Below are 72089 nucleotides of genomic sequence, written 5' to 3'. Positions count from 1 at the left end.
AAAATTTAAAATATTTTATTTTATTTGGAAACATTCACTTTGAGTCCCATATCAAAGAGTATATATAGACTTCTCTACAACATGCAGTGCACTAAAAAAGCTGCATTAATTTGATTTTGTATTGAATCTCATATCAAAGAGTGTAGGTTTTTCAACAATGTATTGTGCACTGTATAAAAATAAAAGGTACACTAATGAATATGATTGCCTTTTTTGCTAACGAACCGAGCTCGCAAATTCGAGCCCCCATTCAAGCTCGGAGGAACGGCGACACGATAGGGCTCGTCGAGAGCGGGTTCGAGCCTTTTCGGCCGAGTCGCATTATACATATGCTCTATCGTGTATGCTCTAACTGAGGTATTGTACATCTCACTAATAAAGATGGAACACCAAACTGTTTACTGCAGCATGCTGCGTGCCAACTTGTCTACCCAAATTAATACAAGATTTTTTTTTTTGAGAATTAATACAAGAATTAATAGAGAAAGAAACGAAAATAACTTTGAATTGCATATTTGCATGCCCCTTTTACCTTTTCACTTTGATATTTATTGAACGTGTTTATTAAGTATTAATTAATGTTGATTGGGTATAAAATTAAAATCTGTCAACAGAAATTGGTACGTACGTGAAAATTTCAACTGCAAAGAATAGGAAGAGAAAAAAAAATATATGTAGAATTAATAGGTAAAGTTAAATTATCTTTTATTCATAGTAAAAATTACGGTGATCAGTATACTAATACTAACATTTGCATTCGTACAATGCACGGGGAACGTTTTATATTTTTTTATAAAATAAATAAGAAAAGAAAATAAGTTAAAAGATAAAAGAAATAAAAATAATAAAAAATAAACTTATTTAACAAAAGAGGAGAGAGAAGAGAGATCTTTTTTTAATCTTTAAATAAATATAATTTTTATATTTTAAATTTAATATTTAAATAAAATTTATCAAATTAAAGTTCTTATCATGATATGAATATCAAATAGTTTATAATTAGTCTAATTTAATAATTTCAAGAAAAAAAATAAAACAAAAAAATAAGAAGATAAATAAAAGAAAAAGAAAAAATTATAGTATATAAATAAACTTTCAATTTAATTATAATTATAAATTATCACCTAATTAATTTTAAAATTGATTTAAAATTAATTTAATTTAAATTGAAAATTATCCTTTTAATATATTATACGTAGACTATATATTACAAATATCCATTTACTGAATTACAATCCTATTCTTATCCATACGTTGAGGAGAGTGCCAACGAAATCGAACAATTAAGTGCAGGTTATAAAGGGGTGGGTTAGAGGTGTCAACATCGGTTCTGTTCCATTTTGGTTCGTAATTTTTTAGGTTAGAAATTTTTCTTTGGCATAGCTCGAGTCGAGTAAAGTTGGGGCAAAAATATTGTTTTTGGCATGCGAGTTATTAAAATTAGACAAAAATTTGGATGCAAACGTGTTGCACCATGCAATATGATCGATCTGTGGCTAACCTGATATGGAGTTTCGACTCGAACCCTTTATATTATTATATTACATGGTGCAACATATTGCACCCAAGACCATCTGTTAAAATAATTCTCTTTTTCGGTCATGATTTATTTATAAAACTCGATGTTTGACATGAATTCAACAATTATATGAGGGGAAGTTGTGTACATCAGGAATAATGAATACGCGCAACTTAATTTGCAAATATATTAGAGTCTTTGGAGAAGCGCCGATAAAGATGTCTATGGAAGAGCTTTCGAATATCAAATTAATCAAACAATAAGAAAATAACTGGCAAAAAATAAGTTGCAAAGCATAAAAATATTTAAATAATAAAGTAAGGTCAAGAGAATAGATTTTTGATGATCGGACGAGTTTATTTGAGTGGTGAGATAGATTTCAAGTTTTAAAATGTGAGAGCATCGAGGGCGATGAAATTGAACCAAGGAAAGAACGTGTGAAAATGGAGGTAGGGAGAATAATTATTTCTGAAATTGAATTCAAATAGTAACGGCTCTGATCAAATTCTTGGAGATGATCTCCCACAACTCTTCTTCTGTTGAACCCAACTGTGGCTCATTGATATGAAATGGTTGAACCTGCTTGAAAGAATTGTACGTCTTGTTGGATTGAATAATTTAATTAATTGACCTAATTTGCTCACTACTCAATAGATTTGCCATCGGCGATTCTTCTCAATATGATTGTTGGTCAAAAGTTTTAAGTTAAATTTCACCACCACCTTTTGAATAAAGAGGTAATGGGGCAGATCACTTAGTAAAAGAAAATTATTTTCATATACAGAAAAATATGGAAATACTAGTGTTTATAACTTTTTTTCCCTTACTATTCAAAATAAAAAGTAAAATTCGCCTAAAAAATTAATATTACATTTCACAACAAACTTCGAAACTCCTCCCTCAAAATTCTAAAATTGTCGCCTCCAAACGTCCGACGTCGCCACTTTCTCTATAAACACCCCTTGTCCAAACACTATGCAAATGAGTGGTGCCACAACCTCCTCCAAACTCTAAATGCCTTCTTCTATTCAAATGTTTGGTCGCCGCAGTAGCTCCCCATGTTTTATTTAAATTATTAAATTAGACTTCATTGTTTTGTTCTTGGTTGCACTGCACGGAAAAAAAAAAATGAATATGTCTGCCTTTACACAATTTATATGAAATTTTCGTGTAAGTAAAATTATGTAATATTGTTATACAATTTTTGCAACATATTTAAATTCATGTAACAATATTATTTACATACTACGCAAAAATTTTGTTTAAATCGCGTAAAGGGAGACAGTTTCACATTTTACATGTAATCTTCGAATTTTTCGTGTAATGATATTTTTTTTGTATATATATGCGTATTTTCTGTTTAACTAAGAATAAAATAACAAACTCTAACTCAATAATCTTAATAAAATTATTAAAAGGGTTGTTGCGGCGGCCAGGGGTTTAGGGAGGCGGCGATGTTTAGGGCATTAGGCAGCGCAGCCAGACGTTTTGAGAGGAGCGATGCGATAATTTGATATTTTAGGACCTGTGAGTTAATTTGGTATGAAAATTCATGGGGAGTTTTGAAGTATTTTGTAAAATGTGTATTAATTTTAATTTAGTAATTTGAATTATAATTTTAATTTTGAATAATAATGGCAAAAAGTTAAAAAGTTTAGTATTTTCCTATTTTTACGTGTATGAATAGAAAAATTCCTTGATAAAAGTTGCATGGGCCAGAATGACCCATTAATTAGTCTTTTCTTAACTAGTAAAAATGTTATTATCCAATAGCTAAGAAACTCAACGTCATTTCCCGACGGAATGCATATATCAACTTAAAAGGCTTAGTAATTTTCGATCTCTTTTATCATTCGTCATTATACCGATTACATATTCAATAAAGTCTCCCTACTAATGAGATTATTTATTTCTAGCTCATATTCTACCGACCAAACAGGAAATAACGGTGTGGACGGTCGCTCAGCCTCCTAACCGCCGCCGCCACCGATCCTATTTTCTTTATTTCGCTTAACCACCTCTATATGCATAAAAAATAAATAATTCATTCATTAAAAAAATGAAGTTTCAATTCATGATGATCTAATAAGTTTTCCAAACGTAACAACTAGCAGTCTACCCCCATATTTTATCACAACTGAAACCATCAATCATGACCGACACGGCGCAGTTTGGACAATATCCTACTTTAATCTAATATTCAATTTCACATTATACTTTCAGATCCTCGTAAATATCTATACATGTATAAAAGGAGAAGTAAATGTAAATAAATTCAATTGCAAGGATATAATTGAAAATTTTGAAAAAAAAATACAATTCATTACTGTCGAAAATTTCTCTCCTAATAAAAAACTGCTACTTATTGTTACATTTTTTTCTATATTTATTTTTGGGTTAAGGTGCAGATTAGCCCCTGAACTAGACCCCCCTAGAGCGTTTACCCCCCAAACTCGGTCAAGGCGCGTTGATCTCCCTGAACTCCCGAAACAAGGGTGCAAATAAACCCCTCCGTTAAACGGCGCCTAAACGTTGTTTTCTTTATTTTTTTTTGTTTTTTTTCTAGTGGGCCCCACTCCTCTCTATCTCTCTTCTCCACGGCCATTGTCATCAATCTACCACCAGAAAGCGAGCTTTGAATCTCCAATCAAAACTCGGAATGGCATCGTCCTCTCTGTTCGGCGGAGGGAGCGTAACGGGAGAGAGATATCTCCCCTTCTTCTACTTTCGAACCAGACAGAGAAATCGAGAAAAGATAAACAATAATCACCACCAAGTTTTCCACTTCGAATACAACGACCTGAAACTGAACGGTGCCGGCGAACATAGTTCAGCCAACGGAGCAAAATTCCCTTAATTCTGTTTCTAACATACATTATTCCTTCCAGAAATTTACAAACCCATCAAGCTAATTTCAATAATGAATAAACTAAGACCATTTACCGCATGCAGTGAGAGGTAAATGAGGAGATCGACGAAGGCGCTGACGATGTATCCGTGATTGCCTTTCTCGTTGACTCTGAGGTAACACGTCGGCAGCTCCTCGAGGCAGTCCCGGCACTTGATGCCGTGCGCCGCCACCATGTCCGCCATCGAGGAACTGATTTTGACGCCGCCGCCGCCACTGTAAGGAAAGGCGCGCGCCTTCACCGCGCCGCTTCCTTGAGGATGGAGCTTGTCTCGCCAGGCTCGAAGAAGAGGCGATCGGATCAGAGGCCTCCGATCACGGCGGTCTCGTCGGGGAATACATGTGACGTCGCCGCAGAGGCGGAGAAGCTTTCGTCGCGGCGGATGCTGAATAAGGAGTTAGGGGTTTCGGTGAATTGGCGCTGGCGCAGAAGGAGAGCGTCTTTAGGCTGATGACGCAGGCCGGCCAAGGCCACGGCGACGCGACTGAGGTGGCGGTGGTGGGAGAATCGGTGGCTTTGAACAGAAAGGGGAATTTATTGGCGGAGATCCAAGAGAGAGAGAGAGGTCAATTGGAGAGAGAGAGAAGAGTGATAAAAAAAAATAAAAATAATAAAAAATCGGCGTTTAAACGCCGTTTAACGGACGGGTTTATTTGCACCATTGTTTCGGGAGTTTAGGGAGGTCAACGCGCCTTGACCGAGTCTGGGGGGATAAACGCTCTAGGGGGTCTAGTTCAGGGGCTAATCTGCACCTTAACCCTTTATTTTTCTTCCTAAACATAAGCATGAGTTGTTTTCTATGCAAAGTTAAACACCATATGTGTGTTATATAAGAAAAGTCACTCTAAAGAACATGAAATAATTAAAAATATTAACAATATTCAATGATTTCTTCTTCCAAAAAGATAAACTAATTAATAAATATATAAATATTAAATAATTATATCTTTTTACTTTGCACCGAGTGTTATCTCTCTAAAACAAATATATTCTAATTCAACACTAATTAAATAATCTTCTTATTGAGTTAGTTACATATTTAGTGTTTAATTATACTTATAAACACACTATAAGCTAATGTTATTTAATTATAAAATTTGAAGTACGCCTATAGATTATAAATACATTTTTAAAAAGGTTTTTATCCAATAAATTGTATGAAAAATCAAAATTAGTTATAAATTACAACATATAATGTTAGCTGCGCTATGTTCTACTGAAATAAAATATTAAATTATTAATTACAATTATAATTTTTTTTATATATTTTTCCTTCTATATATATATATATGACTTTATTTAACTATTAAGTATAATTTTGAATTTGAAAGCAATTATAATTATAAATGTTACAAAGTTTATACTTCCATATTGAAAATGTAAACTCTATATAAAAATAGAAGCATGAATAGTTTATTATTAAAATAGAATTAATATGGTAAAATAGCTATTAATATAGTATTACTTAAAAGATGCAAGTTCTAAAAAAAATAAATTATTTTGTTACTTGTGGAAGATTTAGTTTCAATTTAGTATATTTTTATCTTCTGATACGATCCTTGCTGAACCGTTCAATCGAACACACAAACGGAAGACTTAAGAACGAACGATAGATAATTAATGGATTCCCAAAACCTCTGAATCTAACCCACAGAATGATATAGGCGAATGAATTCCCTATACCCCAACGTGATGTTGACGCAACAACTCGGGGACGATGAATGACACCCAACGAGGGTTGGTTGACTCGCTGTTACGTCGATAAATTGAATTCGTCTTGGAAAAATCAAGAATAATTCTAAAACTCTCAAGAGAGAATAAAACACACAATTTGATTAATGAATAGGTAATGGTCCCTAATTTTCGTGCATAACCAGCCCTATAGATAGGGTATGCGATAACCTAACCAAACTAGGAGAATAAACATGTAAAATAACTCTTAATCTAATAAGGAAACAAATCCTCAGTCAAAATAAGGTATAAAACTCAATATTGACTCAACTAAAGCCCAATTTCAGCCACCCTAATATAACACACGAAAATAATAAAATAAAAATAAATAAAAAACTCGATTAAATCATCCAACATATGCAACGTAACTTGGGCCTCCATGGCATGCATCATCTTCATTTCCCATTTTTTTTTCTTTCTATTTTCGTGTTATTTTCTTCAAGATCAAAAATGCAATATGTAATTGTATATCTTAAATAAAAGATCATAAAAGGTATAAATCAACTTAAAATGAGCATGTTATGATTGTTTTAAATTTGTACATGTTAATTTTTATTTTTATTTTTAGATTTTCATTAACTTTTTTGAAAGTTGAGACTATTGATACAATTAAACATCTTTATAACGTTTTGTTATTTTTTTCTTTGTTATTTTGCTATTTATAACATTTCGATTTTTTATATTGTGTAGTCATATATATTTTACATTGAAAAATTATTATTAGGATACAATATTACTAATACTATTATAAGAAGGCAATATTATATATATATATATATATATATATATATATATATATATATATATATAGGGAAGGGCTAAAATAAGAGCATTTCTTAAGACATAAAATAAGAATCATTTTCAGCCCTTAGATTATCAAGATCTACGGTTGATTCATAATCCTGTGGGATGGATTTATGGTCCTGAGTTCGAATCCCAAAGGTAGCAAAAATTTATTTTTCACAATTCATACATTTATACAGCGAATTCATACGTGTTCTATATAAAATTCATACATTAAAAATTGCTCTTATTTCTTATTTTAAGATGTGCTCTCACGGTAGCCCACCCCTATATATATATATATATATATATATATATATATATATATTAGTATAATTTATGTCAAGAAAATAAGTAGTTGTCACATTACAAAAAGAATGTTTGCGAATGTTTTTAAGATAATTCTATGTGGATTTATTTTTGTTGAATTGATTAATCGTTTGTTTAAATCAATAAATATTAAAATAATTATAAGTTAATAAGTCAACAAAATTAATTATGATAAATTAAATTTTAAAAATAAAGAATAGTGATTAATTATTTAATTAATAAAATAGTTGGTAGATGTGTTTTAGTGAATAAAAGGGTCTTACCATATAAAAACGAGCGGTTGTAGTTAAATTGAGTATGAGTCATGCAAAAATGAATAGTTATGGTTAAAAAAAGAAAAAGGGTGGACATGTCCTAAAAAGAAAGTAATATATTCTTTGTGGATGCTAAATCGAATAAATGTTGTATACTCTTGGTGGACGGGGGTAGTACTCCATCTGTCTCATTAAAATATGAACATTTATAAGTGGTACGAGTTTTGAAATTTATTAGACAAAAATGTACTTTGAGCGAAAAAGGGGTCTCACTTGATGAAAAGTAGATATAAAAAGTAAAATGATCGTGGTGGGGTAATGTAGAAAAGTAAAAATGTTCATGTTTTTGTGAGACGATCCAAAATGACAAAAAATTAATATTTTTATGAGACTGGGGGAATATAATTTTGTATAAATTACATTGATTATATTAGAAAATTGGATCAATTTGTAGAGAATAACTTGGCATCAAATTTTAATATTTTTAATTTAAATTAATAATTATAAAATATACGTATATTTTACACAAATCTAAAATCACATCACCGCACATCATGCGGAAGGTACACTAATATTATATAATTCACATTGTGAATTAAATAATGTACATGAGAATGACAACTTTGAAGTCTTTCGTGAAAAACACACAACTTTACTATATATAACGATGTCGTGCGTACTTGCATCATTTAGACATCTCGTAGTAAAAATTATTAATGAAATTAAAATTTATAAATATATTTTTAACAATGAGATCGATTCTCTACCAACTATGTCATCTGATTAGGGAAAACTAGCTAGTATTACAAATTAATATATCTATATGGGGTGGTTATAAATTATAGTAGAAACTTTTTATCTCGGTATAGGATTTGTGAATTATCAATTATGTTTGTTTAGGTGCATAATAATGTGTCTCCAAGGGGACACCAAACGGTGTGAATTTTCCTATTTATGGACAGTGAGGTTTAGGATTTAAACCCATCGCTTCCCCTCCCCCAAGTAAAAAAAAAGATACATAATAATGTTTTTTAATACATACAAAAATGTTATTTTTGATAATAATTCTTTTTTATGATAATAATTCTCACAACTCAATTCTTGAAGGAATAAATACAATCGAGGTGCAACCAATTCATAGAAATAATATAAGGAAGAATCCTTGTTGATACCCGAATAAAGATAACAAGTCGGGCTAGGCCCCTTTGGATCACAAGTTTTATTTCGTGTTTCTGATAATCAACATTCATTAAGATAAAACTAAGAGTTAAGTGTTTAAGCTCGATGGGAGATGTCATTCTAAATTTAACATGAAAGTCTTAAGTTGAGGAAACAAAAGACAAATAAAAGTTATTGCTACAGCGGAAGTCCTAAAAAGAAGTTGAACCCTAGCCTCAACTCGTCCCGTCAGCACCAACCAGCCAATCTGAAAACGTTTGAAAGTATTTTTGGGCTAAGTACTAATGTACTCAGTGGGCATGCATTTTCTGAAATATTTCATATTTTCGTAAAGACAGATTATCCAATCATATTTGACATAACTTAGAAGGTTTTAAATTGAAAAAACTTCTAAGCATGTTAAAATATTTTCTTTCATTTGTGCGCACATGTCACACTCCCTTTCTATTACTCGCTGTGATCCCGAACTTTTTAGCCACTGACGGATCCATTTCTCCCATTACACTTGCCCTGAAGACGTAACTCATACAAGTTGAATTGACCTCGGGACGCTACCCAGGCAGGCCTTACATTACATCTTTGGAACACATCCAGCAAGCACCCTTATAACGCCTCTTAGTTAGTGCCCGATGGAGATCAACCCACCAGGTCAGCTAACGAGTGTACACAATTCTCAAATAACGTGTTAGGCCATAAGAGAACCTCGAACGATTCGTTGTGGCGAGCCTTAAATAGAGCAGAGTGCACATAAACATTTTATTGGATAAACAGTTTACATTTCATTGAATAAACAGTTTGCATTTCATTGAAACATTTAGAGCTTAATAACTCAATCATTCTTTATACATTTGGAAAGTAAGCCCACCTAATTAGGCAAAGCCTGTCGTTTTATTCATAACTCTGAATCGGAATAGCAGTGCCTATCCTCCTGATCCACAAAGTCTACAAGAAATCTATTCTTAATAGGTTTCCTGAATCTAATCTTTCGTCGTAGTGAGAGTTCTTAACATACTTGATTCATCACGTCGGGTTTTCAAAATAAATAAATAATTGAAAACTAAAATTCTTGAGTTAAGGACACCAACAATATCATTTCTCGATTTTCTTTAATAACTGGCTTTATGTAAACCAATTTAAATCATGATGCAAATACATAGCTCATTTCGTATTGTAATCATATAATAAATAATTACTTAAAATATGCACATAATAATAATATGATATTATTATGCAATTTAATCATTAAATAAATTAATTAAACTGATTAATAGTTCAATTAATTAAGGGTAATTATATACACAACCCCCATTTTACTCACTATAGTCTCCAATTTTTAAAAAAATAAAAAAATATTAATGAATGTACTATTTTGTCCTTGTAGCCTCCAAAATTAAAACTTCAATAACTAGAAATCTAAAAACATAAAAATACGGCAGATTTCAATAAAATGCATAGCCCCAAATTAATAACTAGAAACTCTGTGAAAGAAAATTGAAGAACATGGCTTATAGAAAATCGATCAAGATCTAGATGCAGTTAATTTGAAGAAAACTCAACACATAAAAGAACTAGCTTGCGAAATATCACAGTGGAAAGATTTAATGGGTATTCTTTCGTGTGAAGAACAAGTGGAATAAAACAAATTCGAAATCAAACATTCAATCATCCATGATTGATATGTCTAATGAGGAAGATAAATAATTGCTAAATCCCACACGGAAAAGTCGACGTCTACAACCTCTCTCTGCAATTCAACGCTGAAATCGTCAAAAATCTCAATGACATAAACCCCTGGTTGTTCCGCTGCGATGCCTTCTCCAACTAGGGCTTCGACAAATTGAGGACAGATCGAGAAGTTAAGAACATGAAACCAATGGAAGGCCCACTCCTATCCAATACCAGTAAGATTCTGGGAAGAAACCTTTCGACCTCATCACAAGGACACCCAATTTGGTTATATTAATATCCTGCAAAATCATTGAATCGTGATTTGTCACTCCTATAACCAAATGCTAGTAATCTAAGGGCCAACAGTTACAGATGTATTGACTTACTTTTACACCAACTGTGTCATGTGAATTCGTTAAAAAGAACTGCATTATGAGCGTACATCCATGGTGATGACCAATAGCCCTATTTTCCCCACATTTCTTCACATCGTCCAACATATTTTTATGTTTTTAAATTTCTAGTTATTGAAGTTTTAATTTTGGAGATTACAAGGACAAAACAGTACATTCATTAATATTTTTTATTTTTTAAAAAACTAGGGGCTACGGTGAGTAAAATGGAGGCTGCGTATATAATTACCCATTAATTAAAATAGGACAGCCCAATTAATTTAATTAATCAAAGCAGCCCAAAGTGTTTAAGTAAATAAGGGCCCAGTTGATAAAATAAATCCATTTTCTTTTATTCGGCGTGAATCATCCTGGTTTCTAAATTCGAAAATTATTCTAAACTTAGTTACGAGGAAACGGGGTATTACAATAATCATAGATCATACAAATACCAGTACTAATCTCGATTGTCATTAGTTAATTAACACAGAGGAAGACAATTATTTGTACCATAACGATTAATTAATTGGGAACTATTTATATCACACTACATTTTTTTTATCATATAACGATTAATTAATTGGGAACTATTTGTATTGGATGACATTATATACAAATATAAGCACAACGAGTAAGTATTAAAATAAAACATTCTCAATATACATAGGATAACGTAACGAAAAATATACAAAGAATTGAAAATTACTCACTCGTCGTACACCTTTAATCAATTTCCTTTCATATATCACATTTTCACATATAAATATAATATGGTAGTTAATTAATGGTTATTTTTCAAAACAAAATTAATTTAGTATACCATCAGCTAGAGTTGTGACATTAATCAGTTGTATCTTCGAGGATATCATAATGTCGTATTTTTATTTTTATTTTTTTGGGACGGAATCATAATGTCCTATTAAGAAATGAAATTAGTATCTGCGTGGTATGTGCGTCGTGCAAGTGCGTGGCTGTTATTATCACTGTCATCAAATTTTTTTAGGATAATTAAATATTATCATTATTATCAACTCCTGTCTACGAACACTAAGGTTCAGGGATCAAACCCGGGAAACGACGCGAAGAAGAAAGACAAGCAGAGAAAAAGAGAGTCGGTGGGTGAAATGTGAAATAAGATAGGTAGGATTTAGGTATAAATAATGGGTTTAATTAACCTTTTAATTAAGTCTTAATTAAGGCCCTGAAGGAAAACATCTTACTCCCTCTGTCCACTAATTCAAGGTCTACTTGCCTTTTTAGTCCGTCCACCAATTCAAAGCCTATCTATTTTTAATAACTTTTTATTCATTTTTTAATTGTGGGTCCCAATAAACAATATACTTTTTCTCCACTCAATTAATAAACAATAAACTTTGTGGGTTTCTTTCTCCACTCAACTAATAACCAATACACTTTGTGGGTTCCTTTCACCACTCAACTAATAAAAATACATTTTTTTTTAAAACTCGTGTTTTGTCTCCTAGGCCTTGAATTAGTGGACGGAGGGAGTATATGGAACTACTTAAAAAGAAATATATATATATATATATATATATATATATATATATATATATATATATATGAATATTTAGACAGGTAGTAACTTGTAAGCAACAACCATAAGGGTCAATAGTCAGAAAATACACAAACTATCACCGAATTTGCATATTGCACATCACCTTTAAAATTAGCTACAGAATACATCACCTTTTAATTTAGTTGTAAATTGCACACGGCGAAAATTCCAGCAGCTCTTAAGTTTGACCAACGATGACATGGCATTACTCGTGGCTTTTTTTACACGCTGGCAAGCCACGTGGGCAAAACGACGTTGTTTTGCCCAGAAATTAAATTAAAAGGTGATTTTAATTAAACAAAGCATGATTAATTAATTAAACAAAGTAATATGGTTCATCTTCTCCAAGTAATCATGGCAGCGCCACCTCTCCAGGTAGCGCCACCTCTACAGGAACCCCTCCGGCAGCAGCGCCTCCAGATCCGGCTCCTCCGCACCCTTCCCTGGCGGATTCCGCACAGCCCAAAGAAATTTGTAGCCTGAATTTTGCAATCCAACCGCCATTTCCCTCAATTACTCCATCGTCTCCCCTAGGCGGCGCGATTCGCAGCCATCATCCTCTCCCCGTCCTCCCTCCTCATCCCCAGCCAACCTCGAATCTCGCGGAAAATTGAACGAAAATCAAGGAAAATTGCCAAGAAGAATTGGAGAAATCTCGCTGAAAAACTTCCCACCTCGAATCTTACAATCTTCGGAACAATGAGAGAGAGACGATGGTGGATTTTCTTCTGATTGATTTTTGATTTTTGGGTGGGATTTTCTGGGAGATGGTCATGCCTCTAAAATCTGAGGACCTAGATTGAAGGAAGCGATCGAGAATGGCTGATGTGCCCTAGCCCGAAAATCTGAAAATTATGAAGTAAGAGAGGGTGGTGAATCTCGGCGTCACGATTGGAGGAGCGCGGTGGTCGTAGTACAGCAGACGGAGGGTGGTGGTGAATGGCGGTGGAGTTGCTCGGCGTCGGAAATCAAGGCCGCGCCTTTCGCGGCTGGCTGGGGAAGAAGGTGGTGCTGGAGTGATGAGAGGGGTGGGCGGAGAGGCGGTGGTCGACTAACCACGCGCTAGCTGGAGACGATGGAGAACAGAGGTTGGCTGAGGCAGACGACGCGGCTGGATTAAGGCCGCTTTGGAAAAACTGGAACAAAATGATTTTTCTATTTTTTGATTCTTTTTAAAAAAAATTAAAAGAGCTTGACAAAACGACGTCGTTTTACTACATCGGAAAACCGTCCACGTCATCCGACAGCCACGTCACCACCGATCAAGGTGTTAGTCAACGCAGGTGCAATTTGCGATTAAATTAAAATGTGATGTATTCTAAGGCTATTTTTAAAGGTCATGTGCAATATGCAAATCCGGTGAAAGTTCGTGTATTTTTCGGCTATTAATCCTATAAATAAAGCTAATTAGTTTGTAGTCTAAAACCAAGAGAAAAGATATATGCGCGTCGTAATTTTCTTTTTGGCTCTGATTTCGAATTACTATTAATATTTTTTTCTTTTTAAATACATACACGTTGCAGTTAAAATTGCGCTCCTTTGTTGTATTACATTCTGTGATTTAAAATATGGAGTATAACATGCATGTTTTTTGATCTGTGTATATATAATTATAACGATTTCTGCATAGAAATTAATATATGTTCAGCAAAAACAAAAGTGTTTCCAAGGATTTAGAAAAAATACAAGGATATATAGTCTCCTATATATCAAACCACTTGACCTACGAAAGTCTGATCATATGAACTCATATATGGATGAGACATAAAATAAAAATTTATTTTAAAATATAAACTATAAACTATTTTCAATCCTTAATTAAATCGTGAAGATCTATGGTGAATTTATCACTTAGTTGGATGAATTCATGTTTCTTAAATCGAATTTTATAGGGAGCGAAAATTTAATTTTTGAATTCAAACATTTTCATAATGAATTTATACATAATATATACATTGAGAATTCACTACAAGAAAACTGGTCGAACACCGACGGAAATCACCGACGGACTATTTTCCGTCGGTAGATACCGACGGATCCCCGACGGACCGTCATCCGGCAACATCGCCGGAGCCGGCATCTATTTTCGATGAAAATACCGACGGACTACCGACGGAATCACTACCGACGGACAATATTGTTCGCTATTTATTTTCACCACACCGCAAGTATACGGGTAGTTGCAATATATGGAAGCAAGGTCGTATCCCACAAGGATTAGTAGTTCAATCTAGTGATTATCTTAATTCATTATGCTAGAGCTATTTAGACTAAACAATGAGGTGAAAGGTTCAATTATCTAGCAATTTCAAAGACTAATAAGATCAAACAAACAAAGAGAATTAAACAAGTGATGAAGGTGATTTAGGGACTAGGCATCAATGGACAAGTAATGGATTTCAAATAGCTCAATATTAATCTTAACATTCCTAATTATCTAGAGTGATCTCCCAACTAGTTCTAGCCCCCTCCCGGACGACTAAAACGGTAGATTACGGGTCATAGTTGCCGTCCCCGGTCAACTTCTAACCTATAACTCCCAAAAGCACACAAAGATCGACAAACTCTCACCCAACTCTCAACCTCTCGGTTTATTGAGTTGATATGTTTCAAGCACCTAATCTATTATGATTATCCTCTCCCGATTCAAAACATAAATTGGAAATGCATAGAGAGTGGCCAACAATCCATACAAGATATAAATCTAGGGCTTGAAAAGATAATAGCAATAGAAATAACTAAGAAATATATTGAGCATAACATTCAATCCAATACAACATCCATCTAGCCTAATCCCCAAACCAATGGGGGATTTTATCCAAACATGTTCACAAACAACAAACCAAAATCAAAGAAATACATAAATGAAAGAGAGAGTAAGAAGTGACAAATCCTATTAATGAGCTTTCTTCAATCTTCTCTCCTCTTCAATGCCTTCAATCTTGGTGAAAAAATGTGGTAATGGAGGCTAGGGTTTGGTGTGGAGGAATTGGGGAAGATGGAAAAATGGGTGAGGAAGATGAAAGATATGAGAAAAGAGGGGAGAAATGGAGTTTTGGGGCAAAAATCGCGTCTGGGCCCACCAAAAGACGGATCTCCGCCTCTTCCCCGCGGCCGCGGCATGAACCGCGGCTGAGAACGCGGCTGGAAGCAGGGGAGGCCGCGGTCATGGGCCGCAGCCGCGGCTCGGACCGCGGGTGCCTGTCAAAAACGTTCTGGACTGCTCTGGAGCAGAGGCCCGCGGTCGGGCCCGCGGCCGCGGCCCGGACCGCGGGTTACTGGGCAATTTTGGACAGAGGCCCGCGGTCGGGCCCGTGGCCGCGGCCCGGACCGCGGGCGCCTGGGCTTTATGCGCAGTCCGTTTGTTCGGCTCCGTTCTCCCTCGTCCGAACTCCGATTTGGTCGCCGTTTGCGCTCACGGATTCCTCTCGAGATGAACTTTAACCTAATGTTTTCAAAACTCTCTAATTAATCTTTGATTTTCCCTGAAATCACTCCAAAAGCTACACCAAGCATCAAAACTCAACAGTTAGGACAAAATTGGGATACAAACACATATTAGTAATCAAAATATGAAGGGAAATGACAACAAATCATGTGGAATTGAGGTACGAAAACCATGTTTGTCAACCCCCCAAACTTAAAGTGTTGTTTGTCCCCAAACTACAAAAAGACTAGAAATAAAAGTAAACAAACATGTGAGCATGAATTGATGTCATTTCAAGGCTTCAACAATTTCAAAAATCTTTCAAAAGTGTATCACAAGTAAAATGCATTCTAAGAAGTCACAAGTGATAGTGAGTTCAACATTATAGCATCCAAGTTTGAATCCTCACAAGGTGAATGTTTCAATGGTGCACTCAACTCTCAAGTGTTTAGAATGGACGTGTTTGCACTCGAATTGAAACAATGCATGCAATCTACCATAGGCTTGCCATTTGTCCTAACTTTCTATGCTTCAATGTGCTACAAATAATGATCAACAAGGGCTTTTCTTTAGGTTGCAATGAGGGCTCTTTGGTGAGGTGAGGTGTTTATAGGCAAAGTGACTCAAATCCCATACAATTCTCAAATTGAATAAGTCATATTCACCATTGTTCTTTTCTAATCAATCAATAACCAATATCTCCACATTTATTCTTTTTCATCCTATGAATACTTATCAAGACCATGATTCAAAAGGCAAATCACTCCCCTTTATACTATCTTGTTCAACATTTCTCTTCATTTTTCTTTCTTTTTCTTTTTGAGTTTATAGGAGACTAGTGATTTTCACTCAATCAAAGTATGACAAGCAATTTCAATGATTTCTCAACCATTTTCATCAAAGCAACCACCAACAATCAACGTTCTACCCCTTTTCATTGGTTAATTCAAAAAAAAGCTATAAGGCACAAAGTGGGTAAACTATGATCATATGAGAATTTGGACATAATTTAAGTCAAGTGGCTAGCAAGGATGGCCTTAAATCACTTCAATATCCATAACACATCTACTTTCATTTTTTTAGAGAGGACTTATGGCAAGTTCTAGAGATTAACGAGCATGTTCAATTGATTTACACTCAAGAATGAAATGAGATTGTGATAATATGACAATCAATGGCTCAATTCTTACAAGCTCATTATCAAGTTCTTGGAGGCAAAATATTTAACTCACTTGTCACAAGTTCAAACTTTTCATGCATAATCCACAAGTGATACACACAATTTCTTTTCAAAAAAACAACAATCATATTGTAAGCCCAACAACAAACAATTCATCGTCACAAAATTTGCTACAATTATCCCAAGCAAAACAAAAACAAAATTATCAACCCAACTAACTCTCAAGCTTTCATTTATTCAACAATAACAAAAACAAGAAAATAAAACTAAAACAAACAAAAATAAGTAAAGCAAAAGATAGATGAGACAACTAATCCATCTTTCCCCTCCCCCCAAACTTATTTCACACAAAGTGGAAATGAGTTTGGAGGAAAAGAGAAGGAGAAGTTGTCTCGGACACAAAAAAAAAACTAACATAAAAAAAAAAGATAAACCACACACATATATAAATATATACATAGGTTAATATATAAATACTTATGTATTTGTGTACTTATTGAACTTGCAATAATTAAAGGGTACCTTGTTGGGGTGCCTCCCAACTAGCGCTTAGTTTAACGTCGTGAGCTCGACGTCTTCACGATGGTGTCATGGCTCGGGGATGGTGCCAACGAACACTTCAACTTTTGGTTTCAAGGGCAAATACACCTTGATTCTTTCCTTATCAACCACAAAGGTTCTTCCATCCTTCTTTCTCAATTCAATTGCTCCATTATTGAAAACCTTGTTGATTTTGAAAGGACCCGACCATTTTGATCTTGGCTTTTCCGGAGGTAGTGATTGACGGAAGGTGAGGAGAAGGACTTCATCATCGAGTGCAAACTCCCGTTTGTGCATCATCTCGTCATTAGCACTTGTTGTCCTCTCCTTGTAGAGGCTTGACTTCTCAAATGTGTGATACTCATCTAACTCATTGAGTTGGAGTACACGGTCTTGCCCCATTGGATGTATCTCATTCTCGCCAAAGAATGCATACTTCAAGTGTGTGGGGAGAAGCTTCAACTCCAAGCTTGGAGATTTCTCCTCTCCCTTTTCTTTCTTCAATTTTTCCTTCAAGTTGATGCAAGGTTCGATCACTTGCATCATTTTGCATTCCTCCATTTTCATTCTTTCTTCCCCATCTTTGTGCTTGGGAGCTTTGTGGATTGAGAAGGTAACACTCTCATCATTCACTCTCAATGTGAGCTTGCCCTTTGCAACATCAATTAGGGCCCTTCCCGTCGCCAAGAATGGACGTCCAAGGATCAAAGGTACATCCTTGTCCTCGACCATATCCAACACCACAAAATCCACCGGAAAAATGAATTTGTCAACCCTCACCAAGACATCCTCCACTATCCCTTTAGGATATGAAACGGAACGATCCGCCATTTGCAAAGCAATCGTGGTTGGCTTAATGGTTCCTATTTCAAGCTTGTTGAAGATGGAGAGAGGCATCAAATTTATGCTTGCTCCCAAATCACACAAGGCCTTTCCAAAACGACCATTTCCAACATCACATGGGATAGTAAAGCTCCCGGGATCCTTGATCTTGATAGGTAGCTTCTTTTGAAGAATGGCACAACATTCTTCGGTGAGGTTGACCGTTTCAAATTCTTCCAATTTCTTCTTCTTGGATAGAACTTCCTTGAGAAATTTTGCATACTTGGGCATTTGTTGCAAAGCTTCAACAAGAGGGATGTTGATATTCACCTTCCGAAAGATTTCAAGGAATTTGGAGAACTCACTCTCCACATTCTTCTTGGGAAGCCTTTGAGGAAAGGGGATTGGTGGGCAATAAGGAGGTGGAGCTTTGTACACTTCCTTATTCTTTTCCTTATCATTTTGCATTTTTGAAGAAATGTCTCCATCATTGCTCTTCTCTATTTCAACCATGTCCTCCTCTCCCAAGCACATCTTGGACTCTTCAAAGGTTGTCTCACCTAGTATGTTAATAGCTTTGCAATGCTCCTTAGGGTTTACAATTGTGTTGCTTGGAAATTGCCCTTGTTGGCGTTGATTGCTTAAGGATTCGGCAATTTGCCCCACTTTCATCTCAAGCATTTTCAATTGGGTCGCTTGAGCCTCCAACCTTTCATCGGTTCTCGTCATGTGGGCTTGAGTGGCCGTCATGAATTTCATTAAAATTTCTTCAAGGTTGAGTTTCTTCTCTTCCTTGATCATACCATCACTTACCGCAAATCCGGGTGGTGGTTGCAAGAAGTTGTTGGGATTACCATAGGCAAGATTTGGGTGGCGATTTGTTTGAAATCCTTGATTGTATTGCCCTTGCCCTTGGCCTTGATAACCACCTTGATGTGAAGGCTGGAAATTCCCTTGGCCTCGGTTGTTGTTGTTGTTGATGTAGTCCACATCCTCGAAGCTAGTTTGTTCTTCAACCACGGGCTCTACCCTTGATATTGACATAGCATCAATCTTGTTATTCATGGCGGTCAATTGAGCTGTCAAAAGAGCTATCGGATCCGAGCTTGTTGTAGCCGCCACCTTCTTCAAAATAGTCCTCTCCCCCGGAAATTGGTAGCTATTGGCGGCCAAGTTCTCTATGATGTGGGTGGCCTCCTCGTGGCTCTTCTCCAACAATGCTCCATTGGCCGATGCATTCATGTCTCTTTGCATCTCACCACTACACCCGATATAGAATGAGCAAATAATGGTGTTTTGATCCAAACCATGGTTGGGACACTTCCTTATCATCTCTTTGAATCTCTCCCAAGCTTCATAGAAGGTCTCTCCATCGAATTGATGAAATTGGACAATGTCCTTCTTCATCTTCATTGTCTTACTTGGAGGGAAGAACTTGATAAGGAACCTTTGAGCCATTTTCTCCCATGTAGTGATGGAACCAATCTCTAAAGATTGATACCATGTCTTGGCCATGCCCCTCAGTGAGAAGGGAAAGAGTCGGAGTCGAATGGCATCCTCCGGAACTCCATTTATCTTGATAGTATCGCATATCTCCAAGAAATTGCCGAGATGTCCATTCGGGTCATCTTGAGAAAGACCGGCGAATTGATTTTGTTGCACCATGTTGATGAGGGCCGGCTTGAGCTCAAAATTATTGGCATTGATTCTCGGGGCATGCACTCCCACTTGTTGGACCACGGGTTGGAACATATTGCTAATAGGTGGTGGTGGTGGTGCATTCCTTTGAGCCTCTTGCTCATTGATTTGCCCTTGCATGTCCTCCAATTGCCTTTGGAGTTGACGGATTAAATCGAAATTTTCCGCCATAGCTTCCTCCAACTCTCTATCTCTTCTTGTTCTTGCTTTGTTGTGTCGGCAAAAAGCTTCAACCTCAAGGTCTATAGGTATAAGAGGTGCACCTTTAGACCTTGTATTCATACACTACCTATCAACCAACAAGAACAAAGAGTCAAATCACAATCTTAAAATAGAAAACAAAAATTAAAGCAAGTAAAATGTCTAAAGTAGTTAAGCACAATGAAGCAAAATATCACAAGCAAAGAAACTAAACTAATCCCCGGCAACGGCGCCAAAAACTTGTTCGCTATTTATTTTCACCACACCGCAAGTATACGGGTAGTTGCAATATATGGAAGCAAGGTCGTATCCCACAAGGATTAGTAGTTCAATCTAGTGATTATCTTAATTCATTATGCTAGAGCTATTTAGACTAAACAATGAGGTGAAAGGTTCAATTATCTAGCAATTTCAAAGACTAATAAGATCAAACAAACAAAGAGAATTAAACAAGTGATGAAGGTGATTTAGGGACTAGGCATCAATGGACAAGTAATGGATTTCAAATAGCTCAATATTAATCTTAACATTCCTAATTATCTAGAGTGATCTCCCAACTAGTTCTAGCCCCCTCCCGGACGACTAAAACGGTAGATTACGGGTCATAGTTGCCGTCCCCGGTCAACTTCTAACCTATAACTCCCAAAAGCACACAAAGATCGACAAACTCTCACCCAACTCTCAACCTCTCGGTTTATTGAGTTGATATGTTTCAAGCACCTAATCTATTATGATTATCCTCTCCCGATTCAAAACATAAATTGGAAATGCATAGAGAGTGGCCAACAATCCATACAAGATATAAATCTAGGGCTTGAAAAGATAATAGCAATAGAAATAACTAAGAAATATATTGAGCATAACATTCAATCCAATACAACATCCATCTAGCCTAATCCCCAAACCAATGGGGGATTTTATCCAAACATGTTCACAAACAACAAACCAAAATCAAAGAAATACATAAATGAAAGAGAGAGTAAGAAGTGACAAATCCTATTAATGAGCTTTCTTCAATCTTCTCTCCTCTTCAATGCCTTCAATCTTGGTGAAAAAATGTGGTAATGGAGGCTAGGGTTTGGTGTGGAGGAATTGGGGAAGATGGAAAAATGGGTGAGGAAGATGAAAGATATGAGAAAAGAGGGGAGAAATGGAGTTTTGGGGCAAAAATCGCGTCTGGGCCCACCAAAAGACGGATCTCCGCCTCTTCCCCGCGGCCGCGGCATGAACCGCGGCTGAGAACGCGGCTGGAAGCAGGGGAGGCCGCGGTCATGGGCCGCAGCCGCGGCTCGGACCGCGGGTGCCTGTCAAAAACGTTCTGGACTGCTCTGGAGCAGAGGCCCGCGGTCGGGCCCGCGGCCGCGGCCCGGACCGCGGGTTACTGGGCAATTTTGGACAGAGGCCCGCGGTCGGGCCCGTGGCCGCGGCCCGGACCGCGGGCGCCTGGGCTTTATGCGCAGTCCGTTTGTTCGGCTCCGTTCTCCCTCGTCCGAACTCCGATTTGGTCGCCGTTTGCGCTCACGGATTCCTCTCGAGATGAACTTTAACCTAATGTTTTCAAAACTCTCTAATTAATCTTTGATTTTCCCTGAAATCACTCCAAAAGCTACACCAAGCATCAAAACTCAACAGTTAGGACAAAATTGGGATACAAACACATATTAGTAATCAAAATATGAAGGGAAATGACAACAAATCATGTGGAATTGAGGTACGAAAACCATGTTTGTCAAATATCCGTCGGTAAATTCGGTATTTTCGATTTTAATAATTATTTTTATTTTTTACCGACGGAATACCGACGGATTAAACTCCGTCGGAAATTTGGATAATTTCGAATTTATTAATTATTTTTATATTTACCGACGGAATTTTCCGTCGGTAATTTCAATAAATATTATTATTTGTATTTTTATTGTTTTTTTTATTTTTTTATTTATTTTTTTTTATTTTAAATTATTTTTAAAATTAGTACCGACGGATAAAGTCCGTCGGTAAATTATTTTTTTATTATTTGATTTTTTTATTTTTTATTTTTTTTTATTATTTATTATTTAATTTTTTTTAAATTATTTTAAATTAATTTTCTATATTATTATTATTATTATTTTTAAATTATTGAAAATATTTTAAAATTGATAGTTATTTTTAGCAATAATATTTTCTCTTTTTAATAAACGATAATATTAATTTTTTTATTATCTTAAATTCGATCATATATTTACCGTCATTTTTTCGCCGGCACCACAAGTCTTAGATATCATCTCGACATATTCTAAGGTTATGAATAAATGATATTGTATATTGAAATAGAGTTTAAATGAATTAATAGGTGCTAGTTATATCAATAATACGCGTGTTCTCTACTGGCGACCACTCGAAAGAAACTTCAAGGTTAAGCGTGCTTGATTCAGAGCACTAGTAAGATGGGTGACCCACTGGGAAGTTGGCCAAATCATATGCAATTAAGTTCAAAATACATTAAAAATACGAAATACTTGTAGAATACGAAGATAGGTTGATAAAAAAAAATTAAAATTTAAAAATTAAAAATAATTTACCGACGGAATTTTCCGTCGGTAATCCGTCGGTAAACGCGCCACCTACCACGGCCAACGCCGGCGCCGGAGACTTACCGACGGCGACGTCCGTCGGTAATCCGTCGGTATCCACCGACGGACAGAAAAAATCCGTCGGTAAATCATTTACCGACGAGCGTTTTCACGACGGGTGAAATCCGTCGGTAATCCGTCGGTATCTCCATTTACCGACGGAATTTTGATTCTTACCGACGGAATATTCCGTCGGTGTTCGGCCAGATTCTGGTTGTGATTCATGATTTAGTCATTTATATTTTAAAAGGTATATATAATTATAGCTAACTCTTATATATATATATATAGAGAGAGAGAATGGATCCATGGAGAATTGTATATGTTTTGAGAATAAAGAATTGATCATGGCCTTTGATTAAATAAGATCTAGCGGCTTATACGTCATCCGCTCTTTATTTGTTTGATGCTTTTAATTTTATGTTTAATTATCATTAAGGTTAATTATGTAAATTTAGTTTCTTATTTGTAACCGCCTTTTTAGTGGTCAAACTTTAACAAATCTATTTCTTTTCGGTAGTTATGAAATTAATATGTTTGAATATTTTTTTTTTAATCTTCCTTTTAGGTTTAACGTCTTATAGCAGTTTCATTTTAAAATTTTATCAGAAGAACTTTTATAGGGTTCGCAGCAAAAAACTTTAGAAAATTTGGTTTTGTTTTCATTTTTTCATACTCTGATTGAAATGAATACAGGTTCGTAATATTTTTTTAATTGTTTTTATCAGCGTGCTTATACTTTTTCAGTTGTTTTTGTTGTGTTTATTAATTGTACTGCATTTTTTTTGTCGTCAATATATGGTTGTTATTCTTATTAATGTTCATTCAAGTTTTTGTATTATATTATTAAAGTTATTTAGTTTTTTTTGTGGCTTGTATGATGTGTTTAGTATATGTGGTTTCGTTATTAGTATTGATTGTTTTGGTTTTTTTTTTTAAATACATATATATATACATATATATATATAGGGAGAGGTTCAAGAAAGAACCATAAATAAAAGAAGACCGGAGAACCATTTTCAGCTATTCGATCATCAAGATCTACGGTGGATGCATCATCTTGTTGGATGAATGCAGGTCCTGGGTTCGAATCCTGAAGGGAGCATTTTTTTAAAAAAAATTTAGTGCATTAATTTTAACAGCGAATGCATTAATTTTTACAGTGGATGCATTAGATTTGATGGTTCTCCCGTTCTCACAAATAATGTAGTTCTCTCTAGATCCACACCCTATATATATATATACACATATATATATATATATATATATATATATATATATATATAGGGTTGGGATCTATGAAGAAGTAACTATATTTCGTTCTGAATAAGTCAATAAATTTACCGAATAAATCACGCGACCGCACGAATAGTTATTTTACTGAATAAACACGTACATTTTTCGTTCATGCGCTCACGTGATTTATTCAGTAAATGTATTGAGTTATTCGATCAGCCTTCGTTGTTTCCTTCTACATTTAGCATTCTTCATTGATCCCTTCCCTATATATATAAATATATATAAAAGGTGTGTTTTCTTTGAGGTATAATGAAGGGATAAGCTACGTTTACCACCTTAATTTCGTTTGCTTTAATAGTATAAAAAAATTCGGGCAGATTGTATAATTTTTTGGGCAGCCCCTTATCGCTTGGAAAATGGATAATTTTATACAGATGGTACTGGTATAATTTTACACTACCTTATAAGGAGTGAATAAATATATTATCCTTCAAACCAAATAAGAATGTGATCCTCACTTTAAGTTTATATCTCATTATATTATCCGTCTATTTAGAGGGGAAAAAAGTAAACACACTCATATATATATATATATATATATATATATATATATATATATATATATATATTAGGGGGTGGTTATTCAATAAACCACCCTTATTTTAAGAATTACGAACCAGTAAAAATGCATGAATTTTATGTATAACACGCATGAATAAACTGTATAATTAAAGGCATGAATTGGGAAAAATAATTTTTTGCTATCTTTGGGATTCGAACTCAGGATCATGAATTTATCCAACAAGGTGATGAATCAACCGTAGATCTTGATGATCTAAGGGCTGAAAATGGTTCCTAATTTATATTTTAAGAAGCGTTTTTATGTTAGCCTTCCCCTATATATATATATATATATATATATATATATATATATATATATATATATATATATATATAGGGGCGTGCTCCAGTGAAACCCATATTTTTCGTGAGACACTGAAGACCATGAATAAGACATATATACTGATGAACAAAGGTTACAAGGCAGTATATACTGATGAATAATGAAATTTAAAAAATTGGTAATGAATAAGACATATAAACTGATGAACAAGACAGTATATACCGATGAACAATGCAGTATATACTGATGAATAACGGAATTTAAAATATTTCACTCCCTCCAGGATTCGAACCATGAGAAAAAAAAAAATTATCCCTCTAGATACAATATCAGTCATAGGATTGATGAAATAAACGCACGAGATCGTGTCTCAGGTCTCACTAAAAATAGGGGGTTTCATTGGAGCGCTCCCCTATATATATATATATATATATTGTGATTCCAATTAATATATTTTTTGGCCCTTGGAATAACATTAAAGAAATTTCAAGCCGTGATTCTAGTATTTCAACTAGTGGTTGAAATTTGTGACTGGTTCCCAGTTACCTGGAAACTAGATAAATACGGCTACTATACATTCACATATATATATATCAATTTTTCTTCTTTATTGTCAACAATAATAGTTCCGGTCAAAATTCGCGTAAAACCCTATATATTTCTTATCAATTGCGCGTGAGATTTACTTCCACGAAACTGCTATATATATGTGTATATATAAGCATGGCGCAAGCGTTGTTCCGTTTGAAGGAGATTCAATCACTAATTCTCTCTTAATTAAAATTTGGAGGTTTAATTTAGAGACATATATTGGATTGGATGGAAAAATATGCGCAAGTTTTCAAGCGATTCGATTGGAACGGGGACGGGAAGGTGTGCCCGGCGGAGCTGCAGCGGTGCGTGGGGGCGATAGTGGGGGAGATGACGGAGGAGGAGGCAGCGGCGGCGGTGGCGCTGATGGATTCGGACGGGGACGGACTGCTGAGCATGGAGGATTTGGTGAGAGTGGTGGAAGAGGCGGCGGAGGAGGAGAAGGCGAGCGATCTGAAGGAGGCGTTCAAGATGTACGAAATGGAGGGGAGCGGGTGCATTACGCCGTCCAGCCTCAGGCGGATGCTCAGCAGATTGGGGGAGCGGCGGAGCGTCGATCAGTGCGGCGACATGATCGCCACCTACGATCTCAACGCCGACGGAGTTCTCACCTTCGACGAGTTTCAACATATGATGACGTCGCCCGCGCCATGACCCTTCTTTTCTTCTAGCTAGGAATTCTTTTCTTCTTTCTTTTCAGATATATATTCCTCACCATTATTTTTTTCTATGGATTTATTCTTTATATGTATATGTACTAGTATTCTTTTATTGGAATATTCTTTTTATATTTTTGACTTTTTCTTTTTCCATGTTATAATGAATATATATCATATAATCTAATCGTCTGTTAACCTTTTCTTACACTCTAATATCTTCTGTACAACAATATTGTAGTTTTAATACAAAAATAAAATAAAATAAAATAAAATAAAATATTGTTGCTTAAAATTTAGTAGTACATATGTTTTTGAAATTTTTTAACCTAATTAATTAGATAAAAGAAATGATGTGACCTATATATACATATATGTTATAATCATCATTTCAAGAGGACGTCCTTAGGTGATATCATGTGTGTGGAGACCACATGCATTCAATTAGGATTAATAAATTTTAATTGATAACTAATAAATCCTAATTAGATTTGGTTCCTACAGACTAGTACCTCATAGGTTAAAATGAAGTTTTAATGGAGACCACATGCATTCAATTTGGTTCCTACAGACTGTCTAGGTTAAAATGATGCATATATATAATTTCATTATAATGCCTAACTTGTTTTGGGCTCATTATTTTAATTCCCAACATACCACTCATTTTTATTTATTTTTTAATAAATTATGTAAGTAAATAAAGAAATTCAAAAACCGCGCGACGAAAGACTCGAACCCAAGACTTCAGGTTTCGGGCATTAACCTCCTACCATTAGGCCAACACACGCACACGCATACCACTCATTTTAATTTCACGCGTGTTGCCCCAGGCCATGCACTATTTATATATATACATGTATTTAATTCTTTTGCTAATAAATTTCTAAATTATTTTTGATTTATATTGTCCCTCTAAAAAATTGACTTATATTTATGTATGAGAAATATTCGTACTACAAACGCACTACATCATGATGATCCCCACGAATGGGTTAAAAGTTAGTCATGGTCAAGATAAACCAACAATTCTTTTCTAGTCTACCTTGACTTCGTCATCAAGGACGTTTTCTCGTGTCACCAATTTAATTTTCGATTATGCAAATTGCCCAACCGAGTCGCACTATTTTTTTTTTTTTTTTTTGACTTGGGGGAGTTGGGGAGGGGGAGCAGTGGGGTTTGAACCCGAGACCTCACTGTTCACACACAGAAGGTCGCACCACTTGGTGTCCCCTTGGGGACAGTCGCACTATTTCTATATCACCAATAAAGTTTGTGTGAAATTGTCGTATCAATTTTATAAAAATTACTACGAGATCGTATTATTAACAAAATTCATATTCAAATTATATAAAAATTACTACTATATGAGATCGTATTATGCACAGAATTTATCATCGGTCAAAATTCATATTAATGACATATTAATTGTAATCTTATCTTCATATATAGTGAAAGTATTTCTCTTGGAGGAGGCCCTCCAAATGTAGGTGGTTCACTGAATTAGGCTACCAAATTATTGTGTTGTTTTACTGTTTTATATATTGTTTATATTTCTACGATAATTTCTCCTTAACATAACACTCATTGTGATGTTCTTCTTAATTCTCACCACATGTTTCACGGATTAATCAATTTTTCAATTACACATCTTACCAATTTTGACATGTAAACAGTTTGACGCAAAACTTCTCTATGTATCATACATATATTCTACTATCATTTTTGTACGCAGCAAACATGAAGTAGTGCGTTTGTAGTACGAATATTTCTCATACATAAATATAAGTCAATTTTTTAGAGGTATGTAATTAACAAATAATTAAGTATATAAATTAAATTAATATCTTGACTAATATAACTTATCACGAGTTATATAAATGCATCTACAGAGCTTGGAGGCTGATTTTCCCCAGGATTCATCGAACTATGCCACCTTCCTCCGCCTCCACATGTACCCCGACGGAAGTTATACGTCTCCGAGAGATGCAAGAATTGACGTAAGTGTTTAAGTTTATTCAAATATCTAGTGAATGTATTTATTTTCTAACAATTATGCATTGTTATGTATGAATTAGGCCGAGGTTCATCAAGTGGCCGCTGCCACAGGACGACATAACCGGCTAGACGAGGTGTATTTGGAGATGGTGCATCCGGATAGGTCACGGATCTACGGCGTCGGGAGTGCCGGGCAGAGTCAGGCTAGTAGGGGGTCTATCCGCAGCACGGGCAGTTCTGCGGTGTCTCAGCAGCTTTATGAGACATGGATCTCCACGCTGGAGGAGCGATTGGCGGCAGAGCAAGCACAACGCCAACAGATGGAGGAGCGCATGGCGGCAGAGCAAGCAGCACGCCAAGAGATACAGGACCGCATGGCTCAATTGGAGGCGTTTATGAGGATGTATAATGCTCAGCCACCTCCAGCCATTGATGCCAATGATGATGATGATGATGATGATGATGCTTAGAATTATTAAAACTATATATTTATGTTTTCAAACAAAATTACATTTGCATTTTCTTTTCAAATTTATGTTGTATTGAACTATATATTTCAAGTGCTTTAATTATTAAAACTATATATGTTTTATATATTTACGGCAATGATGATGATGATTGCATTTAACATAAACAAATAAATTCAAATCACATTATAATAACCAAATTAAAACACTTTTGGTAATGTTAAAAAAAAAATTAATTAATTAATTAATTAATAATTAAATATTAATTAAATATTTTACCGACGATAAAAATAAGGACCGAAACGAACTCGATCACTAATTAACAACATATTTCAGGTATTATCTCCACATATTCAAAGATTATAATAATTATATGAGTGAGTATATAGCATTTAAATGAATTAATAGATGTAGATATATCAATAATACGAGTGTTCTGTACTGGTGACCACTCGAAAAGAATTTCAAAGTTAAGCGTGCTTGACACAGAGCACAAGTAAGATGGGTGACCCACTGGGAAGTCGGGTCACCGACGGGGAAGTTCGTCTAAAGTATGCAATACAATAAAAATACGGAAATAAATTGTGGATATACAATAAAATAAATAAATAAATAAAATAAAATAAAAAAATAAAACTAAAAAAATTACCGAGGGCAAAACGCCGTCAGTAATTACCAACGGCGTTTTGCCCTCGGTAGGTACGCGGCCTCCCTCCGGCAAAGAACCACCGGACGGCTGTGGCTTGTTACCGACGGCGTTCTGCCGCCGCCACTTAGCGGCGGTAAACGCCGTCGCTAGTTTTCCGGCAGGGTCGCCGGACTCCGGTAGATATCTACCGACGGCAAAAACGCCCTCGGTAAGTAGCGGCAGTGGTTGCCGCCGTTAATTCTCCGGCATGGCTCCGCCGTTTAACGGCGACAATTCCGGCGGCATCGTCGCCGTTAACGGCCGACGGCGTCCGTTCACCGCCGTTAATGTTGTTGCCGACGAACAGTTTAGCGGCGGAATATTGCCGCCGTTATCGCCGCCGGTAGCACTGTTTACCGGCGGCCGTCTTTTTTTACCGACGGCATTTCGCCGTCGGTAATCACCAATTTTTTTGTAGTGTCAATAATCTCCCAGAAACTTCATTTTTTTTTAATTTAATAATAATGGAAACTTCTAGATTGTGATTATAGTGTTTTAGGCAAATTAACTGCATGATTAGTAGTTGTCCCTAAAAAAAATCGCAAGTTCAAATCGTCACTAAATTTGTTAGTTTGAGCCTATCACACCTCGTTTTCGATATAGTTAGCAGGTTATTGCAAAGAAGCAATTTTTTAACACAAAATCTCCTGTACACCCGGGTTGATTCATACCCAGATCATGACCCGCATGCTAATCCAAACCCGCATCCTGACTCAAATCGTGTAAATGACACTATTCAGTTATACAAATGACACTGCTTATACTTGATACTATTCAATTATATAAATGACAATGTAACATTTTAAAATGTTATAGTGTCATTTTCAATCTTATAGTGTTATTTAAAATATTACAGTGTCATTTACAATCTTATAGTGTCAATTACAGGAAGTGTCATTTATATTTTAGAATAGTGTCAATTATACACAGTATCATTTACAATGTTATAATGTCATTTATACGAAGTGTCATTTGTGTAGCAGAATAGTGTCATTTGTATAACCGACTAGTGTCATTTATACGATTTGAGTCAGAATGCGAGTTTGGATCAAGATGTGGGTTGTGATTTGGGTACGGGTCAACCCGAGTGTACGGTACACCCGGATGTACCCAAGATGACTTCTTTTTTAAAACGTGTTTCCTGGTTATTGCACAGCCAAAAAATGAATGTTGTTATATGTTTAAACGTGTTTTATGGGTGTCAAGTTAGGCTAGCTTTCATGAAAAGATCCATTACTTTTTGTTAGGCCAACAATTAATACGTACAATCGAATTCGATCTGTATATGATAACTAAAAATAGCTAGTTTGGTCACTTACCCACCATTTATATTCTACAATTTGTTTTTGTTTTTTTTTGGGATCGCTTGTTTATTTATTTGTCCATGTAACAATAAATTATTTGTTAATAAGAAGAAATTCGTGACCGATCAAACATCGAACTATATATAATCATACAATATATAACTAAATTTGTTTTTTCAATAATATATTAATATTTATGGATTGATATTCTCCATCTCAATTTTGCTTACATCCCACTATTAGATTCATTAGTTTACTAATATAACAAAACAAAAATTAATAGAAAATAATGAACCTTATTAACATTTAGTATTACAAAAAAAGGAAGCTTAAAAATTAGATACACCCTGAATATAAAATAAACAATCTTAATAATTAATTGTTAATTAAAAATTAAAATTAAATATTTATAAATCCTAATTGAATACAATCAATCTGATTAATAATAATAATAATAATAATAATAATAATAATAATAATAATAATAATAATAATAATAATAATAATAATAATAATAATAATAATGGAATTGAAGTATACACGTGCAAATAGCAGTTATTAGTTACTCCCTCCGTCCCACCAAAAGTGGTGCGTATTTCTTTTTGGACTGTTCCACCGAAAGTGGTGCATTTTCTTTTTTGGTAATGATTTTACACTATAAACAATTTGACCCCACACACATTAATTTACACTATAACCTTATTCTCCTTAAATCTCATGCTCAAAAGAAGTACACCGCTTTGACCGGGACAGAGGGAGTAATATATATTCCAAATAAAACGTAAGAAAAACATAAATATGAAGATACATAAAACGCAGGTCAACTATTTTCACGTGGAAAGAAACCAAAACCAATCTTCTTTTCCCGTCATTAATATTTAAATAAAAGTTTTACCCGCCAATCTTGACAAACTGCATGAATTAATTATTACTAATATTCAACCCTCCTCCACCACATTCAGCAGCTTCGCCGCGATTTCTCCGGCGCCGGGCCTTGCCGCCGCCTCCTCCTCCACGCAACACCTCGCAAGTTTCACCACCTCCACCGCCGCATCAATCGAATACCCCTCCCCCATCCTACCATCCATCCACCCCCTCAAACATTCCTCCCCACTTTCCACCATCTCTATCTCATCATAAAGCTTCCCCGACGCCGGCGGCCGCCCCGACATAACCTCCAGCAGCACCACCCCAAACGCGAACACATCAACGCTCGGCGACACAACTCTCTCTCTCACATACTCCGGCGCCAACCACCCTTCCTCGCGATCATTCTTGCTTTCTAGAGAGACACAGATTTTGGCGTTGAATTCGTGGTCGAGGAATATATTTCCGACGTTCAAACGTATGTGGAAGAGATTAACGGCATCGTGCAAGAAGTGCATCGCGTTCGCTGCATCTGCACATATTTTCAACCTCTGATTCCAATTCAAGAGCCTATCGCACGACGCGATGAATTGATTCTTGATCGCCAAACCCCCGTGGATCCAATCCCGCAGGGAGCCGTTGCTCGCGTATTCGATAACTAGGAACGAATCTGGAGCGTTGGCGTCGGGCGTGCACGTGCCCAAAACCCTAATTATGTTGGGATGTTCGATGATGCTTTGCTGAGCGAGATGGAACTCGATTCTCGACACCACATGCGTCGGGAGGCGCCGTATCGCCACGTCCTCTCCGTCGAGGCGGCCGCGATAGACGGCGCCGGAGATGAGGTTGCTTGAGCTGAAATACTGCGTGGCCTTTTGCAGATGTTCGAATTTGTAGTTTTGGGCGTGGGCGTGGGGGGTTGGATCGTCGTGAGATCCGTCGAAGGAGACTTTGTTGTCGGTTGCGGTTCGGAAGCTTAAGCTGAGTCTCTGCAGCTCCGAATCGGCTTCCTGCTTCATTGAATTCTCTCTCCTGGTCATGTTCTTCATCAGAAACAAAATGGTTGCTATGATGGCGGTGATGAGCAGAATCCCAGCCGCCGCGATGCCTACATAATCTGCTGTCATCCACATTTTCAATTAATTCTCTGCCTGTTTGTGTTGTGATGCTCAGAGTGGCGCGAAGCGATCGTGTGTTAGCTTCCGCAAGAACAGCATATATATAAGAAAATGAGATCATGTTTTTCTAGTTTATGTGACACTAAATCCAATTAATTTGAGTGCCTAGTTAGAATAATGAAAATTATCTGGATTTCGAGAGTGGGGACTGAATATTTTTGGATCTATAACCAGGAAATTGCACAGAATTACAAGGGGTCGACTTGGCGACAGAAATCTTGGATTTAGCTGCAACTGTATTTCTTTATGCATTCATAAATGTGACAATGAATATTCATCGAGATTAATTAAACAAATTATGGGGAACTCGTTGGTTTCTGCTCTTATAATAACTCTTGATATTTGAAAATTTGATTGAATTTGCAAGTTGCAGATTAGGTAATTGTGATTAAGGTACAATCGTACATGGGGGTGTAATAATTAGTGATCATGCACACATCTAGAGATATGTTACGATTACAGATCTATCAAAGCTTTGATAAAAATGTGACAACTTTTTAATTATTTTTAGGAGAATGACAATTTTTTTAGTATTTTTTTTCTATTATAGATTTCTCACGTAAACAGGGTATTTCTCGGGGCCGGGTGCTATTCCAATTTCCATTTGGTGCTATTGATTGATACACAGTATGCAATAGCTACAAAAGTTTTAGAAGAATGTTATGCTGTTATTGAGAATAGCGACCCAACATCTCTCGTAATTACATTTAAATTACGAAATCATCGAACAAGCAAGCTGAACCTCGAAAATTAGTTGGTGACACATGGGCCCATCCAAATTGCTTGCTTGTTCGTGCACCCTATTATTAGATTTTGACATTGGACCCAAAACTTTTCCAACTTATAAAAGTATGATCCGACTAAAAATCAAGCATGCCCATGTCCTAATCGAAAGTAATATCTAGAACAATCAAAAGTAATCCGATTCGATTTTGGGCTGAGCCACATAACTCTTTATTCATGAAATTTCTTAGTCTAATTTGCCCCGAAAACCAGGTCAGCCTTGCCCGATTTTGGCCCGGGCCTCAGCCCCGGCTGCAGCGCTTCCCGTTTTGACAGTTCTAGTAATATCTACAATATATACTCCTAGGAAGCTAATGCATTTCAGACAGTGTAGTTCCTACCAGATCAAGAAACAGTTTGGTTGCAATAAAGTACATCATATATCGAAACTCAATACGAGGAAAGTAGAAATATCATGCTTAAACAAGCTGCACAGCACCTCTGAATCACAATACAATCAATGCCTTCAACATTTAACTCTCATAAATATGTGAAAATGGTACTAATACAGTTAACATAGATGTAGTTCAATTTATTACATTACTATAATCGTAAATTACACCGTAATACAGTTCAAAGCAATCATAATATGTCGCCATCCTCGTCCCTCAAAAAGTAGCTAACTACTTTTCTGCGCATTCTCTACACTCTTGTACAGTAGTGATATAACATGAGCAGGATCTGGAGCTCCAAATACTGAACTTCCTGCAACAATGCAGTTTGCTCCTGCTGAAGCAGCAAGATCGATTGTCGAAGGTCCTAAACCACCGTCGACCTATGAAGGAGCATATTTTCATCAGTAATCGCAGTGGTTGGATGTATATCCTATATCACGTGAAGCACTCAATTGTATAGGGTGAATTCCGACTATCCCTAGTCAAATTCAAATGTTTTTCGTCTTATAGACTATAAAAGAGCAAACTTCCCGCGGCTGATTATTTCTATTTGAGAGTGTAGCTAAGGATCAGTTACTTCTACAGTTGGAGTTCTAAGGTATATGTTGGCAAGCCTAGTAAATATTGGCTACTGAGAACTATCGAAGAAATAAAATAATATTATGAAGAATACTAACACAAATACTAAGAAAATTAGAAATTTGTTAGAGGCTAGGCAGTCACCTCTATGTCAAGTGATGGGTACTTCTTCCGCAGAACACGCACCTGAAGTTTGGTAGATGATTGTGTTACGCGAAACATGAAGAATAGTCATTGGGAGATAAAACGTTGGGGTGGAGAAAAATAATTTGTATACCTTCTCCATCATTTCTGGCATAAACTTCTGCCCACCAAATCCAGGTTCCACAGTCATAATGAGAACCATCTCCACAGGATTGTCACCATCGAGCTGTGAGCATGGAAAGCCAAATTAGAGACAAAAATCTTACTCACAAAGTCATTAATATACCACTTAATGGATGAAATTGACAATAATCGAATATCATACCAGTGGATAGACTTCTTCGACCGGGGTTCCAGGCTTCAAGGAAACACCAGGTTTCATACCCTTTGATTTGATCTTCTGCACAAGTTCTTGCCAATTATCTGCCAAAATAGAACTCGTTTTTTTTCATCACCATCAACCTTAGGCAGAACCCAATCGGAATGCACATGTTATCAGTTAGAAGTACACTATGATCTCACGGTAGGTTTCATTCTTCTAAACATTGAAGTAATCAGAATAAGCGGAAAAGAGAAAGTTTAGAGAGCGATACTCCACCTTTAGAGACTTCTACATGAAACGTAAAACCAGAAGCACCTGCTTTTGCAAACGGCTCAACATAATCTATAGGATTTGTTACCATTAAGTGGCAATCTAAATATGCCCTGGAAGGTAAGAATATCCAAAATGATCATCAAAAAGAGAACTTCACACGTGTAAAAGTCATAATTTGAGCTGGTATATGAGAAAAAGGATGAAGTGTTTACTGTGTGTGCTTTCTCAAACTCTCTATCACTGGAGCCCCAATTGTGAGGTTTGGCACGAAATGACTGTAAAACACGATACAGACATCAATTCAAAATATCCAATAGTTAAATTCCATTGAGGAAAATACTTAGTAACAGCTTGAATATTTTGCAGGCTTGGTATATTATCATCATCAGCAGAATGTGAGAATGATGATTCTTCAACTGAGTAACAAGTAAGAACCTACCCGTCCTGCAATGAACCAGAAATTAGTTATAGTGCATGCCAAATTCTATGAAACATAACGAACGTTGCTCGCTACAACAAAATTAGCTGTAGAAAAATTTAATAGGTCACATGCGCCTAGGAAACTAGGATTAGATTCACAAAAGTTTGTGAAAAAGCAAGCCAATATCAATAGTATCTCACACTTTATGCAATAAATCAATAATGTGTTCTGATAATGTATACTATTTGTGTAAATGTCACGATGTTTTCAACAACAATCAGTCGATCACTTGAAAATGTTGATCCAAACGTCTCACTAGTTAGAGAATTAACCAAACGGTACTACTCACTTCGAACTTTAATTTTTTAATGAGGTCGTCGATTAACAAAACCTTCTTGAACTAGGCGTATTAAGTTAACGACTTAAGTCGAGCTCAGCACAAAAAATTCCTATTGAAATTAATCAAATTGAATAGTAACGCGAATTGTTCGAACTCAAATTCAGTTCAATAACAGCACGCTTTGAATGAGCACAGCAGCACAATAAGCTAAAGTAAGTACAAAATGCAAATGATTCTAGCTCAATTTTTATCGGGTTCTATTGAAATTGATTTCTCGAACAACTCGATCTGTTAAAACACAATTTCAGTTCAATAACAAAAATCCCCGATGAAGCCACACGAAACATAAATCGAGACAAAGATACAAAGAAGTACCATAATATCCATATGCAGCCAATCCGCGCCGCATCGAATCATCCGTTCCGCCTCCGACGCCAGATTTGCAAAGTCCGACGACAGCATAGATGGCGCGATTTTTGGCTTCACCATTATCGTTGATTTTTTAAAACTTTTACCCAACTTCGCCGCAGCTTAATCAACTAAAGACAGAGGATCGTCGATGAAAATTAACAAAATAAATTCCTGTTCAGCTCTAGAATTTTGGATTTACCTTTTGTCAGCCGTTTTTTTTTTTTTTTTTTTTTTTTTTTGAGGATCCCTTTTTGTCAGTCGTTGTTTTGGTAGAATGTTAGTTGTGTTCAAATTATGACTTTCTCACCATGATATTATGAAATCGATTATGGGGCCGACAACGATAGAATTTGGGCCAAATTTGATCAAAGTTTTGGGCTAGATATCATGGAACATGAATGTCAACTTTTTAAAAAAATAAATAAAAATTTAACAATTAAATAAATAAATTTAAAAATAAAATCAATATGAATTTGAGTGCTTAATGTTTTTTTCTTAAGCATTAGGCGACTTTCGACATATACTTCTAGTGATCCCTAAGGGAAGTCGGCATGACATCGTGCATGCCTCTATAAGTTCATCTCAACTTTGCAATTCGTGTCAAGTTCTCAAGTTAACTAAGAAAATGAGATTACAGGTATTTTAATCTTAATCTAAATATATATTTTAAAAAAATTATATTACCATGATAATTTATTAATATTATTTTAATCCAAATAAAAATATTAAAATAAAAAAATTACTAATTGTTTGTATCAATGTATTTATCTTAATAATTTTATCTTGCATTGTTCGAATTAGTCCTCATTCCTTAGTAGATGTTATATAAAGGCGACCATAGTAAATTAAGTTCAGCAATAATAACAAAAATTTATTAATTTATTCTAAATCCAAATACCTTGATAGAATATGAGGGTATTTGTCAATTATATTAGGCTAATTAAAACTGATGTAGTAATAGATAGTTTTTCTATGGATTACATACTTTACAAGACGACACAGTAAGGTTAAATGGCTTATCTTGATTGATTTTGTGAACATTTAAATGTAATTATGTATAGTTAGGATATTTTCATGAAAAGACTATAATACAACGTATAGGGAAGGCAATAAGGCTGATAAAAACAATAGATATTTTTGTTTGATTTAGTGATAATTCGAATAAGACATATTGGTGCACATTTTTGTTTCAGGCAAATGCTTCTGGTTCGGATGCAGAAGAAACCAAAGAATTTGCAGAGTGGATACTTAAAATAGGTGACGGTACAGCCGGACATAGCCTTGGTGATGGAGAATCTGTTGTGGCATTATCAGAAGATATCCTTATACGCGATGCAACAAATCCTATTGCAGCTATAGTGGAAAACACATATAATGACGTCATGAATAATGCATTTGATCCATAAATGTTTAAGAATAGAGCTATCTTGACCCCCACCAATGAGATGGTTGATACGATCAATGATTACGTCATGTCTCTGATGTCTAGCAAGGAAATGGTTTACCTAAGTTCAGACAGTATTTGTAAAGAAGATGGACAAGTGGACCTTGATGAACAGGTATTCTCGGTTGAATATCTCAACACAATCAAGTGTTCAGGATTACCGAGTCATGAAATTAAATTGAAAGAAGGATGCATAATAATGCTTCTCAGAAATATTGATCCATCTAATGAGCTTTGCAATGGCACTAGGCTGATAGTAACTCAACTTGAGGAACGTGTAATTGAAGGCAAACTCATTTCAGGAAAAAATGCGGGCAAGAAGTTTCCCATAGCTAGAATGATTACGAGTCCATCAGATTTCGTTAAATTTCCAATTCGGTTTCAGAGAGTGCAATTTCCTGTGAGTGTTTGTTTTGCTATGACAATAAATAAAAGTCAGGGACAATCTCTTCCAAATGTAGGATTATACCTACCGAAACCAGTTTTTAGTCATGGACAACTCTACGTGGCAATCTCAAGAGTCACTAAAAAAAAGGTCTAAAGATTTTAATATGTGATGAGAGTGGTCATACGCAAGACACAACAACTAATGTTGTGTATGATGAAATTTTCGATAGATTATGAGGTAATTGCAAATTTAATATTTTATTCAAACTTTAAAAGTTTTAAGTCAATAACGATATTATTTAAAATATTTTTTTTTCTTATATTTTGCTAGGTTGATTTGATATATGTGTGCTGCTTGTGCTTGGAGGGAAGAAAGGTGCAATAAATCCCATCATATTTTTTCATGTTCATAGGTAAAATATGTTATATAAGGATGGTTGAGCTGGGTCTGTTTGGGGACGATGGTCAGGCCGGAGTTCTTGAAACTGACCTTCCCGCTCCTCTTTCCTTTCCTTTTTGTTTTCGTTTTAGACGAGTACTCTTTTTTCCTTCTACGGTTTTTCCTACCGGGTTTTCCGTAAAAGGGTTTTAATGAGGCTCGGCCTTAGTCTGCTTCTTTTGTGCTTTCAAGGGTATCTTAGGTTTTTCTTTTATTTTATATATAATCGCATTACAATAATGTGTTGTATGAGGATGGATATATTTCATGTTTTACAATATCATGTTTCGGCTTGGGACTTCGGAATTTGCTTCTTCTTCTTTTTTTTCTTTTGGAGGGGGAGACAGAAGTTGACTTTTAAGCATCGGAAATTTCTAAAATCATCATAATCAGATTGAATTGGTGGAAGTGTCTAAAATTAGTTTCTTAGAATTAGCTTCTGAGTTGAGAGAATTGTTTGACTAAATATTAGTAAAAATAGTATTTAGTGAACATCTTTTACTTTAAAACAAATTTATTTAATGCTTTATTTTAGTGAAAAAAAATCATCAAATAAAAAATGTATTGAATAATTACAAATATTTATATGTTTTCATTTATTCCCGTCGATTTTCGACGGGTTACCGACTAGTTTTATTTATTAATCGGTCAATCTGTATATCAGTTCCCGTCCCGATAACCGAAAATTTTTAGACTATGTTTGTCAACTACTCTCGTCAATCTAAATTTAAAAAAAATAAACATTTCAATTTCCTTCACATAAAACATAAACCATCTATAACTCAATTCAATTCTATAATTTTTATATTTTATTAATGATTCATTATATCAAATGAAATTTTTTTTATTTAATAAAGTAGGTTGTGGGATAGATAAGTCTACAATCGACTATCCAAAATAAAATATTATCTCTTTTTTAAAATCAAATTCTTTTTCTTATCTATATCTATATAATATATAAAAAAGGAGTTTTCTCCCTCCATTTTTTCTCTCTCTTCTCCCATCATGTTCCCTCTCTCTCTCTTATAATTTTGATTCGTTTCTAAATATCGCCAAATTTAATTTATGAAGAAATATTCGTATGCATCTTAAGTTTAAGTTCGTAACAAGATCTTTAATATATTATACAAATCATAAAAAATAAATTTAAAACAAATAAGTTATGTTTGTGTATGAAATATTTATTTAGTATTATGTGGAATACTCAATAATAATAATGTGTATAATAGTAATGGTTAATTTTTTTTAAAATCAATAATTTTTTTAGAATTTTCAATAATGTGTATACTAATTTTCATTGTCAAATAATTTAAATTATTTAATAACTATAATTATCATTACACTTTATACATAGTTGAAAATTACGTTTTTAAATTCGAAATTTTATTGAATAATTGATATTTTATTTTTAAACCATATTTTACGTTTATTTATATTTTGTTTAATATTTATATATATTTGTTTAAAAAGACATTTAATTTTGATTTCGAAGTGCATCGCATAGATGGGCGTATTAGTTAGAATAACTTATTGGTGGAACTGTGAATAAACATATTCTTAAAGCTTCAATCTCTTTATTGTACACGGATTCTATGATGGCGGCATAGCATGCCCCGAGAAGAAGAGTCTATTTTATCGGATGATATTTTGGATATTTTTATTTTTACTATTGCTCGATCGTCTATGTTTATTAGTGTTAATCATATATATAGAGAAGCGAATAATGTAGCTCATAATCTCGCGCAATTTATGTGTTTTTATCAACAACCAATCTATTGGATTGCTAATTTTTCTCGTTGGCCCAATAATTCGATATTCGATTGGAATGCGGTATCGAGTCGACTTGATTTTAATCGAAAATCGAGAAATGTTTAAATGATCCTAGCTAGTACATGTTCTACATGAAAATGATCGATTTCACAATAATGATGGTGATACTATTGGAATAGTTATATTGATTTAAGTAAATTTAAAATATATTAAAAAGGATGGTGCATTAAGTCCTCTGATTGGTCAATATTCGAATGACGATAATAATACAATTGTATACTAAGGGGGTGTATTCGTTGTGGATTTCCACAGACTTTAAAAAGTCCATGGAATTTAAATTCCATGGAATTCACATAGATTCCAGACGACTTTCAAAGAATTCGTGGTTGGATTTCACCCCGATTTTCACTGATTTTCGAAGAATTTAAGGGATAATTCTGGAATTGAAATCCATGATGCCAACGCTCGCTGAGTCCCAGCACCGCTGGAAACCCAGCGAGCGCTGGGTTCCAGCGAGCGAACTTCAAAGAAACAGCCTGGAGTTCCAGCGAAACGAGAAGATTAGAGATCCATGCCACGACCCCCCACGCTCGGTTTCACAGCCTGGAGTTTCTGCCGCTTAGGTGCTTTCATCTGTTCCAATTTCTTGCTCAGCTGCAAAAATAAAAACATTTTTTTTAAAAAAAAAAGACTGCGGTACTACTGCATAAATATATCAGACTAGTGCCCATTCATTGAACATAAATATATCGGACTAACGTGCTGGTCATAGAATTCATACACAACAAATTTTCCTCAAAGAAATCATTATTGCATGGTGAATGAGCTTAAGATGACTATGTGCATGAGGAGCTCTTCTTCTACTTTTAGAAACAAGAAGTTAAGCCAACTGTCAGATCCAGCGTCTGCTGGACTCTCATGCTAATTAGTCATACAAGATTGTTTCTTTGAAGTTCGTTCACTGTCAGATCACCTAAAATATGCATATTCAAATTAGGTCCAAATGAATGGAACATAACCAGCGCACGCTCAAATCCAGCGTCTGCTGGACTCTCTCAACGGTGGCTGAGTTCCAGCGATCGCTAGCTTCTTGGCCGCGGCCGCTGGAACTCAGCGCTCGCTCAAAACTCCATGGATTTCAATTCTCGTGGTTCTTGGCCGGATTTCGTCGTGTGTATTTTTTGGATGAAATCCATGAAAGTCATTCCGGATTTGAAGTCAATGGAATAACGAATACACCTAGATTTGTATGGATTTTAAAAAGTCTGAAACGAATACACCCAGATTTATATGGACTTTTATGTGACAACCCGCTCTTTTATCAGTATTTAATTCCAGTATTGCATGTTTATTTATCTATCTGCCAGTAATCGAAGGACTTTATGATTTCAACTATGTTTCTGAATTACGTATTTCGGAGACAGAGTCACTACACTAGCAGTATGCATTTCTTTTTACCTTCGCGTGTTTAAGACCGCGACGAGAATCTTTGAGTCGATGAACTATTAGTACTCAATTATAACCAACTTAGCAAAGTTGTGTTATTTATCAAGATGGAGTTTATTTCATGATGTTACTAAGTCGTGAATTATTTCCGACTTTGAAGCTAATTAAATCTACGGATTAATTTGAGTATTAGGATGACGAACGAATTAAATCTACGGATTTAATTTAGCAAGTATCGATTTTATCAGAAACGCGAAACCAGTATTTCTAATACCGAGAGAGAGAGCAACACTGAAGGATTTTACTTAGATCTTTTTAAATCACACCACCGCCCACGCCACCCTATCCGCCACCTGCTAACGCCACATGTAAGGAAAAGAAGGAAAAAGAGGAGAAATGAAAAGGCGGATAAGGTGCTGCAGCAACAGCCATTGGCTGGGCAGCCGAAAGGCCTCCCACGCAAGCTGCAGCAACAGCAGCTCTCCTCCCATTAGCCGGGCAGCCGAAAAGCCGCACGTCAAGACTGCAGCAGCAGCTCCTCCCATTGGCTGGGAAATCGAAAGGCCTCACGCCACCTCTCCTGCTGCACCCTATCTCAGCCTATGCTCTCTCTTCGGCACTCAAGTGCACACAGCCGAGCTCTTCCTATAAATTCACTCTTCAATCCTTGAGCCACCCCTTCTCCTTTCAACACTTAGAGTTTCAGCAGCAACAGCGAGGAGTTTCATCTCTCTCAATGCCTTGCACGAAGGGGAGTAGAGCGAGATTCTTGCTACCGCCTTGAACAAGTTTGCACCTCGACGCTCGAAAAAGCGAGAGAGAAACCATCGTTCTTTACCCAACCAAAGCACGCGAGATACCAAGGTAACCTTCGACCTTTGTTGCTACTCCAATCGGCATGCATCACACTCATAGGGATCATGTTTTATGGGCTGTAAATGAATGAACAAAAAGTATGTTAAGTCACGATTTAGTGGAACCTACGACTTGAACCTTGATGAACGACGAGAACTTTAGCTTTAAAACGTAGACGAACACGAATAATCACAGCATGATCACATAGGTAGAGTTTAAGGTCTGTATACTAGTGAGAATCGAGACGGGTTAAGGACGGAGATTTCTGGTTTTGAAAACTGGAGTCCCCGTCGCTCTTCCCAGACCAGCGAGGACGAGTCCAGCGGGGACGAGTCCAGCGGGGCCGAGGCCAGAGGAATCACCTCGCCAGAGGAATCGCCTCGCCAGAGGAATGGCCAGAGGAATCACCTCGCCAGAGAAATGGCCAGAGAAATCGCCTCGCCAGAGGAATCACCTCACCAGAGGAATGGCCAGAGGAATCACCTCGCCAGAGGAATCACCTCGCCAGAGGAATGGCCAGAGGAATCACTTTGCCAGAGGAATCGTTCCTCGCCAGAGGAATCACCTCGCCACAGAGCTAACTCAGCCAGCGCGGACTTAGAGGCCAGAGCGGACCTCCGAGAGAGAGAGAGAGAGAGAGAGAGAGAGAAGAGAACGCCCTAATGAGAACGAATCAATGTAGTTAATCACTTGACTTCATGGGACGGAACCTAGTTGGGTTAATTGGTTATTAACGGAATATGAATCATGCATATTCATATTGCGCATTCTCATTTATTTGAGAATTTTCATCGAGCTAAGGTTTGACCTTATGTACTCGCTTTAAAGGTTTAGCGCAAGAGTAAGAGTTAGTCAAGGAGTTATTGAACTGAAGCAAAGCTTTGCTATCAGGTGGGCATTACTTTCACATATATCAAATGAGTTTAAATGTTACGTTCAAGCAAGTTATTTCATGACAAAATCTTTGAATGAAAGTTATTTCAAGTATTGTCTTGCCATAAAATGTTTCAGTTCTAGTATGATATCTATCTGCTTTGGCTTTGCCAATGATGTAATCGAATTCGGGTCTTGAGCAGTTGATAGCTATCCTGCCTTGACTAGTGTACACGAGGGACCGTGAGCCATCTAGCGGGTTGGCCGGTCAAGTGTCCGTGAGAGGTGGCCACCTCTCCGGCACAGAGTTCCAGATATGATAGATGACGAGAGAACTTAGTCTGCGCAGACGAACTTTAAGTATCACGAAAGAATTTAGTAAGCTTGGGCCTATTTCACGAAAACTCCCTTGCTGTACTGTTTATGATGGCATGACAATTTACAGTTTTATGAAGCATGTATTTTATATTTAGGCATACGTGCCCACTGAGTACTCTTGTACTCAGCCCTGCATATATTTCTAAATGTGCAGGTTGAGCAGTGGCTGATGAAGATGAAGTGACGAGTGGAGCTTTTGTCATAAGTTTTTTTTAAATGAACTCTTGGATACATGTCTCCATACATGTAGTTCAGATATTGTTAATCCGCTGCGTACTCCCGAGTTTTATGTCTTTTAAGTCAAGTCGGATTCGTCCGAGTGTACAAGTTATTCGAGTCCTTATGATTAAACAACAATTATTATAAATTTCCTTCTATTACAATGAGTTGAGTCCGATCCTTCATTAATTATCACGCCCCTTTCTATCCCCGCTTCTAATCTCCCTTCCTTGGTCACGGTTTCCCGGCTTAGTTATCCTTAATTAGGTCCGGTCGTGACATTTTAAAAGTCTTGAACGAATACACCCAGATTTCTGCAGACTTTTAAAAGTCTGGAACGAATACACCCAGACTTTTAAAATCCATAGAAATCTATTAAACTCCACAACGAATACACCCCCCTAAGTTTGAACATTTTTATTATTTAAAATATATATGTAATAATACGTTGGAAAATTAAATTACAATGATAAAATAAATATGAGGTAGAGATACAGAAAGAACTAGATTAGTGTTGAACACTATCTTTATAAGATAAAATTGCCCCACAATATATGTTCACGGTTCGACGATAAATGCCGCCAAAATACAACGATTTGGGTGAATTTGAGGTGTGCTTGGGACTCAACACGTTTCTAAAACTCGAATTTTAAATATATATATATATATATATATATATATATATATATATATATATATAGATAGGGAATAGTTCAATGGAAAATACTAAATATTCAAATAATACAAATCTCAACAGTTGATCTTATCTAATCTTATGGTCAGTATTTATTCACGCTATATTCAACAGATTTTTATGTTGAACATATAGGGGTCGAATTTCATAACCCCAAAAATTCAGCATTTATTCACGCCATGTTCAACGAAATGACTGTTACAAACGTTTAACGTTCAAGGGAAATTATTAACATGTTCAATGTTCTCTGTTCTTTGAATATTTGTTGTTCTCCATAGAATGCGACTATATATATATTGACAAATATGATCATAACTTGTTATTTTGTTGATTTCACTTTGAATTAGCACTAGTTCAATAAAAATAAAAAATCATACAATAAAAACCAAATCTATTGACGAAAAAATTAACTGTTGTGGAATTGTTCGGGAAGACAATCAACGCAGCAAGAACGTAAAAGAAAAGAACACGGAGGCGATTTACGTGGTTCGGATTTTTCAATCCTACATCCACGATGCAGAAACAATCAATTCTATTTCACTATGAACACTCAAGAACTTTACAATTACAATTGAGAACACTCAACACTAGAAGAAGTGTATAGCCTACAAATCTATCAAGATTGCTATAATTCCTCACTCTCAACTAGTTTTCAGTAATAGAAATTCTTAAGCTTCAACTCAACAACTAACCTAAGTATTTAAACAAAAGAAATAGCAGTTGAGAAGATTTGAGCTACGCGCCGACTTCTGGAATGAAGAAATAAATCCGTTGGATCTGTTGTAACTAACCTAAAACTAAACTCCCTTAACTCTTGCATATTTGCTAACTGGTCCCTCATCTATAGACTAAACACCCGCGCGTTTACCAGTCAGAGGACTCGAAGACACCAGAGGAAACAATATGCCAGCGGAGTCAAAGTCAGAGAACTCATGCCAGAGAAATCGAATGCCCGAATGCCAGAGCAGCGAAGTCACATCACCAGAGAACTCAGGTTCAGAGAACTCAGGTCCAGAGAACTCAGGTCCAGAGCCGTGCAAAGCATCACCAGAGAAATCAAATCTAGAGCAGCGAAATCTCCATTCCGCTGGTGACCCATTTCTCTGGCGAGACCAGAGAAACCGTGTAGACTAATTGTATGTAGATACTTTACTCACAATTCTCCACCTTATCTAATACAATTAGAATACACCGAACTACCTGCAAGAATTAGACAAACAACTTGCTCTCCTCGAGAGAGCTCATACCAATCAAAGAACAACACTTTTGGAACTTAACAGTTGGTAATGCTTTAGTAAGCACATCTGCAGCATTATCATCAATTGAAACTTTCTTGACTACCACATCACCTTTTTCAACCAAATCTCTCACAAAATGAAATTTAACATCTATATGTTTAGACCTCTCATGAAAAGATTGATGTTTAACGAGATGAATGGCACTTTGATTATCACAAAGAATAGAGACAACCTGTTGATTAATGCCTAACTCAGATAGCATACCTCTCAGCCATATACCTTCTTTCACTGCTTCTGTAACAGCAATAAATTCAGCTTCTGTAGTGGAAAGAGCTACCACAGATTGTAGTGTAGATTTCCAGCTCACTGCTGTTCCATAAAGTGTAAATACATATCCAGATTGGGACTTCCTTGTATCTGTACTTCCTGCATAACCCGAGTCAGTAAAGCCAACTAAAACTTGTTCTAAATTAGTGGCTCCACCTTGAAACATAATTCCTTTATTAACAGTTGCTTTCAAGTATCTTAATACTCCTTTTAAAGCATCCCAGTGTGCCTTACCAGGATTTGACATGTACCTGCTTACAAGACTTACAGCATAAGCCAAATCAAGCCGAGTACAAAGCATAGAATACATGATGCTTCCTACCAAATTTGCATAAGGAATAACACTCATGTCTTTAATTTCTTCAATAGTAACAGGACATTGCTTATTAGACAATTGAATATGTTGAGCTATAGGAACCTGAGCAACTTTTGCTTCATTCATATTGAATTTTAACAAAACTTTCTTCAAGTAATCAGATTGAACAAGCATAAGTTTCATATTTTTCCTATCTCGTTTGATATCCATACCAAGAATTCTTCTAGCAGTCCCTAGATCTTTCATATCAAATTCAGCACTCAGTGATTGCTTTACTTTATCAATCTCATAACTAGAACTACTAGCAATAAGCATATCATCAACATACAAGAGTAAGTAAACAACCACAGACTCAGCAACTTCTTTCAAGTATACACATCTATCATGCAATGTTCTCTTGAAACCTATACTTATCATGAATTCATCAAACCTTTTATTCCACTGTCTTGGACTTTGCTTCAGTCCATACAAAGACTTTTTCAAGAGACATACCTGACCTTCACAGCCAGCTACTTCAAATCCCTCTGGTTGATTCATGTCTTTAGTTTCCTCTAACTCACCATTTAGAAAAGCTGTTTTAACATCCATCTGTTGCAATTCTAAATCTAGGTGTGCAGTTAGAGCAAGTATAAGTCTAATAGAACAGTGTTTAACAACAGGAGAAAAGATTTCATTAAAGTCTATACCTTCTTGCTGAGAGAAACCTCTAGCAACTAACCTTGCTTTATACCTGATTACCTCAATGCCTTTGTGAACCTCCACCTTTTTCTTGTATAACCATCTACATGTTACACATTTCTGGTTCTTAGGTCTGTCCACCAAGATCCAAGTCTTATTTTTCAATAAAGACTCTATTTCCTCCTCCATAGCTTTGATCCATTGCTTGCTTTCAGAGCACTGAATTGCTTCTTTATAAGACCTAGGCTCTCTGTAATTTACCTCTTCAGCTGCTGAGAAAGCAAAACTAACTTGATCTGCTTCAGAGTATCTGGCTGGAGGTTTGATTACTCTTCTAGCTCTGTCTCTCGCTAGATGATACTCACTGAGGTCCTCAGTATTAGCCTGTTGTTGATCATCTTCTTCCTGTTTTATACCTGTCACTTCTGATATTCTAGACACTTTATCATTAATAGGAGTGTTATCACTAGTCTTATCAGTGTTTACTTCAACTCCTCTACCAGTAAACTCAGTAGTAGATTGCTCCTTAAGAGGCATTATGTTTTCTTTAAACACTACATCTCTACTGACTAGGAGTTTTCCCTTTCCAGATTCTATGCACCAGAGCCTATACCCTTTAACCCCTGTTGGATATCCCACGATAACACATTTCAATGCTCGGGGTTCCAACTTATCCTACCTAACATGCATATATGCTAAGCATCCAAATTTCCTCAAGTTTGAGTAATCTGCAGCCCTACCAGTCCACAGTTCTTCAGGGGTTTTAAAATCAATAGCACTAGAAGGGCATCTATTTATAAGATAAGCAGCAGTGGTAACTGCTTCTCCCCAAAATTTAGGTGGCAAACCTGAGCTAGAGAGCATACACCTAACTCTCTCAAGGAGAGTTCTATTCATTCTCTCTACAACCCCATTCTGTTGAGGATTTCCAGGTACTGATTTATGTCTTTTAATTCCCTTATCCTTACAAAATTCTTCAAATTTTCCAGAGGTGAATTCTAAGCCATTATCAGTCCTTAAACATTTCAACTTACATCCCTTTTCATTCTCAACAGCACTACACCACTCAACAAATTTATCAAAGGCATCAGACTTGTGTTTTAAAATGTAAACCCAGACTTTCCTAGAGAAATCATCTATTAGAGACATGAAATATACACCTCCACCTATAGTGGTGGTTTTGGATGGACCCCACAGATCACAATGAACATATTGAAGAAGTGCAGATGAGACATGTTTGCCAACAGGATATGGGAGTTTCTTGCTTTTACTTAATTCACATGCATCACAAGTGTTCAGTTTTTCATCAGCAGATAAACTCAGTATACCCTGTTTCTTTAGTTCAATTAACCCTTTTTCACTAACATGCCCCAGTCTCTCATGCCACAATTCAATATCACAAGTAGAGGCAATTTCAGACTCACCAACAATAGTTTCAGCAACTAAATGATACAAAGTCTGTTTTTTGGTTCCTTTCAACACAATTTTATCTTCCTTTAAAACATATATATCATTAACACATGATTTAAACTCATAGCCTTTCATTTGTAGTGATCCAATGGATATCAAATTCCTTTTTAGACTAGGAATATATCTAACTTCAGTTAGGAGCCTTACAGAATTATCATGTAGCTTTAACTTGATTGAACCAATGCCTCTGACAGGGCAGACTTGGTTGTTCCCCAAAACTACAGATCCCAGGTCCTTCATCTGCAAATCAACAAACCAATTCAAGTTAGGACACATATGGAAAGAACACCCTGAATCTAATATCCAACTATTCTCAGTTTTAGAAGATGTGATGTTTAAAGCTTCAGCTTCTTGGAAATTTTCAGCAAGGTCGGCAGTGTCTGATGAGCCTTTTTTAGCTTGTTTTCTTTTCCAGTTGTAGCAGTCTTTCTTGATATGCCCTGGTTTCTTGCAGAAGTGGCACTTCTTGGTTTCCTTCTCATCATCCCCCTTCTTCCCTGATCCTCCCTTCTTTTCTTTGAAGGGCTTCTTGGATTTTGCTTTGTTGAACTTTGCTTTGACATTGAGGCTTTCACTTGCGGTTTCTTGCCTGCCATCAGATGCCTTTTGCAACTCCCTAGATTTCAAGGCATTCATGACTTCATCCAGGGAGATAGCAGTTTCCCTCCCATACAGCATGACATCCCTCATGTTGTCATAGGATTTGGGCAGGGCACTCAGGAGCTGGATTGCCTTGTCTTCATCTTCTAGCTTTACATCAATATCAGCCAAATCATCAACGACTTTATTGAATTCATCCAGTTGATCAGATAGATTCTTCTCCTCTGAAACTCTGAAGGAATACAACCTCTTCTTCAAGAAGAGCCGATTTGCCAGAGACTTAGTCATGTAAAGACTCTCCAGTTTAGCCCATACTGCAGCTGCAGTGTCTTCTTTTGACACTTCTCTTAGCACTTTATCTCCCAGATGTAGGATGATAGTGCTATGAGCCTTCTTTTGCATTTCAGCGAACTTCGCCTTCCCATCTCCTTCTTTAGGTGCCTTTTCTTGAGTCAGAACATCATCAAGGCCCTGTTGAATGAGAACGGCCCTCATCTTCATTCTCCACAGGGAGAAATCATTCTTCCCTGTGAATTTCTCGGTGTCGAATTTAGCAATCGACATTTGGTAGTGAAAAGAATGGCGATTCCTCCGCCGATCAAGAACTCCTCCGATTCAGACTTCCTCCGATTCAAAACTCAAATAGTTGGTGTGCGTCGATCTTCCGCTTCCCACAGACGGCGCCATTTGTTGTGGAATTGTTCGGGAAGACAATCAACGCAGCAAGAACGTAAAAGAAAAGAACACGGAGGCGATTTACGTGGTTCGGATTTTTCAATCCTACATCCACGGTGCAGAAACAATCAATTCTATTTCACTATGAACACTCAAGAACTTTACAATTACAATTGAGAACACTCAACACTAGAAGAAGTGTATAGCCTACAAATCTATCAAGATTGCTATAATTCCTCACTCTCAACTAGTTTTCAGTAATAGAAATTCTTAAGCTTCAACTCAACAACTAACCTAAGTATTTAAACAAAAGAAATAGCAGTTGAGAAGATTTGAGCTACGCGCCGACTTCTGGAATGAAGAAATAAATCTGTTGGATCTGTTGTAACTAACCTAAAACTAAACTCCCTTAACTCTTGCATATTTGCTAACTGATCCCTCAGCTATAGACTAAACACCCGCGCGTTTACCAGTCAGAGGACTCGAAGACACCAGAGGAAACAATATGCCAGCGGAGTCAAAGTCAGAGAACTCATGCCAGAGAAATCGAATGCCCGAATGCCAGAGCAGCGAAGTCACATCACCAGAGAACTCAGGTTCAGAGAACTCAGGTCTAGAGAACTCAGGTCCAGAGCCGTGCAAAGCATCACCAGAGAAATCAAATCTAGAGCAGCGAAATCTCCATTCCGCTGGTGACCCATTTCTCTGGCGAGACCAGAGAAACCGTGTAGACTAATTGTATGTAGATACTTTACTCACATTAACAGATGTTGAATAATTTTGAATTTAAGTTAAATCAAACTGTGTTTTCAATAAATTTCTAACGCGTGACGCCCAATTTCATAAATGCTACACTTAATAAAATCATTCAATGACACTTTGAGAAAAATAAAATACATATTGGTTTCTGTAAAGAAAATATCTAAAATAAACACACAAACACGTTGCATTTACTAAGTAATGAAGATTAATCAAATAAACATACTCCAATAATTCCACCTTTTCTGATGGGACCCAAAACCATGTTCTTTTCACACATTCGCACACTAACTTTGCTTTCAAATCCCTTCCCCCTCTCAAAATCTCTCTCATCAAATCTAGTTCTTTTCGCTTAATTTTCTTGTTTACTTTTGGCATTTTCAAAGCCATGAATTTCATCATCTAATCCGTTTCGCACCCCTCCAATTTATATTCCCATTTGCAGTGAGCGTAACGCAAGAACGCAATTCCTCTCCCTCCGTCCCTTCCCCTTCTCTCTCTTCTACTTCACTCCCTCTCTCTCTCTCTCTCTCTCTCTAAAACTCCCCACTTTTTGTCTTCCATGATGAGGCTGTTATAAACAGAACTCGTTCCCTTTTTCTCAAAAAGAAAAGTTTGTTGATGATATTTTGATTAGTGAATGATTATTGTTATTCGTATACGAATTTAGAAGGTGTGTTTTATTTGGGGAGGGATGGGATCGTGTGTTTCGGTGCACAAGGACTCGGATTCCCTCACGAAGCTCCGTTTCTCAATCGGATCGAGAAATGAGAAGCTTCTGATCCCATCGCCGGTCAAAGAGAAGCCCGTTACGGTCAACGCTGGGGATCGCACGGCTGCCGACGTAGCTGTCAGCTCACCCGCCTGTTATACTAGCGTAGGTGTGTGACTTCATCTGTACTCTCTTTTTTTTTTTGGCTATGTTCATAGTTCATACCCTTATTAATTTATTATCTTAATGTGTTTTGCAATTTAAAAATAAATTGATTGCTAAATTTATCAAAGCTGTCAAATTTTGTTGAAAAGCACCAATCTTGCGCCTTTCTTTGTTTGTACACGCTTTTTGTATTTTTCTGGGTAGTCATAAAGTTGATTGGTGATATTTCTTATTTGCCTTTTTAATTTTTAATTTTTTTTTGTTGACCCTTTGGTTTTTCAGTATCATGGTTGAATAAATTGCTCGACTTTGAAATTCTTAATATTTATGCTATTTAAACCTATATGTTTTATAGATTCTAAGATACTTTAATCACTAAATACTATAGAGGTGGTCGACATCTAAATCTTTCTAAGTTTTTCATGGAGAAGTTGCCCTTAAAATAAGAGTACTTACTAAATTATATGTTTAAAATAGAATTCAGTGCTTAAAGAAACGTGCATGTAAACTCAAAACTAATTCTATGATCATACAACTATCATGAATGCTTATTTAGTTATTATTAATTTAGTTACTAGTTTAGACCAATGATGCTTGTTGTGTTAGGATTACTATAATTTTAAAAATATAGTTAGAAGTTAATAACAACTTCAATAATAGCTTAATTTGCTTGAATTGAACACGATAACGTTATAAAAAAACAAAAAACAAAAAAACGTGGCAATCTAATAGCTATTACTGATGAAACCACCACAACATGAGATATTTTCTTTTCCTTATATAGTGATGAACATCTAGTTCAAGCTATCAACTATACCAGTATTTGTTCGTAACCAAATTTCTTTCCCTTGCATAGCTTAATATTCATATATCTTGCAAAACTAGTATAGTTCACTTACAAATTATTAAACAAACACTCGACAATAGCTTCAAAAAGATAACAAAGAAGTATAATATAAACTGAAAAAAAAAGTATTTTGAAGTTATAGAATTTCTAAAAATTCTAATTAATATGATATAAAGAAGAAAACAACCAATTTGAATTGAGAATTGTCACTTAGAAGCTGGTTGTTTTGTTATGGTGATTCACTCTCTCTCCATCAACAAAATAAGATATTTTCTAATGATTTTTGTAATGATGATAACTCCTTCAATGAACCTTGATATTTTGTTTTGTGGGTTAGATTGGGAGGCGAGTGGCCATTCATATAACTACTTTAATTTAATGATTAATGATAGAGAATTTCAAGATAAAATTTTGTATGATGTCGACATGGCATTTGTTGATAGACTCCATGCCTATCTACATTATTTTCATGTGGAAGACCTAATTGCCCATAACTTTCTATGCATGCATTAATGAATTTATGTCGACTAAAGGAATCCCTTTGTTGCAAAAAAAAAAGGAATCCCTTTGTTTAATTTTCGAATCCTAGCCCCTCACGCGTTGAGAGGCTCTAGTTTTTGTTACATGACTAATCGTTTCATTGAGTGGATCGCATTTAAAATATGAGTTTAATTTGAGCTTGAAATGACTCCGCTTACTTTTTAAGTTGATTGAGTCTCAATTTTCACAGGTAGCAAAGACGAAGCCTTCTTCGACTCCCAACCATGGTTAGAATCGGATTGTGAAGATGACTTCGTTAGTGTTAACGGTGGTAAGAAACCAACAAGCATGAATTCAAGATAAATTTTCTTTTCAACTTATTACCAATGATACTAGAATAAAACACTAGTCTACCATTTCTATTCCAAATTAAGTGAAATAAATTACACTTTGATGGCCTTCTATTACCAATTGCCGGTTTTATATAAAATTGGGAGAAATAATCTTGTTTGTATCCACGCACACGCGCACTAGCTAGGATATGTAGTTACCGCTCCGGTGATAGGGTGATCTTTGTGCTCGCATCTACATCAGTTTTAAAGTGTATTTATTCACACAACTACAAGTAGTTAAACCACCTAAATTCTTTGGTGCGAAAAATGAGGGTAGGAATATGTTATTAATCGACATTTAAGGAGATGGTCTTCCTTCTTCATCCTTACCCCTTATGGCCAACAATAATTGAAGTTTCAAGCAGCCAATATTATTAATTCTCTTATATTCTCATTTATGCCTAATGCTAGATGCTAATTTAGACATACAAATATCATCGTAGAAATATGAATTTGCAACCGAACACAAAATCTTTTATGAACTTAGTAATGCTAAATGGGCCTACGTGGTTGGGACCTTACAACCTTCAGAAGCCCATGATTAGTTGAGCTGGTGAAAGCCCAATTATCATGTGTAGGTGGGCCACTTAAAACAATGAATTAAAAGTTAAAAAAAAAAAAAAGTATTGACCGTAGTCATTAATCAAACAAAGATGTGTCCTTTTCCTTGAATGATTATGAATTTGGATTGCAGATTTCTCATCGTCACGTGGTAATACTCCGGTCCACGTGGACTCCTCGTTGGGGAAGCCATTGATAAATAAGTTTGGGTTGGAAGAAGCCAATGGTGAAGCACCTTCTCCTCTAGATAAGAAGAAGAGGCTTTCGGAATTCTTCAAAGAGAGCCTACGCGATAATGAATATGATGACGAGGAAGGAAAATCTGCTCCGACGTCCACAACCCTGGCCCAACAACTCATGTCCACTAGTGCCACTCCTGACTTCTCTCGAGCTAACTCCGGGGGGAGTAGTGAAGGGGCTACTCCCAACGGAGTGCCGAGGGAAGAAGATGAGTCATTGAGGTCTCCACAATGTTGCCTTCCCAAGTTGCTCTCAACTCGAAACTTGAATGACTCGAGAAAGAGGAGAAGCCCTGCTCGTAATGCTGGTTGATGTTGAGACATTAAATCATCTTATTTTCTGGTGTTGATAAAGCATGAAATATATATCTGGAAACTTGTGTTCTATGCACAAGTGACTAGTAAGAATCTTGTCGGATATATATATAAATCCCAATTGGTTGAACTTTAATCGTTCAATCTATAATGCGTTATTTATTGTTGGGTTTATGTTCTTTTTGTTATGGCTTCTGATCGTGAAATAACATTTCTGGTTAGGGGTGGACTGGTACGATATGTCGATTTTTTTTCTTCATACCGTATACCATATCGCAAATTGGTATGAGAATCTTCATACCGTTGTCGTACCGAACCCTTCAGTATACAGAAGATCGGCATACCGAAAATTTCGGTATGAACATTTTCCATGCCGATGTCGTATCGATAGTACGGTATACCGTATCGAAAGTCGGTATACCGTACTTTACGGTATACCCAAAATTATTTGTATCTCATTTCATGTCTAAATTTACCAAAATGTTATGGTATACCGTGTATTTATTTATGCATACCAAAATTTTATTAAACAAATATAAATAATCTTCTAACAAGTTTAGAATTATATATGTGTATATATATGTAGGGAGAGGTTCAAATAAGAACCACTAATAAAATAAGAACAGAGAACCATTTTAAGCCATTCGATCATCAAGATCTACGGTGGATGCATCAACTTGGTGGATGGATGCAGGTGCTGGGTTCGAATCCTGAAGGGAGCAAAAAAATTATTTTTTTCGGATGCATTAAATTTAATAGCGGATGCATTAATTTGTATAGCAGATGCAGTAATTTTATTGGTTCTTATGTTCTCACGATAATTGTGGTTCTCACTATAACCGCACCCTATATATGTAATTTATTTTAATTAGTACGGTATACCGATTATTTTGATATATACTGGTATTGCGGTATATACCGAAACAACAATATATATCGATTTCTCAGTATATGTCCCGATATCAGTATATATCGGTGTACCGCGGTATGAGAAAAATTGATACCGTTATAGTACCAAAAAATTTCGGTACGGTACAATACCGTACCGTAATTTACGGTATACCAAAAATTCGATATTTCCGATATTTTTTTGATACGATAAGTGCGGTATACCGATTTTTCGATATTTTAGTCCATCCCTATATTGAGAGAGACACTATTTTTGATCTTTTTGTTTCATTTTTGGGAAATGAAAATCAAATTCTTTTTGTGATCAATTTTAAAATAGATGAGGACAAAAGAAAAAAATTGAGAGAGACACTACAAGAATTTAGCACATAGACAACATATATTTAGTGTTGGAGAAATACTTCTTTTGAGCAAAAAAGGAAAATTAATTTCTATTTTCGTGCGCATTAATTAGGGGTGGAATCTAACAATTATGGGATGAGACGTTCATGTTGGATTCGTTCAGTATGATGGTGCTAGCAACCTGAAACCACAAATACATTAGGGTTATCTTAAAAACACAAATGAGGGTGTCGATGGAAAAACCTCCAATGCTCAAATCAATATATTATTAAGAAAATAATTAACAAAAAATAAACAACTCGTAACTAAATCATACATTGAGGTAGGTGAAAGAGTAGGATCTATCGATTTGACGGGCTCGTTCGGCTAGTTGGGCAATTCAGTCCATCAGAGCAGTGAACAAGAGAGCATGGAGCGTAGAGTGTAACAAGTAAGCGGGGAAGTGAAGAATGTCCCTGTGTTAGGCCCAAATTGGTTCGACTAGCTCGCTTAATTGTGCTTATTCAATCGGAGTAATTAGGTTAATTGGACTTATACAAAATTTATCCATTACCTGAAAACCCTTGTTGGCAGTACCCAAATCAGGACCCAAACCCACATTTACCGAAATTAATAACTTTATAGGTGTTTGGTTTTGTTTTAAGTTAAAGTATAATAAAGGGGCGTTTACTTTTGAGAATTAGCCTTGATAGATAAAAATAGTAAGGCTAATCTCTTATTTACTTTGATGGATTGCAACCTTGGGATATCTCAAGACCCTTGATTATTTCTATCATTCAAGCTAGGTTTGTCTTGTTCTTATCCAATGGAAATGGTGGGATTAGAGATATCCCACTTTTGAGGATAAAAATACTCAATCCTACATATAATCAATCATGCAAAGTAAACTAAAGATAATTAATTATACTATTGATTTGAAAGGTTAACAAGATTTGATCGATAAAGATATTTAACTTGGAAAGGAGGTCAAATACTGAAAAATGGAAATGTTAAAAACGAAAACTAATGATGAAACCAGCCCATATCATACCTACTAATTAATTAAGCTCGAAATTAGTGATGACATTCGACTAAATTCAATTTATGTCTGAGAAAAAAGTACATAAAAATGATTATATGCAAGCAGCCAACACTGTCTGTGATAGCACAGTTGGCTTAGTTTCAAAGACAAGTCTTGAAAATCATACCAGAATTTGCTTAACAAACAATCAAATTCAATTATTCATAAACCACCAAAATGATATAGCATGCTTCTAGAATTATCTATAGACAACATCTAATGACTTCACAATCAAATTTCATAAATATGGTAATGAATCAACAACTAACTATCTATAGTTCTTTCAAATTTCGAGATTTAACCCAAAAAAAGAAAAAAGGGAAAAAGGGAAATGCGAGTTTAGTGAGGCACGCAAGCTATTTTGAGCAGTTAGAAGTTGATTGACATCAGGTGGATATCACCTTGAGAGTATATCATCCACAAATCAACTACTCCTATTTAAAAGAGTACTTGTGATCAACTTGTAAAAGAATTAATTACACTGACATTATATATTATAAAACATAATTTATTTTTTAGATGCAACTTATTTATATATTTAGCACTTAATTACACATATTTGTGACATTTAATCTTTACATGAACTTTAACTAAAAAGTGACAATTATTTTAAAGAAAAGTATTAATCTCAAATCCTTTTGCTCGTATCGAAACTCATATATGTATCCAATATCATACTCCCTCCGTACTGGTCCAATAGTCTCATTTCATTAGGGCACGAAGATTAAGAAACTTGTTTTTTTAGTGTAAAAGTGAGTAAAGGTGTGTGAGACCACATTGTTTGTAGTGTAAAATCATTACCAAAAATACAAATGAGACTATTGGAGTGGTAAGTCCCGAAAAGGAAAATTGGACTATTGGAGTGAGACGGATGGAGTATAAATTTTTTGATTCACTCGTCGCATACAAATTTTTGTAAAATACAAATATTTTACTTTGTTCGTCCCACTTATCTTGTCACACTTTTCTTTTTAGTTTGTTCAATTAATAATGGCATTTTTCAAAAAATAGTATGTGGTTTCTATCTTCTCTACACAAATTAAACAAATAGCCCTTACCCACTTTATATTTTTATTCTTAATTTTCGTGCTCAAAATAAAAGTGTCAAGATAAGTGGGACGGAGAGAGTATTAAAATACGACCTAGTTTTTGTGTTGAGGTCAAATCAAAGTGAATTCGACATGAGTTGGACAAATGAACTAAAATTAAAACTGTAACGTCTTGGTAAGAATGTCCTATATATATCTTTAGATTGAAGAAACAACTACTAGACTTGTGTATATATAGTTGATGTCATGAGATGGATAGCTCAGAATCATCAGAAGATAGCAGAGAAAATATATAGTTAGAAAAGTGAGAGAGAGAGAGAGATCATTAATTAATTAAGATGGTGAATTCATGCAGATTGATAGCAGTAGTTATTGCAACTGTATTTCTCCGACAAGCATTAGCTGCGAAACATAGTGTGGGAGGAAGCCAAGGTTGGGATGAATCCGCCGATTTCGACTCTTGGGCTTCTGCTCAAACCTTCAAAGTCGGAGATGAACTCGGTATATATATATATTTCATTTTCTTAATATATATGTGTCAGATGCTTTTTGTTTATCATTCATATTTGTCTAACTAATACGATTTTATTGCATTTTTACGTTAACCTACCATTTTTAAATTCATAATAAAAACATAAACCGCATCTGAGTTGGTTAATAAGACACTTTTCCTCCAATCTCTAAATTAGGGGTTCAAATCACCTAGCATGCGTGAATGGTTTGTGAACTGTAACCTGCAATTTTCTTTCGGGCTGTATTTACTTTGATGAAAAATGAGAGAAAATATATATTTTTACTATTTTTTCATTATTTTCACATGTTACTATGATAGAAATTTTTTTGTGAATAAGATAGTAGAATATTTTTCGAGCGGCTCATTTTCACGCATTTTCTCTCTAATGTTGGATATTATTATTTTTGGGTAATGGTATGAAAATATTTTTCAACATTTTCTCATATTTTCCTATCTACTAAACATATGATTAAAATAATGAGAAAAATATAATAATATTTTCTTATCCATAATTTTCCAATCAAAATTTTACAAATCAAAGTAAACACACCCTCATTAATAATCATTTTCATAATTTTATACTTGTTAAATTATAAGCCTTTAATCGCAAGCAAAAAAAAATATCGCAATCAAAGAGTAATACGATTATGTAAATAGCATTTTTAGTTCTCCTTGATTAAAGTAAACTATCTTGCTTTTAACAAGTCAAATATGTCAAATTCAAGTTAAAAGAATTTATTTAACAAGTTTTACTAAACAAGCTTTGGGCCAATTTCTCTCAAAATTTGAATAAGTGTAACTAATTTATTGTCGTACGATGCAGAGTTCAAATATAGTCAATTGCACAGCGTGGCGGAACTACCTAATGAAAGCGCATTTAAGAATTGCGATATTAGTGTTGCGTCGAACTCATTAAACGACGGTGACAGCAAAGTCAAGCTAACCAAGCCCGGTACACGTTATTTTGCGTGTGGTACATCCGGTCATTGCGAGCAGGGGATGAAGGTCAAGATCACAACTGTGGCGGCTGACGCCTCGCCGTCATCCCCCACGGGCGCCTCTACTACTCCGGCGGCCACCACCCAATCCTCTTCCGCCGCGCCGCGCCACCAACTCCTCAACTTCTTTGCCTTGATGCTGTTCATCGCGATCTTTGTGTAAAAAATAGCTAATAAAGATATACGATTATAATTTTGTTGAAATTGAATGGATATCATTTTATTACTACTATACTATTTTTTTTTCTGATTTTTGTTTTAAGTGATTATTGAGTTGGCATTACATTGTAGAAGGACGAATGATTTGATTATTGATTGTTATATTTCATACAAACGATTGTAGGTATGCCTAATAATCATTCAATTTTCATTTTGAATATATATATACTATATTTTGTTTTGTGCAGTTCGTAATGTGATTGTCGTAGAAATTAATAGTGGAAAAATTAAGTCCCCGACTTAATCTTGCAATATTTTAAGCGTTCTATAATGCGAGATAATAATCAAAGAAAAAACATTATACCATGTTATAAACTTATAAAAATTATATTTAAATATGGGGTTATTGCCCCTAAATACACAAACTATGACCAAATTCTAGTTTATAACACCAACTTTAGATTCTGCCCCATAATACATAAACTTTCAAAAGTTTCTGGAATTTCCCATGCCCAAAGTATGGTTATTCAAAAATTACCCCATTATAAAATTTATTGCACTTTGACCCCTAAAACTTTGATTTTGACAATAAGACAATTTATACCTAAAATATGGTTAAAATTGGGCTTAAATGGTATATCGGCTGGAAACTTTCCTCGTGCCCGATAGGTTACTTCGGTAAACTGGGTCTGGACTGTGAGACAACGCCACGTACTTTTAAGCAAAAAACAGTTTAAAAGATCCTTGTCTAAAATGGTATCAGAGCGGGTTTTTATAGAGGAATTATGTAATTTTTAGTTTATTTTATTATTAACCCATGTGGGAGGAGACTCCATTAAAAGTTTATGGATCCGGACGAATGTCCGAGATGTGTACACTACAGGAACTCTCTCCAAAATCTGGAGATAGAAATGGGTCACTTTATAAGTGATCTCAGATGGAATAATCGAGTCCTCGTTACCAACCTACGACGAGGAGCTGATATCGAGCTGATTCGCGATATCATCGCGAGTATCCAGGGTTATCATGAGCAACTCATGAGAATGGCCTCTGCCAGAAGGGCCATTGAACAAAGAAGAGACGATGCCCATTGGTCGCACGACTAATGGAACCAAAAGACAAAGCAGGAGTAGTCTATCCAGGCTACCAAAAGATCGAGCCAAGCTCTTCCGACAACGTCAACTTGCGGGAGATCCAAAAGACGGTGGAATATTATGGCGTCAAGCTGTATGATCTACCGATGGAGCTGAGCAGAATATCACTCAAACAAGAGGAAATACTCACCCTCTTGCGTGATATCCAGAAAAGAATGGAGGAGATCGAAAGGCGAAAACCATGTTCCGGAAAAATCCGGAATCAATGGTCCAAAGACCCGACGTCTACATCTCTATTCGATGCAACACCCAAAGAGTTGCAGCCGGAGGACATAATCCGAATCATGAAAGGCAAATATCATGGATAGCCTTGACAGAATCGGATTAGAAGATCTACAGGAGTTAGCAGAATCTTTTGCTAACCTCAATATGGTTGATCTAAAGATGAACCAAGAAGATGAGGTTCCCAAAACAGAGCCTCAAGAAGAATCGTCAAAGAAGGGGTCAGCTAATGACGATGCAAGCCAGTTCCAACGAACCAGGCGACGGAGGCCTCAGATGCAGGATACTCCTGTAGGAAAGGTCACACTGGAACCAATCCATCCATACGGATTGATTCTCAACCTTGACGAAGCTAGTTTCAAAGAATGGGAGGGTCTCATCGACGAATGGGCTTCATCATTGAAAGTCGTGATTGCTACAATTGATTACGACAAGAAAGAATTTGCCAGAGTCTTCGAAGCCAGTTTGGCAGGCATGGCAAAACTTTACTGGGAAGGACTTAAAGTTCCAACCAGGGAGGAGATGTTTAGTAGCACATCCTTATATGACGTTATTAAGGAAATTACTAAACAGATTAAAATCCATTTCTTGGGAATGGGTTTTTTCGAAGGATCCGCAGAGGAGAAACGCAAGAAATATCAGCAGGCACTTTACAATCTAAGATTGATGGTGCTAGAGCCAAAAGCTCTCAATGAATTTCTGCGACTATACACCCTATATGTCCATATGGGGGAAGTTGAAGATCAGACGGCTATGGACCTTTTCTTTCCAAAGCTTCCAAGTCCATGGAGGGAAATGCTCATCAATGAGTATGTTTCACCAGGAGGATATCCACTTGACAGTGCTTCGAGGAGGATGTCTTATGTTCAAAAGAAGCTGTCCGAATGGTGCCAGAAGGCGGCGGACCAGAGGAATCTCAAGAGATTGAGAAGACTCAACAAGAAATCTCCATTGATGTGCGACAACATTGATCTTCCAACAGAGATCGGTGCTGAGTTGCTATATCAACAAAGGAGCAGAAAGAAACATAGGTATCAACCCTATGAAAGAAAGTCCAGAAGGAGTTCTTGGAAGCCAAGAACTATGTGGACCAAACAGAAGGCGCGCTCCTACAAGTCAGGCCAACGGAGCGGACCATCAAGAAACCGATTCTCAAATCAAAAGAGAATCCCGGCGAGGAAAACTTTCAGGCGCACTCAGGCCAAAGCAAATGAAAGTTTCAAGGATTGCAACTGCTGGTCGTGCGGGGCAAAGGGGCATATTTCAACCAATTGCCCAGACAACGAGAAAAGGCAGATAAGGAAATTCGAATCCACACCGGATATCGAAGACGCTATCTACCACCAGAAATTGATACCCGTGTATCAATTCGAAGATATATCCTCTGATGAGAGTATATATGAGCAAGAAGAAGTCTTTAGTTCTGAGGATTCGGAGATGACCGATGGATCAACCGGAGACGAGTCAGACTAAAGAAGAACACGAGGTTCATCACATCCAGAAGGAGGATCAGAATGGATTCACTAGCCATTTTCTGATTCCACAGGAAGAAGTGGTGAAAAAGCTCGTGAAGAAACTCAATAGGGAAACTGGAGAGGTACAAACATACCAAGGGTTTTCCAATGGAAGATTGAATCGAGTTTTTAATAGCTTGATTCCATCCAAGAGGAAGCATCATGTCTATTTTGGTGTCACAAACCGAGAAATGGCGCTTCCAATGGAAATTACAAGTAATCAGGTGGAAATCCAGCTGGTTCCTGCTGAAGATATTAGGCAGGATCTTAAGAAAATGAAGCCAGAAGTCGCAAGCACGATGAAATGGATTCATATTGGAGCAATTCAGTTGGTAATCAAATCATCCCTCTCCCCAGGGACAGACCAACCAATTGATGTCGCACTTTGCGACAAAAGAATCAGAGATACTAGAGCATCAGTTCTGGGAGCCTTTTCGGGCAATCTCTACGCCAAGAGGATTATAACCGAGTTCTATCCACAGATCGCTTATAATCTACAAGATTCATCCTTCAGCCGAGCCCTGACCCTTTATCAGGACTACAAAAAGAAGGAGCTCATGACAGAAGGGAATAGGCCATACTCATTGACTTATCAAGTCTCGTATGCCTTATCAAATTCCCATCACACAGAATTATTTCTGGGAAAAGAGTTCATTGAAATTCCAGAAATATTCAAGGAGGTAGCCAAGGCAGTCAAACCAAATCGAGTGGAGATTCCCCAGATCGGAGAGATCGACATCGATATTGGAGACAAGATGGTGCTTAGCCATACTCAAAGTCTTAGACTTGGAGCACCGAGGCTATCATTCCAAGGAAATAGGCTAACTTCAGGGCCTATTACAAGGAGTTTCTCTCAATCATATGAGAGAATGACGATCCAGGAAACACCAGCTCCAGACATGAGGGTTAAACTCAAATGTCCCGAAGGATGGAGACAAGTTTCCACAAGATTTGATACAACAAGCAGGGAGAACCAATTTCCTTGTAGTTCGTTGTATTATCTGGCAAATCCAGGAGACAACCGATACATCGGAACTCTGGAGGTTGGAGGTTTTGAAATCCAGACCGAAGGCCAGGCCGGACAAGAAGCGGATGTCCTGATCTTAGGACGAGATTTCCTTGACAAATATAAACCATGGTCATGGAAAGCAGGAGGAATGGAGATCACAATCGGACGCCAAAGATTGATGATCCAATGACAAGTCCCTTCTCGATATACATCTCTGTAGGGATGTTATACAAGAATTACAAAGCAGAATATTTTGCTGCTTATGTGGATTCAGGAGCAGGAATCTGTACAGCAAAGCGAGGAGTCTTTCCAGCAGAAGTGGAAGAAGATCTACCTCGAATTGCAGGAAGGGATTTCTCCAAAAAGATTTTGCTCCTATCAAAAGGAGTAAAACAGACGGAAATACTGATCGGCGGAGCAGGACAGACACCTTGGTACAAGGTCAAGACTCCACCAATTTATTTCCATGATACCGGAGCAGATATATTATTCGGAAATAATTTTCTGCAAAGCTTCAAGAGGTACATACAGGACAATGAAGCCAGGAGGCTAGTGTTCACAACCAATTGTGATCACAAGATCATTGTGCAAAGGCTCAATGGAGCCTTACATCGCTCATTGCCAATCAAATTCCGCAGCAAGCGTGGTGATGATGGCAAACTCCGGAGACCCCAAATGAAGGATCAAAGGAGATTCGGAGAAGTTTTGCTTAAATGCAGAACTGAGGGATTCCCAAATCTCTCTGAGGAAGAAACTCAAATCCTCAAAGTATCCCTGATATCACACAAAGATATCAAGGAAGAAGAACAGGTGTCCATTGCCGACGTCAAAAGGAGAATCCAGAAGTGTTACCACGAGAATCCTTTGGCATGGTGGGATAAGAACCAGCTCAGAGCAACCTTGAAAGTTAAAACTGGAAAGGAGCATGAGTTTGTAAGGTACAAACCTATCCTGATGAACCCTCAAGATCAACAGGATATGATGAGTATAATCAAGGAACATCTTGATTTAAAGCTAATCGAAGATGGAAGATCACCCTACAGCAGTCCTGGATTTCTGGTGAGAAATCATGGGGAGATCAAGCGAGGAAAGCCAAGATTGGTCATTAATTATAAAGGGATTAATGACATTCTTGAGTTCGATGGATATTTCATCCCAAGTAGAGAACACCTTATCAACTGCATCAGAAATGCAAGGGTATTCTCAAAGTTCGATTGCAAATCAGGTTTCTACCAGATTCGCATGGAAGAAGGGAGTAAGAAGTTCACAGCTTTCTCAACTCCTCAAGGACATTACGTCTGGAATGTAATGCCAATGGGGCTAGCCAACGCGCCTCAGATATTCCAAAGAAAGATGGATAATCTCTTCAAAGATTATTCTTCGTTTATGTTTGTTTATATTGATGACATTCTCATTGCATCAAAGAACATTCATGAACATGTCAGGCATCTGGAGATCTTTGCGGATGTTTGCCAACAAGAAGGACTAGTGCTGTCTGAAAAGAAGGCAGTTATAGCCACCCAGAAGATGGAGTTTCTGGGGATTGAGATCGATGAATCAGGAATAATTCTACAAGATCATATTGTGGAAAAAGTCCAGGGATTTCCGGAGGATCTCAAGGAGAAAAAGCAGCTCCAAAGTTTTCTTGGAGTTGTTAATTTTGCAGGGATGTTTATCAAAAACCTTGCAGAATATAGAAAGGTCTTCAGTCCACTTCTGAAGAAAGATGTTCCATTCATATGGAAGGAAGAACATCGGGAGGGTATAAAGAGGTTGAAAGAGATTTGCAAGAATCTCCCGAAACTTTCAATACCACAAGACGAGGATGACTTGGTCCTCTACACTGACGCAAGTGATTCATGGTGGGCAGCAGTGCTTACAAAGATCACCCCTTATGGAGAAGAACCTTGCAGATATTGTAGCGGACTTTTCTCCAATGACGAGGCTGTGCGATGGCACATAAACGAGAAAGAGTTTTTTGCAGTCAGAAAGGCGTTCAAAAAATGGCCGCTATTCTTACTTGCTAAAAAATTTGTTTTGAAAGTAGATAACACTAACGTTAAAGCTTTCTTAACCAAAAAGTTTGAATCTAAACCTGAAAAGGCTAGATTGATTAGATGGCAAGCAGAATGCCAATATTATGATTATGATATTGTCGTTTTGAAATCTGATCAAAATGTTCTTGCAGATTTCCTCACAAGGGATGGAGCTCCCTGAAGTGGAGGCCATCGAGGCAATACAGGGGCAGCTCTTTGCAAGTCTAGAGCTGCTACAACAAGAATGGCAGAAGTGTGTACTACACACTAAACAAGCTGGAAAGATACAAGCGGCTGACGAAGCCCAAGTATCCAACCAAATCGATGAATGTTTCATGAGGATGTTTAATCTTCAGGAAGCACTCAACAAGCCGCTCTTGCGCGTTGTCCGTGAAAACCGGGCTAATGCAATGCTTTCCGTACAGGGCGGATTACCTGTAGCAGGGGATTCAAGTACCCCTAGCACAAGTCCTGAGAGAATGGCTTCACAGCCGGACGCTCGAGGAAAAGATGTTGTTAAGGGGTCACACCCTGAACCAACATGTCAACCCACCACCTCTGGGGTAAAAGAGGGAGAGATCAATCTTAGGCCAATGACGGGCCAACTTAAGATTGATACTAATTTTGTTGATATTTCTCCTTCTTGGCAGATTTATCAGGACAGATGGGAGAAACTCATCACGAGAAAGGGCATCAATCCGGGAAATTGCCGGGTTGATGTTGCAGGGAGATACCCTAGGATTTGGACAACTCCGGGAGCCAATCCAAATCACATCAAAGAATGGTATGAGTTTGGGGCTTTGGCCTCAGTTTATACCACCGCTCCAGCCTTCAACGAAATCAAGGGTCTACCCAAGTGGATCCAGAAAACAGTGTTTGAAGCCTGGGAGAACAACGAGTCCCTTAAACGGGGAGATGTTCTGGAACTATACTTCTTCAGTGCAGCACCAGAACCTGTCGGAAAAGGAGTCTATGAAGCTTTTCATTTCATCAAGCTTCGGAGACCGGATACAGGAGCCTTGAACCGGATCAAAGTTCCTGATTTTCAAGTCCCAATCGCCTCAACATTTACGGAGGATCAAATCTCCACGAGACGAGCATGGGGTCTTTGGGTCTGTCTCACAGAGATGGACAAAATGAAGTCCAGGTTTAAATTCTTTCAGAGTTCAGATCTGGGAACGTTCCTGGTAAACACAATGACAGGAACAACAACCGAGTTTGCCGAAAAATCTTTCGAGAAAAAGAGGCAAACTATATGGGACAACAAGATTGCGGGGAGCAAAGAGACTCGTCGCAAATTCTGCAACATGGCTCATTCGGGCCAGTGGATAGAGAAAATCTGTGACCAATGTTCGTCGCAGAAGGAACCAGAATTCGGCAAAGGTTTCTTCCCGAAACCAGACAGAAGGAGGTTCCGGTCTGATGAACACGACAAGCATCAGACTCCAAAGGGGAGGACCCCTCGGGCACCAAAAAAGTAGAGGGGCCAACAGAGCAGAGTGAATCATGTGATTCACAACAAGGATCGCACCCACAAAAGAAACGACAAAAGTGGGTGGAATGACAGGAGGACCACTCAGCGCTCCAGGACAAATGTGAGTGGAAAGAAAGCAGCCGGCCCCTACCAGCATTATCACAAAGCGATAAAGCAAGGGCCCAGCACATGTGACAACACCAACAAGTGTCGGCAATAATGGCCAACAAAAGAAGGTGGCTGTCAATTTCAAGCAAGCTGGCCAACCACCAAGCAATAATAGAGGGTATCAGACCTCTATAAAACCACAAGTGCTGGAGAGAAGAAGATCATCGAAAAATCACAACATTTTTCACACACCACTTCCTCTCTCTAGAAATTATCTTTGTATTTTTTTAAATTCTTGTTTTTAAAGTTTTTCGTTTTTAGTTTTAGTTCCTTTTTATTTTTATGTACACAAGTATTAGCTACTATGTGTAGCTAAACAAGTTAGTCTCCTCCCTTGGGGATTATTTTATGAAATAAATTAAATTTTATATAATTTCTCTATAAACGCTTTGTTTTTGTCCAACTATTCCGGGTTGAGTAAAAATATTTTCTTTATTTTTCCAACAAATTATTTAGTCGGCACTTAGTGAAGGAGAAGGGTTGCAACCATCTCTTGCGAGTGTGTGGTTGGTGCGTGCCGGGAGGGCAGACGAGCCGTAAAACGCAACAAGACCGACTCCTGAAGAAGACCAGTCGACGAATGTATAATGTTGGTTTAATTTAAAAATTATTTTGAAGTGTTACGGAAGCATGTTGGGCCTGATTAATTGTTAAACTGTTTTAGAAATCATAATAAGGGTATTTTGTCTTGGTTTTAAAATATGTTGGGGTTATTTTGCAATTTTTATTATATTGGGGATAGTTTAGAATTTTCAGAAGATGGTCATGGGAAAAACCAGAAGAATTGTAAAGTTGGTGTATTATGAGGTAGAATCTAAAGATGGTGTTAAATTCTAGAAAATTGGGAAAGTTAATGTATTTATAGGCCAATACTCCTTTAAATATTTACATGAGAATCAAGAGGGTTTGGTAGTAATAATTGGGCCTTATATAATTGACTAAAAACTCAACATGCCAATTTAAAAGGACTTCAAAAGTTAAAAGGCCTTAACACGTTTTGGAATTCATAGCCACAATTTTACTCTTTGTAGCCTCTAATTTATTAAAATATTAAAATTATTAATAGAAATACTATTTCACCCTTCTTGTAGCCTCTGATTAAAAAGCTATTATTTCTTCCGCCCTTCTCTCCACGGTGCTGCTACTGCCGATTTCTCCAGCGTTCATCTCGACTCGCCCTTCGTGCTACTCATCTTCCTCCTCATCCAGCGAAATCGTGATCATGTTGAATTCAATTCTATTAGAAGAGGAAGAAACATACAAGAAGCTGAGAGCTCTCAAAACCACGACCAGAAGGGGCGCTGGCATCCCTTCGGAAATTGACGCGAAACATGGAAGATACTCGCGTCTGCCACGGCGAGAGCGCACTCGACCGCGAACAACGACGCCTCCTCTTCGGCGGAGAATGTAGGAGCCGACGTCGGAGCCTCCTGCGCCACATCGTTTACTAGGAGAGCCAAAATCGCCGCCGCGACCATAAGAGATCTAGCCTTAGAGCAAGAGAAAAATGCACTACAGAAAAAGAGATAGAAATTTAACAATAGAGTATGCCTTCTGATGTGTGCCTTCCGATGGATTTGTTTCCTTTGCAAAGGTGGGGGTACTACTTCTCGTGTGCTATTTTTTTGCCAAAGAATTAAGCGGATATGGAAGAATAGCAGATTTTGGAGAATTCTTAAAAATGGTTTGACAATTGACATGATTGATATTGCACAAATTATTTGCTCTGAATTTGAGGTCGATGAGTATAAATGTTGGTTGATTTTGGTGTGGCAAGTTTGAGGGAGTTTCCTTGGGAATCTTTGCATTCTGAACTCACCAAAATTGAGGGAGTTTCCTTTTGATATTGGAGAAATACTGTTGCTTAGACGTTCAATTGAATTATTGTAGTGTGTTTGTTGCGATTTCGGCAATGAGAGTAGCGGTGGAACAAGGGAGTTTTGGGAATCACGACCTTCTGCGTGAAATTGATTTTGAGAAAGTGAAACAAGTAGAGAGGTTCCAATAAATTGTGCGACAAGAGTATCTAAGAAGCAACAATCTTCGTGGGTTGCAAGGGGCTGAAACATATGTGTTAAAAAGAAATGGAAATGATGAATTAATTAAAATTAATTTAATTTGGGGGTTATGAAATATAGGGTAAAATAGTAAATGTTTAATTAATTATTATTATTATTACTTAAAAAAGGGGCTGCAAGGAGTAAAATTAGGGCTATGAATAGAATCACCCCAACTGGATTCTATAATGGGCCCAGACCATCATAGAAAGAACTTATAATTTTTATAAAAAAAACATTGACGGTGTCGACACCAAGCGGTGCGACCTCCTGTGTATGAACAGTGAGGTCCCGGGTTCAAACCCCACTACTCCCCTTCTCCAACTCCCCCAATTCAAAAAAAAATAAAAAACATTGACGTTTGCTTAATCAAGTGAAGAATTATTGCTGTAAATTGATATACTCGAATCTTGAGAAGTCACAATTTCAAAATTTTCCCCTTCCTCCCAATTTTTCCCACTAAATTTTCTCTCTTCTTTTTTATTTTTTTTTTATTTTAATTCTTTTCAAAATATTTTTAATTCATGAAAAAATCTACAAAATAAATATTAAACTAAAAGTTACGAAATTCTATGTAAAAATTATAAAAAATAAATTTAAAACGAATAAGTTATGATCGTATAAAATGTCAAAATTAATTTATATTTTCTCTCATTTATCTCTAATGTTGAACATCATATACTCTTTCTTCATTTTGTTTTTATTTTTTGGTGAAAGAACAAGTTGATGTCATTTTTTTCCTTTCAAAAAGATTTATATGATTGTTTAATTATAATTAAGGAGAATAAAATTTGTATTAATTTTAATATGAACTTGTAAATAAAAGTATAGTTATATATCTAAAAATTAGAATTTAAAATATTATAATATGAAACTAATTAAGATTCTTATGATGTCATTGTCTCCGTGAAAATGCAACTTAATTATATTGATCATTTCTTTCCAAATAGTTATATCTATTTTATATTGCTACTTTAAACTTCTATAAACATTTTGTATGTCCCTTGGAGACATTCAAGTAATGAATATTTTATATATTAACGTAGAGGTTTAAGGTTCAATTATCACCATCCTTTTTCCCCCAATTAAAAAAGATGAAGATATAATAATATAAAAATAATCATGCCTTACCTACCTTATGTAACTATGTAAGCACCATTCGTGAGCACCACTCCCATTTAATCCACATTAGCAATTTTTTTATTGTATGCATGTATTTTGATTATAGTAACTCTAAATTGTTATAGATGGTATTAATTTTTTATGAATTATATAAAAATCAACACTCATATTTATTTATTTGAAGTTATAGAGAAAATGAACAAGTCAACCTTTGATTTTTATGTAATTTTTAAAATTAATGATATCAATAACAATTTTTGAAGTACTAGAATCAAAATAAATATATAAAAAATAAAAATAATATTAAAATGGATTAAATAAAGATGGTGTTCACATAATATATGTGCATAACATTCCTCTATAGATGTATATATAGGGGCGTATACTTTGAATGATTAGCATTGATAGATAAAAATAGTAAGTCTAATTCTTTGCTTACTTTGATGGATTGCAACTTTGAGATATTCTAAGGTCCTTGATTATATCAATAATTTAAGCTAATTTTGTTTAGTTCTTATCTCATTGAAAGAGTGAGATTGGAGAAATATTACTCTTGATGATAAACATACTCAATCATACATTTTATCCACAACGCAAGGTAAACGCCCCCATAGCGTGTGCCAACATAATAGTAATACTAAAAATATATATAATGCTCATATATAAGAGATGTTATCAAATTTTTTGACATAGCTTGATGTGGTTCTATTTTTTATTGTTATTCTTAAATTATTTATAATTTATTAATATTTTCACTATACAAACATAAAATTTTGATTTTACTATATTATTTTTGCACTATTGTATAAATAGATGACATTGGTACACACATCCTATGCAATATGAGTCTTCACAATTTGGTTTGAACCGTAAATCAAATCATATTAGTACGATTTGGTTTGGTTTGGTTTACTATATGATTTGATTTTATGTATCTAAAAAGTTATGACTTACAGTTTAGATTTGATTTTTTTTTAAACGAGACAAGCTGTGACTCATAAAAAAATAAAAAATGAATAATTTTTTTGAAGATACCGCCAACGGTCCCGACGACAATTATAAAAGTTTTTTTTTCTCTTGTATGCAACAACTAGTTTAGCCTTTTCCCCCCTTTTTTTTTCTTCTATAGATATCCATACACTCCTACATTATTTTTCACACCAAAATCAAATATCTCCCTCGACTCTTCATTTTCACCTCTTCATTCTTTCTCTCAATCTATCTCAAAATTTTCTTCAATGGATCCCAACTCTACGATTATTTATTTTCAGTGCATACTACCAACTAGACCTCTCAACATTGAACTTGGGGGAGAATCCTGAAGGCAAAGGGAAGGGCTCGGCGAAGCCTCAACCACCAAAATCAATGAAGGCGAAGACCTACAAGGAGAAGGCGCCGGCTAGTGGAGGTAAAAAGGTGGGGTGCCACACTTGCACGCTCGAGGAGACTGGTCTCATCCCCCGTATTTGGATCGAGGAGACCAACTGTGCCATTCGTGATGTCGACCAACGAGTGGATGCAATCCTAGCAAAAACAGAGAGTCGGTGATGTTTGATTTTCTTTTTAAATTTTATGTAATTTTTATTTATGTCATTTAATTGTATGTAACTTAAATTTTTATATTTTTAAATTAACGTAGTTTTAA

At 36.2% G+C, this 72089-nt stretch overlaps 5 protein-coding genes, 1 long non-coding RNA gene and 1 other non-coding gene across 8 annotated transcripts; 5 read left to right on the top strand and 2 right to left on the bottom strand.

Annotated features, from left to right (window-relative positions):
- Positions 1 to 19613: 19613 nt before the first annotated feature.
- LOC131019209 (small nucleolar RNA R71) lies at positions 19614 to 19720 on the top strand. Its single transcript, XR_009100131.1, has one exon. It is a non-coding gene; the product is annotated as a small nucleolar RNA R71 (small nucleolar RNA).
- A 5865-nt stretch (positions 19721 to 25585) lies between these two features.
- Positions 25586 to 26345, top strand: LOC131016131 (probable calcium-binding protein CML31). Its single transcript, XM_057944755.1, has one exon. It carries the CDS (start codon positions 25784 to 25786, stop codon positions 26207 to 26209), a length of 426 nt encoding a protein of 141 aa, XP_057800738.1. The 5' UTR covers positions 25586 to 25783; the 3' UTR covers positions 26210 to 26345.
- A 5005-nt stretch (positions 26346 to 31350) lies between these two features.
- LOC131016103 (protein LYK2) lies at positions 31351 to 33009 on the bottom strand. The gene has a single exon (XM_057944688.1). It carries the CDS (start codon positions 32663 to 32665, stop codon positions 31604 to 31606), a length of 1062 nt encoding a protein of 353 aa, XP_057800671.1. The 5' UTR covers positions 32666 to 33009; the 3' UTR covers positions 31351 to 31603.
- Positions 33010 to 33954: 945 nt separating this feature from the next.
- LOC131016120 (ribulose-phosphate 3-epimerase, cytoplasmic isoform-like) lies at positions 33955 to 36676 on the bottom strand. 2 transcript variants are annotated; one of them, XM_057944734.1, is made up of 8 exons: positions 36629 to 36676; positions 36340 to 36508; positions 35419 to 35483; positions 35210 to 35316; positions 34937 to 35034; positions 34745 to 34837; positions 34612 to 34653; positions 33955 to 34268 (listed from the first exon to the last, which is right to left on the bottom strand). In XM_057944734.1, exons 2-8 carry the CDS (start codon positions 36454 to 36456, stop codon positions 34113 to 34115), a joined length of 678 nt encoding a protein of 225 aa, XP_057800717.1. In that variant the 5' UTR covers positions 36457 to 36508; positions 36629 to 36676; the 3' UTR covers positions 33955 to 34112. The 2 variants fall into 2 exon arrangements, with proteins under 2 accessions (XP_057800717.1, XP_057800716.1); XM_057944733.1 differs by lacking the exon at positions 36629 to 36676 and having other exon boundaries at positions 36340 to 36582.
- On the top strand, positions 35323 to 36511 carry LOC131016134 (uncharacterized). The gene is made up of 2 exons (XR_009098852.1): positions 35323 to 35483; positions 36340 to 36511. It is a non-coding gene; the product is annotated as an uncharacterized LOC131016134 (long non-coding RNA).
- Positions 36677 to 51169: 14493 nt separating the features above from the next.
- On the top strand, positions 51170 to 54793 carry LOC131016119 (uncharacterized protein At3g27210-like). The gene is made up of 3 exons (XM_057944732.1): positions 51170 to 51827; positions 53401 to 53481; positions 54237 to 54793. Exons 1-3 carry the CDS (start codon positions 51641 to 51643, stop codon positions 54653 to 54655), a joined length of 687 nt encoding a protein of 228 aa, XP_057800715.1. The 5' UTR covers positions 51170 to 51640; the 3' UTR covers positions 54656 to 54793.
- A 3399-nt stretch (positions 54794 to 58192) lies between these two features.
- On the top strand, positions 58193 to 59761 carry LOC131016127 (mavicyanin). The gene is made up of 2 exons (XM_057944746.1): positions 58193 to 58518; positions 59355 to 59761. Exons 1-2 carry the CDS (start codon positions 58356 to 58358, stop codon positions 59690 to 59692), a joined length of 501 nt encoding a protein of 166 aa, XP_057800729.1. The 5' UTR covers positions 58193 to 58355; the 3' UTR covers positions 59693 to 59761.
- Positions 59762 to 72089: the final 12328 nt, after the last annotated feature.

This window comes from Salvia miltiorrhiza, chromosome 3 (genome assembly GCF_028751815.1).
Source record: "Salvia miltiorrhiza cultivar Shanhuang (shh) chromosome 3, IMPLAD_Smil_shh, whole genome shotgun sequence".
In the NCBI taxonomy this organism is placed as follows: domain Eukaryota; kingdom Viridiplantae; phylum Streptophyta; class Magnoliopsida; order Lamiales; family Lamiaceae; genus Salvia; species Salvia miltiorrhiza.
Note: the sequence above shows the minus strand (reverse complement) of the source record. Positions and strands in the feature narration are given on the sequence as shown.

Coding starts and splice junctions, on each gene's coding strand:
- LOC131016120 (XM_057944734.1), bottom strand. CDS start 36,456: ATGGTGAAGCCAAAAATCGCGCCATCTATGCTGTCGTCGGACTTTGCA. Junction 34,654..34,744: donor TGCCAGAAATGATGGAGAAG/GTATACAAATTA, acceptor ACCAAACTTCAG/GTGCGTGTTCTGCGGAAGAA. Junction 34,269..34,611: donor ACCCATCACTTGACATAGAG/GTGACTGCCTAG, acceptor GCTCCTTCATAG/GTCGACGGTGGTTTAGGACC.
- LOC131016119 (XM_057944732.1), top strand. CDS start 51,641: ATGGGATCGTGTGTTTCGGTGCACAAGGACTCGGATTCCCTCACGAAG. Junction 51,828..53,400: donor CGCCTGTTATACTAGCGTAG/GTGTGTGACTTC, acceptor CAATTTTCACAG/GTAGCAAAGACGAAGCCTTC. Junction 53,482..54,236: donor CTTCGTTAGTGTTAACGGTG/GTAAGAAACCAA, acceptor TTTGGATTGCAG/ATTTCTCATCGTCACGTGGT.
- LOC131016131 (XM_057944755.1), top strand. CDS start 25,784: ATGGAAAAATATGCGCAAGTTTTCAAGCGATTCGATTGGAACGGGGAC.
- LOC131016103 (XM_057944688.1), bottom strand. CDS start 32,665: ATGTGGATGACAGCAGATTATGTAGGCATCGCGGCGGCTGGGATTCTG.
- LOC131016127 (XM_057944746.1), top strand. CDS start 58,356: ATGGTGAATTCATGCAGATTGATAGCAGTAGTTATTGCAACTGTATTT. Junction 58,519..59,354: donor CAAAGTCGGAGATGAACTCG/GTATATATATAT, acceptor CGTACGATGCAG/AGTTCAAATATAGTCAATTG.